Genomic DNA, 72,089 nt, shown 5'->3' on the forward strand with positions numbered 1-72,089 from the left:
AATTAGTTGTCAGTAGAATTTAAATCCCCAATTTCTGTCTGTTTATAAGTATTTTCAAGAGCCTGTATTTGCACATTGTTGTGAATTATTGAATGTTTTAATTATATTCTACTTTTGCATTAAAGTTTCTCACCGTGGAAGTTTTATTAATGTGGTTTATGGAGGTCAATTAAATTATGGGATTATGGTATCTTGCCAGCTCATGATCTTCATAGTTGGAGCTCCCTACTTTGCTGCTCCATAACTGGAAGACTATTGTTGTTATACCTCAATCATGTTTATATCTGACTAAAGAAGGCACAAAATGAGCCTCTTTAGTAAACCAAAGAAGAATAAAGAGAGGCATGAAAACAGATCTTTGAGGAAATGTTCCCAGTGAAGTAGAAAAATCTTACAGAGAGCCAGTCCAGACACTGAGATGAAAGGTCTCCTTTTGTGCTGTTACTCTCTTATGTTTTTATGAATATGATTTCTGACATACTCAAAACTTTATTCCTTTTCTTTGTGATATATTAACCCAAATAATAACTTCACAGTTTGATGGGATTTTATGTTTTAATTACGTGAGGACAATTTTGTTGCTTTGAAGTTTTTACATTTCATTAAGAAACAAGTGAAAAGACTGACAATGTTTACAATGTCAGGATAACCAAACTGCTCTCCAGCCAATGAGGTAGTTTTTATAAAGTATACTCATTATTGTATGAAAACTGGCAGTTAATTTGGACACAGTGAGCCCTAAAACAACAATTAGATATATGGGCAGATCAACCATGTTTATTTGTGTTGCTTGAGGCATAACTATTGAATAGGACTCTGAATGTAATGCTCCTTGCAAAATAGTTGCATCTGAAACAGTAAAATTACTATGCACCTCACAAGGCGCAAATTCCATGGAGATTTGTTGTTGACTGTCTATGGAGTTTCTCTCTATCATGTACATCCCTTTTTGATAGCATTAGATGAGGCACCCAGTCAGGACACAACAAGTTGCAAAATGTTAGAAAAGGGAGAAAGAAACTTGAAAAAGCTATCTCTTTAGATCAATAGATATAGAGTCAGAGACTCATAGAGATGTACAGCATGGAAATAGACCCTTTGGTCCAACCTATCCATGCCGACCAGATATCCCAACCTATTCTATTCCCACCTGCCAGCACCCAGCCCATATCTCTCCAAACCCTTCCTATTCATATACCCATCCAAATGCCTCTTAAATGTTACAATTGTACCAGCCTCCACCACATCTTCTGGCAGCTCATTCCATACGCATACCACTCTCTGTGTGAAATAGTTGCACCATAGGTCTGTTTTATATCTTTCCCCTCTCACCCTAAACCTATACCCTCTCGTTCTGGACTCCCCAACCCCAGGGAAAAGACTTTACCTATTTATCCTATCCATGCCCCTCATAATTTTGTAAACCTCTAAAAGGTCACCCCTCAGCTTCCAACGCTCTAGGGAAAACAGCCCCAGCCTGTTAAGCCTCTACCTATAGCTCAAATCCTCCAACCCTGGCAACATCTTAGTAAATCTTTTCTGAACCCTTCCAAGTTTCCAATAGGAAGGAGACCAGAATTCCACGCAATATTCCAATAGTGGCCTAACCAATGTCCTGTACAGCTGCAACATGACCTCCCAACTCCTGTACTCAATACTCTGGTCAATAAAGGAAAGCATACCAAACACCTTCTTCACTATCCTATCTACCTTCGACTCCAACTTCAAAGAGCTATAAACCTGCACTCCAAGGTCTCTTTGTTCAGCAACCCTCCCCAGGACCTTACCATTAAGTGTATAAATCCTGCTAAGATTTGCTTTCCCAAAATGCAGCACCTCGCATTTATCTGAATTAAACTCCATCTGCCACTTCTCAGCCCATTGGCGCATCTAGTCCAGATCCTGTTGTAATCTGAGGAAACCCTCTTCACTGTCCACTACACCTCCAATTTTGGTGTCATCTGCAAACTTACTAACTGTACCTCTTATGCTCGCATCCAAATCATTTATGTAAATGACAAAAAGTAGAGGACCCAGCACTGATCCTTGTGACACTGCAGTGGTCACAGGCCTCCAGTCTGAAAAACAACCCTCCACCACCACCCTCTGTCTTCTACCTTTGAGCCAGTTCTGTATCCAAATGGCTAGTTCTCCCTGTATTCCATGAGATCTAACCTTGCTAATCAGTCTCCCATGGGGAACCTTGTTGAATGCCTTACTGAAGTCCATATAGATCACATCTACCACTCTTCCCTCATCAATCCTCTTTGTTACTTCTTCAAGAAACTCAATCAAGTTTGTGAGACGTGATTTCCCACATACAAAGCCATGTTGACTATCCCTAATCGGTCCTTGCCTGTCTAAATACATATACATCCTGTCCGTCAGGATTTCCTCCAACAACTTGCCCACCACTGACATCTGGCTCACTGGTCTATAGTTCCCTGGCTTGTCCTTACCACCTTTCTTAAACAGTGGCACCGCGTTAGCCAACCTCCAGTCTTCCGGCACCTCACCTGTGACTATTGATGATACAAATATCTCGGAAAGAGGCCCAGCAATCACTTCTCTGGCTTCCCACAGAGTTCTAGGGTACACCTGATCAGGTTCTGGGGATTTATCCACCTTTACCCATTTCAAGACATCCAGCACTTCCTCCTCTGTAATATGGACATTTTGCAAATTGTCACCATCTATTTCCCTTTAGCCTATATCTTCCATATCTTCCATTCGATCTGATCTCCATTCGCAGCCAACAGCATTTTATGGCAGATATAATCTGCAGTTTCCCTTAAACTCTCTTTAAACTAGTTTAAACAAGTGCAAACAAAAGCCTTAAGATGCCTGCATTTGAATTAAACAACTTTATGTCGAGTCTTGATCCCCATAAAATTGGATAAAGAAAAATCAGAGGAACAATATTTTGTAACAATATCCCCATTGCACTTGAGTCCTCTAAAATGTATATTCTGGCACTTGTGTAAACCTATTCTTTGAGTATAGAGGTCACCACAGTTCACGGCTATTCATGCACCCTGCAGAGACTGCTGGGAAATCGCCATGATAGCCACTAAATGCAAATGATTCAATGGCCACAAAATTGTTTTAGGTCAAAGATTTATTCCTTGCAATTTCTGAAGTCTGAATGTTCACCAAAATTCTGCAAAAGAAGAAATTCTCAGTCAGTGGGTCATAAAGCAGACGACCAACAAAATAAAATGTCGAATGATAAACTAGTGAAGCTACTAGACAGGGGAACGATGCCCATTGAGCATATTTGTCTTTTCCCATGCTTGAAATTTTAAAAAAATACCTTTTTATCACTATTTCTTCTGAGAATGGGATCCCTGTAAATTATAAAGTACATAATTGGAGCTTAGCAATACATAATAAGATTTGTATTGAATTCCAGCGATGAATCATGCAGTTAATTTAGTCCCATCTTATTTTGGTGGTTATTATAACCTCATACTGCACCACTTAGCAAGTAATTACCCTCATTAATACAGTTAATTAAATCAGTTCCAAATCTGGAAGCCTATGGATCTGCATATACACCCTTGTATGAACTTCACTTCTAAACCTTCTCAGGTCAATTTAAGCAAAACATTACTTCAGTACTTCCTCTGTTTTATTCAATTAGAAAGATCGGATTTGTTGAGGTCCAAGTACCTACCAATATCCTATTGAAAAAAAAACTTCATGAAATTTTCTTACTGGCTTTCAGTTAATATAGTCCTAAATAATAGTCATTTATTTTCCAGAACCTTAAGCGTGTATTTTAAACCTATGCTGAAAGCATGCTGGAGGTCCCAGACCTCCCGTTCGGGAGTTGCTAGGGGAATTCCAATCAATTTTAATGGCAAAGTCTCATTACCATTTTGCTAAACACATGTCATCAGGTGATGGTTGGATGGCCCAGAGGCAATAGCCCCTTCAAACTTCTAAGATATTTTGTGAAATTAGAGTATAATATAATCACAGGGAAAGATATTTCCTCGGGACAGCAATATCATTATAACTTTATTGAAAGGAGGCAGGAGCTGGACAGAATGTTATGCTTCCCAAGTAACACCATATAGCTCTCAGACCTCTTTACATCAATTCATGAAGTGAAAAGTGTCTTGACCAAGGCTGTTATTCCAGTCCAATCAGGGACACTTAACTGACAAACCTAGTAAAAGCTTGTAGCAGACTCAGAAGATATTATACTGACACTGTGATGCCTGACTCTGTATGAACAGTACTACAGTTAAACACTATTCATGTGTCAATAAAGGATGACTTGAAGACTGAATATTGGCCTCTGTAGTTATATCAAAAGGCTTCACACACAATTAATGGTTAGGTGCTACCTGACTATGAGCATTATTATCTCTGGAGGTTGTTTCTGTGTGATGTGACATAAATCTTTCTGCAAACAATTCAGTTGCCTTAAAATTGTGCGATAAAACTGAATTTAGTGGGGGTAATACTCATCTTCAACAACTGGGCAGTAATCTGGTGGATTGTAATGTGTGCCACATGTTTAAAATCTAATGAAGTACATTTTTTGCCATGTAGACACTGTTGTCAAGCTGAGAATTGTGACAGCCATTTTGTACGCACCACTGAGAGAAATTGTTAGATAATCTCTTTTGGTAATAAATGCTGGCAACAAGATTTGAATAATTCTCCTCCCCTTTTATATAATGCTTGGAAACTATACACACCAATGAGGGCAGCCAATGTTTTGTCATGAAGATGTGGCTGATCTGCATGTACGGGCATGTAAAATGATCAGGAATACGTTTATTGATCTATGTCTCCTCTATGTTCAAAGACCCATTATAGCCAGTAAAAGATTTGCAGGTATTTATGATATAATGCCATTCTGAATTTTATCACCTTGGTCATTAGCGAAGCTGTAGTTGGCACTTTTTGACTGAAGACTCAGCAGAACAGGCTTGAGAAAGGTGATCTGGATGCCTCTGAACAAGGACATAAGATAAAACAAAACTACTAAAAGTTTGTTGCAGATTCAGAAGATAAAATCACCCAATGTCATTTATATTTTTTAAGCATGTAAACATACATTTCAGGGCTTCCCAAAGTGGGGGTGAGGACTCCAAGTGGACTCACAAGCTGACATTTAGTGTATGTGAATTTTGAGGCTACAGTGACTGATATTACATTCTTACTAAGTTAGAACAGCTGTACTCCCACTCTAACATGCTCACACTTTCACAATGAGAGGGTGTAACAACTTTGCATCCTCAACATTGGGTCATAATGGGCAAGGTTTGGAACCACTGGTGTGTATAATGCCAATTGAATGGCTCTTTTACAACGTGTAATATCCTGAAATAGTTCATTAAATTTTCCGCAGTGCTGGTCACTGTAATAGTATGTCATTTCAGAAGCAATGTCAGTCATTCTTTATTACAGAACCAATCTTATAGCAGGCTGAGTCAGCAACATTCAATACTCAGAATTTCACCCATTCCGTCAATTGTTGGTCTCCAAATGTTAACATGAAGAAAATTATTATTACTACAGCTTCAAATATTTCTCTGGGAGGCTGATTTTGGCTTTGGATAATGATGAGTAATGCATAATATCACCAAGGCTGTCTGTTAATCCAAAGACTTCATTTTTATTAGCAGAAGACTCTATTGTCCAGAGCCAAACTTGCCTATTTAGTGTTTGAATAAATCAAGCAAATATGGTTCTAGCCTTCAGTCTGAAGGTGTCTGTGATTTGCTCACCTCCACTGCTGCAGCACCCAGATGTCTTTGTGTTGGCTGTTAATCTGATGTACAGTTATAATGTGAATGCTGAGACTGGGTTCTTACTAGAAACAAATAATATTCAATTTATTCACAAAACAACTGTATATAAGAATACCACATGCAATGATGTAACATGGTCATCCTTGCTTAACACTCTTAAAAGTATGCATTTGCCTAATCATAGATACATGTGATATCTCGATACTGTGTGCTGATTTTAGGGCATATAGGGATCTCAATTACCTAATGTAGGCAATCAATGATATATTGTAATTTTCTGATAGTTTAGTGAGAAGCAGCAGTTTAGGTTTTGTACATTAGTTAATTAGATAAAGAATGGAAAACTAAGATCTAAGACAGTTGAGAATAGTTCCAGTGGTCTTATATCTTTTGTTGTAGTGTCTGGTAGATTTAGGTGTTCTTGGTACTAACAGTCATTGTTCTTCCTCGGTGATATAGAGGAACTACTGGTCTTCCCTTAAGGAGATGGTATAACTCGCCACCTTGGATATTTTTCACCTCTCCCTTTCCTCCTGTTCTTCTTAATATACCTCAGTTTAGGACTGGCAATCAAGGCTGTCAATGTCCATCGGGACAGCTACTCATGAATCAGATGACCATTGTCCCTTTGCCACCTCCATGTGAAGGTTAGTTTTCTTAACTGCTAAGTCCAAAGCCTTCTTGTTTTCAATGCATTGCTAATACAGTAAGGTGACACATGAATTAAAATCTTGATGATGCTTGTGACAGCCCCTTTGTTTTCATAGACAGATTTATTCACAGCCGCAGCAGATGCATTGTTAAAGTTAGATGAGGTCTCATGCTGTACCGTAAATGTCAAATATGGAAATCTGAGTTAACATAGGGCCCTCAATTCTCAACATTCCCCCACTTTTTCCTTTAAAGAATACGATTTCACTCATGAGAAAATTTATAAAGATACATATTAAAAATAGCACAGATGCATTTACCCAGATTGGACAGTGTCTTACAGGGGCCTTAAAGATGTTGGTAATGGTGATTACCATTATGATTGAATATTATGAGACATCCGACAAGGCCTATCTTGGTAACAGAAGCAACTCAGAGCATCTTTTAGCCAAGTTCCAGGTGTCAAGGTGTGATTCTTGCTAGGAGGTGGCAAGTTGCCTGTTAAAGAGGAATAATGACCTTATTAACTGCACATCTCACCTCATTAATAAGCAGTTTTCTATCATACCCTTGCTGTGAGCAAACTAGACACCAAGGATTCTCGACTTGAAAGTCAGAGCAGATACCTGGGAGCTTCAGTTCACCACTAGTCCAAATGACCTCCATGTTGGCAAAACATTCCAGGGCATGGTCCACATGCATACACAACTCAAACCCATGGACATTCATCTCTAACATGTGCCAGCTTCTAAGATTGCACATTGTCTTTCCGCTTACAGGAACTCATCACCACCATCTTCTCAAGGGCAATTGAGGATGGGCAATAAATGCTACCACATCTGATAAATGAATCAAAAAAGGTCTCTGAATGTTTGTCTGCCCTGGGTTCACCGTCTGCTGCACAGTGCAAGGAATAGCTTCTAATCAGCAGTTCCAAAAGGCCCAACAAGTATTGTGCTTCAACTCATCAAGGTGGACAGCCTCCAGCACTGCTTTGCAATTGAATTGATCACAAAAATTGACTTTTTCTGATACCAGTGAGAAAACAAAATATAATTTTTCCAGTGATTGTCAACAAGTGTAAAATATTGACAGTCACTATGCGTGTAATTATGAGGTCCTTTTCTTGCCCTTTTTATATTAAAAACAATGTTGGAATGCTGACATTAGGGACAATAGTCACTAAGAAGGCAGGGGAACAGCTGATTGGTGATGCGATGGACAAAGTGGCGAGGGAAAGCAAATTGGTCACAGGCCTTTTGAGAGCTCCTCACCATCCTCCTCCATGAGAAATCCCACTGAAATGGCACATCAACATGTGTTCAATTTGGGCTGACATGTTCACAAAAACTGATAGGAATGACATACAACTCCTTTCCCATCATTTCAGCTATAGTAACATTGGGGACAAGAAAGTTCAAATGCATTCAGTGCTTTACTGTGTGAGGACAGTCCCTTGGGATTTCAATCTATCATGTGATCAAATCAGCTCCCAGCATTTCAATTCACCTCTGTAGACTTCTGAAGCACACTAAAGTACAATGACCAGTACTCCAGATATTAGCTTTCCTGATTACTTGCAGTATCTGCATTCTAAGCTTCTGCAATTCATGCACGAGGACATTCAAATCTCTCTGCATCTCAGAGCTCTACAGTTCTCACCATTTAGAAAGTATGCTTCTTTGTTATTACTTCTGCCAAAATGGAAAATTCCACACTTTCCACATTGTACTCCACTCGCTTATCCTGTCTATATTCCTTTGTAGGCTTCTTAGGTCTCCTTCACAATTCACTTTCCTACCTATCTTTCTGTTATTGATAAATTTAACTCTCATCCTTTCAATCTTCCCCTTACACTGCATGCCTTCTAATGCTCTCACCAGTGCAATGTTCCCTACTCACCCACTGTTAGGAGCTCACCACCTTGCAGGACTATGCATTCTTGGGGTTACTACTGACCAGAAACCGAGCCAGCTCTATAAAACATGTGGCTACATGTCAAAGACAAAGGGTTCTGAGGAGAGTTACCCACCTTCTATCTTCCTAAAGCCTGTTCACCACTTACAAGGCAGAAGTCTGAAGTTGTCCCCACTGATCTGAAGTGCACGCCAACAATTAAGAATCTTGACATAATTCAGAACAATGCAACCCACTTAATTGTCACTTTGTCCCATCTTTGAGGAGAGATTGAACCTAGGTTGGACCTGAACTCCACCTGTGACACAAAGTTTCAGCAGTGCGTATTATCTACCAAGTTCACTGCAGCAACTCAGCTAGGTTCTTCAACAGCACATTCAGTGACTGGTATTGATAAGAGCAACAACCAAATTATCCTTGAGGAAGTAAAATCCCACCTTTACACTGCAGACATGCTCTATTGTTTTGTGTGAACTAGTACTGTGCAAAACCAGATCAATTCAGAGTAAACCTAGCAGTTCATAATTGAAGTATGCCATGCCTATATGCTATATCCCCTGGACAACATTGTGGTTTGGATTGACAATGGGCAAACAATTATTGACAAGGCAAGCTAACTGAATGAGCAAAAACTTGGCAGCTGGAATATAAAATGGGAAAATGTGAGGCTATGCACTTTTCCAGGAGGAATAGAAGAGCTGAACATTATTTAAAAGGAGAAAGATAACAGAAAATTTTAGCACGGTGGGATTTTGGAGACTACATCCATAAATCACAAAAACTCCAGCACCCGAGTTCAGCAGGTATTGAGGTAGGCAAATGGAAGGGAAGGAAGTATAACAATAAGGAGGTCTTGCTAAAATTAAACGAGACACTGGTCAGACCATGACTGGACTACTGTGAACAGTTTTGGGTCCATTTGTAAGGAAAAATATACTGACCTTGGAGGTTGACCAGAGAACATTTACTAGGCCGATACCAAGTATGGTAAAAGTGGGCACTGCAGATGCTGGAAATCAGAGTCAAGATTAGAGTGGTGCTGGAAAAGCACAGCAATTCAGGCAGCATTTGAGGAACAGGAAAATCAATGGTTTGGGCAAAAGTCCTTCATCAGGATACCAAGTATGGAGGGGATGGCTTATGATGAAATGTTGAGTAAAAAGTTAGGCCTGTACTCATTGGAATTCAGAAGATTGAGAGGGACCTATTTGAAACTTAGAAGATTTTTAGATAACTTGACAGAGTTGATGTGGAGACATTGTTTCCCCTTATGGGAAAGACTAGGACCAGAGAGCATAATCTCAGAATAAGGGGCTGCCCTTTGAAGACAGAGCAAAGAAGGAATTTCTCTCTCAGTGAATTTGTGGAATTCTTTCCTGAAGCAGGCTGCAGAGTCTGAGTTGTTAAATGTATTTAAGGCTGAGATAGATAGATGTTTATACAGCAAGTGACTCAAAGACTTTGGGGAAATGCAAGAAAGTGGAATTAAGGTTTATTAGATCTCTGTGAATGGCAGAGCAGATTTCTTGGGCTTAATAGCCTACTTCTGCTCCTTTATCCTATGGTTAATGTTCACAATTCTCAAGTGCCAGGCAATGACCATCTTCACTTGTACAGAATCTAACACCTCCACTTGGTCTACGATGTTATTACCATCACGATGTCCTTCATCAACATCCTGTCAGTCACCAGGGACCATAAATATTGTATAAATAAATATTATTATACATATAATATTTATAAACACTGTTGCCATAAAAGCAGAGATGGAGGCTGAGTATACTACAAATAATTAACTTCTTGGATCCCCAGACACTCTCTGCTATTTGCAAGGCACAAGTCAGGAGTGTGATAGAATATTTCCATTTGCCTGAATGAATGCAGTACCATTCATTCAAAAAGCTCAGCGCAATCCAGGGGAAAGTAGCCCACTGGCACTTCACCGACTGCCTTCAAATTTCAGCAAACCTCCTGTGAAATGAACATACAAATCACCTAATGTCAGTTCCCAGTTCCCAGGTGAATTCACCACAATTTTAATTTGGAAGCATACATCGGAATCAATTGTTGGAACTTCCTACTTAACAACACAGTCTGTGTACTACTGTGGTTCAAGATGGTAATCAACTACAACCTTCTCAAGGGTCATTAAGGGTGGGCTAATTTTGCCAGCAACACCCACGTCTCCTGCACAAATGAAAACAGGCAACTTGCACATGAATTTATGATACACTGGTAACTATCATCTCACTTTTATGTTTCAGCAGTCCAGATATCTAGCTCTTTTTGAACAGCAGGAGCAAGCAGTGAAGTGAAGCTTCCTTTCAGTATTAATGGCTAGTTCAAATAAGCAAACAACTTGGATGTTCAAAGACCAGTGCCTGGCTATATATGCAGTGGTACCTTGCAGCATTCACCCACCAGTATCTTGGGAATTATTGTGTACTTTACAACTTTGCATTCAGGAAATAAGTGATAGCAGATACCCTTGAGGATGCCAGAGGTATAATGATACTGCAATTGCTGATCCAATAGAACAAGGCACAGTACTGCTAGAGGGCAGAGAGTTAGACTTAGCTGGGACATATTCTCAGATGAGAACTTTTTAAAAAAAAATTCAGGCAGCCAAAAAAATCTATTTTTAACCAAATTCTAAAGTCTTACTAATATCCTCTCTCTCTTTAATCCTGAGCATCAACATAAGCTCATTATCTATTATCTTTCTGAGTGAGGCTTCACCTGAAAAATGCACCTACATATGAATTTTCCATTACCGTTGTGGCTGACTCCAATCATAAATCATTCAAAGTTATAATGTTATGGAATGTACTAACACATGGCAACCAGCAGTGAAACTGATCAATCAGCAATTTCAATCAAAAATCTCCAGCAGGAAGAAGCAGAACTAGGTCAATCTAATTCATCCAAATATTTTGTCAAAATTTCATGAGTTGTTGTCTTGGATTGTCAGTAGCTGAGACGCCTGCAGATGGAAATAAAATATTGCTTTATTTTAACAGGGTAGATTGAGAAAGGATTTTTCCTCTTATGGGAGAGCCTAAGAATAAGAGTCACTGTTTAAAAATTTGGAGTTGCCCATTTCAAAGAGAAATTAGATATTTTTCCCTCTGTTCCTGAAAAAGTGGTGAAAGCCAATTCCTAGAATTTTTCTATGGCAGAAGTTGGATTGTTGTTAAGCAAGAAATTGAAAAATTATCCCAGGTAGGCAAGAACACAGATTGGATGTTGCAAAACAGAATTCATGGAATGGTGGAGCACACTCAAGAAGCTGAATGGCCTATCACTCAACCCAATTTGTATATTCCTATAAAATGTATGTGGATTATTAGAGAATGATTAACCATAGCCATTTAATAGATAGAAGTTTCAAGCCAGTCCTTTGTTAGTTGGACAAATGGTAAGAAAGTTCTTAACTCATTAGCACTAATTTTAAATGATGTGATGAATGAAAATTTTATTGCTATATAAACTCAGAGAACGAGAAAACACTGACCCTTTAATATATATATTTCCAAATGAAGTGCTGGTGAGTGAAGAGACAGATTGCACTCCAGCATGAATATCATAGGATTTATCACGGAATAATATGCAGTGAGTGAAAATACAATTTACATTTTATGGTGGAATACTTCTGTCATCATAAAATGAAAAGTCATATCATTTAATGTGAGCCCTGTGACAGGAGTTCTGCTAATGTGGTTGTGTTTTAAATTTAGTTTTACACCAGTGTCTGTCTTACAATAAATATATGTTAAATAGAGGTCACAATTTCACACGATTGGTTCAACCATGAGACATCAACTGAGTACAGTTGAAGAGATATGATGAATGAACAGGTAAAAAGATTAAAGAAACTGTGCAAGGTATTGAACCTAAAAACTAACAAACCTGAATTGTCACAAAATGTTGTGATGAGTGTCATGGACCAGACCAAACCCCCGCCCCCTCAAATATATCAAGGAGATAGTCTAGACTCTAACTTTTATCTTATTTAAAGGGAAGTGTAAGGTGCTGTATTCCGGATATAATTTGATTGGTTACATTACTTGGATGTAAGCAAAGCACGCCTTTATTCATACCTTACAGTTAAAATACAAACAAAAGAGAGAATAATTTGTTTAACTTTGACTCTATTGGAAAAGTTAATAGACTAATAAATTATTTAACTACTGAACAGTAACTGTGCCAATACAGTAACAACTCAGAAACATACCCTCGGCAAAGGCAAATTCAGTAAATTAGATTGGCTTGCATGCAATTTTGGCAAGAGAACTCCAGCTTTTGAAAATTCAGATAGATAGAGAAAAATACAGCTTCCATAGCCAACTTGAAAGCCCCAACAATATATCCAAATGCTCACAAGCTGTTTACTCCATTGGCTTGTAGCAGACCAATCAACACTGCTTCCTCATCCTCTCTTCATTAAAAAAAGGACAAAATACACCATTTAAAGCTCTGTCATTGTCACACCTCTCCTCTTAAAAATAGAGCCATCAATATACAAAGATGGCTTTATTTGTAAAAATCTTTAATTTTACACTATTAGTACACTATGATACAGATACATTACATTGACTCTAAGCAAACAAACATTCAATACCACAGTTCATTTCTATCTGTTTCTTCTGCCACTGAACATTTTCATCTTCTTTCATCAATGTCGTGACAACACATTGACAATTATGTTCTCTCATCCTAACACACATATAATTTTCAAATTAAATCTAACAATAAACTCCATCGAAATAGTTTGGTATTTTTATCTTTCATTTTTTTCCAAAAAAGTTAGAGTCATGGTCAGGATATATAATTGTTTCAGACACATTGCTGTCAATATAAATGTCAAAATGTTGAAATGCCAACACTGAACTCAAGGTCTCCTTCTCAAACTTTTCTGTTGATGAATATTCAACTTACTTGAAAAATGTCCAGTAGGTCTTTGTCTCTTCTCATCATCTTCTTGCAAGAGTACAGCACCACCACTCACGTCACTTGCATGGATAGCAACCTTGAATGGTTTTGCATCTTTAAGGGTGGCTAACACTGGGGCAGTGGTTCACACAGCTTTCAGGCTGTTAAATACCTTCTGGCATCCTCCATCCACTGAAATATTTTGCACTTCTTCAACAAGTGCTGCTAAAATTTGATACCACTTTCCAATAAAAATCACTTAGTCTCAGGAATCGTAGTACTTCCCTCTTCATCAGTGGTCTGGAAAACAGTTAGAAACCTGTGTTTTCACATCCTGTGGGGCCATCTGTCCATGTCCCAGGAATGAGACTTGGGTTTTTGGGAACTCACTCTTAGCCAGGTGTATCACCAAGCCTGCCTTTTGAAGTTAATCAAACAATTCTGATAGATGCTCCAAGTGTTCCTTCCATTAATGATTAAAAGTCACTAGATTGTCTATATATACCATATAGTTAGATAATCCCAAAATGACTTTATTGATTAGTCTTTGAAATATGGCTGATGCATTTTTCATAACAAATGGCATAACTTTAAACTGGTAAAGTCCATTCAGTGCCATGAAAACAGAAATTTCCTTTGCTCTCTCGGATATAGGTACCTGCTAGTATCCTATAGTCCAGCTTTAAAATATAAGTTGCTTGTCCTGCTTTCTCAATTAGTCTTCCAGCTGTGGAATAGGATATCAATCAGATTTCGTAACTGCAATGTTTACATTGATTATTTTGCTGTAATCAATACATAAGTCTTGGGTACTATCTGGTTTTAGCATGATCACTGTGGGTGAGCTCCATCTATTACAACTAACTTTGATTATATTACTTTTAAGCATGCTTTCAATTTTTTTTGAACCCATACCAATTACAGATAATTAAGTCTATAAGGATGTTGCTTAACTGGAACATCATTTCCTATACCTACATTATACATAATAATGTTACTATTTCCCAGCTTATTCTCACATATCTTTCCATGTGATTATAATAACTTTTTCAGGTCATTTCAATTTTTCTCTGGAAGGTAACTCAATAATCTATCCCAATTTTTAAGAACTTCCTTATTATCCAAATTAATTTGAGAAATATCAAATTCAGATTTAACTGGATTTGTTTCTTTATTCTGAGTTGTAACAAGCACCACATTTTCCATTTGCTTTCCTTCTCAATCAAAATACTGTTTTAACATACTCACATGACACACTTTGTGAATTTTCCTTATCAAACAACTCACCTCACTCAATTTCTTTTGATTTATCACATGACAACCAATGATGTTTCTCTGAACATATTCGTTTTGAAAATCTATTAACCTGACAACTCTAGATATATTGAATGAAATTTAAAACATAATCAGCAATATTATTTAATCTTATCTAGAAAATTATACAATTTTTATTCGGAATGTGTCCATTAAGCTCTTTCCTCTATCTGTCCAAGAAGCCCTAAATATTAAGCCCTAAACTTAAATCTACCACTCCAATTGGTTCTCTTTTTGCAGTCACTTTATTTTCAGCTCCTTTGTCATAAATCCTTTCATTGTTTGTGATTTCTGAGTTGCATTATGCAGCAAAAATTTAAAATGCTTTCCTTCTTTCTTGTCTACTATTGGGTTTTTTTTTTGCGCAGTTTTGAGTCACCAGTTCTTCTCAGACGTAGTGCAGTGCCATTTTCTGAATCCTGCATTGCCAATCAAGGAAATGACTCTTTTCAACCACCAACTTCAGCCATTTAACATAATTAGAGATTGCATGGCTCTCCCATTTGTGCATAGACTCTTTTGAGCCTTGACATTGAATATGCCTATCCTTGCATTTTGTCTGACCCTTCTTTCTGCTACCTTTGTGCTCAACTTAACTATAGTTCAATGCTGCAGCAGGGCTGGCCCTGAGGCTCATCTGGTCCCATCAGCCATCTTTCTTCTTTTCCCTTTTTACTTCTGCTCTTTCTTTTACTTTTCTGTTTTTTTCATTTTTCTTTCCTTTAAAGCCTTTTGCAGCAGGTTAATCAGCAGCATTGGCATTGGCCGTGAGATCAGACCATGCGTGGAATGGCACAATCCTCTCAGTGGTTTGTAATGGTGGCAGGAGGTAGTTCCTCCCAGTGTTGAGAGATGGCAGTGGATATTATTCTTCCCAGACTCCTCCTGCAGAGAGGTAGCGGCAGCATAATGTTGATAGTGAGAGTGTGCTGGGCGGCAGCCTCCCAATGGTTAGAGGTGGCAACCAGAGATGCAGCTCCTCCTGGTGATCGGAGGTAGTGGTTGCAGCAGCAAAAAGGATGTGCTCCTTGTGTTTGGGGCTGCCAATGGCGGCAGTAGTGGCAAAGCTCCTCTAGCGATCAAAGGGGGTGGTGGCAACAGCAACAAGAACACAGCTCCTCCCAGCGATCGATGCAAGACTCACAGGCTGAGCAAGAATACAAGCTGTAGCTAGGCCCAAGTGGCTGCATTGGTGGTTCCAAACTCCATTATGGAGAAAAGACTTAGACTTTACAATCTAGATGTTTTTCTTACCTTTAGGATTTCTTTCATTTCTGCTTTTTTGAAAAATTCTCATTTTGCAACCAAGATGTCACCGGAGAATGGCAACTTTATACAGTTTTCACTGTACTCATGTATTTCCATCCGAAAGTACATGTGACTAATTCTAATTCTAATTGCAATCAAAATGGAAACTACGTAAGTAGATAACTGAAACATAATGTTCAATCTTTCTGAAAATTATAAGAGTTTTTGCTGCTCCTCCACTTTTATGTGGGAGCAAACTTTTACATTTTCTTCTAAACATCATACTAGACATCCAAATCCCTCCTCCAGTGTACTCCTTGCTCTTGTATGGATTACATATTCTAATGAATAGAATCACCTCATCTTTCACACTAGAATCAATTTGAATCAGTGTACTGGGATGCGGCTCCTGAAATGTATTGAAGAGCTGTGGACCACAAACTGCAAATGGATTAAATTGATGCAAAAAGGTGTTAATGCATAATAAATAACATTGTCTAATCAATTTTTGAATCACTTGGCCACATTCTGTGCCTGTTCATTCGTAAGGATGATCAGAAACCTATCCAGTCTTTAACTGCCCATCCATCCATACTAACACAACACAGTCTCCACAGCCAATCCTTTTCTGTGGTGTCTCTAATCTACAACCCGATCCTTCTGCTTAGCAGCACTGTAACAACTTGTAGTGTTACCTCCTAGATACTAGATGATGCTTGTATCTCCATTCAAATATCCAGCTGCTTCCAAATCTAAATAAGTACTCAGACAAATCCCAACACCAATGTCCCTTCACAATGGTCTTTGTGGCTATTTCCATGAGTGCTCCCTACTCCCTCCCAACCACCACAACCAGAGTGGCTTTAACCTCCTGCTGAAGGGGTGTGGCCCAAAACATTGATTTTCCTGCTCCTCAGATACTGCCTTACCTGCTGTGCTTTTCCAGCAACACACTCTCGACCCTGATCTCCAGCATCTGCAGAGCTCCTGGCTCTAACCTATTGTCTTCCCTAAGCCAGCTGCAAATGTGTTGCTGGTCAAAGCACAGCAGGTTAGGCAGCATCTCAGGAATAGAGAATTCGACGTTTCGAGCATAAGCCCTTCATCAGGAATATGCTCGAAACGTCGAATTCTCTATTCCTGAGATGCTGCCTAACCTGCTGTGCTTTGACCAGCAACACATTTGCAGCTGTGATCTCCAGCATCTGCAGACCTCATTTTTTACTCTTCCCTAAGCCAAGCCATCTCCATTTCCACAGGCACCAGCAGTCCCACACCATATCCTCCACAATTAATAGTAAACATTAGAGCTGAAAATGTGCTGCTGGTTAAAGCACAGCAGGTCAGGCAGCATCCAAGGAACAGGTACTTACTAATAGTAAACATTATCCTTGTTCATGCTTTCCAAGCTTTGATTGGCCAATCTAATCAGTGATTTTCAAGTTTGTCTGAGTATGACACTCAACCTTAGATTAAATTTCATTTTGTTCCATGGGCAACATTCCTCCATGCTCACACTGTGTGGATAATCTTTGTCCTTGTGATAACATATTGAGAGATGGGCAGCTGTTTGAGGTTGAACCATAGTAGGTTTCTTTGAGGTTATAGGTGATTCTTATATGTAGGTTCCAATGGAACCTGCCTCGATGGTCTTTTGTCTGTATATTAACATTTTTAGTCATGGCAGGGCTGAACAGCATTGCTGGAGATTATGACAGTAACATAATTAGATGGATGATTGTCTTGTTATTGTCAAATGAAAAGACCTTGTTAACATTGTGCATGATGACTATATTTTATTAGAGCACATTAAGATGAGTGATAACAGCATGGCTGAATTTAGAGTAGCTGCCAGCTGTCCACATTCCAGTGTTCCAAATGAAATGTTAAAAGTGTGCGATTAATTAATAATAAGGCCATGTACGTACTCAGACATTCACTTTCCAACAATGTTGTGTTGTGAAATGGGAAGCAAGTGGAATAAATTGGAATTGCAGATTTGTGAGACAGAACAATGTAAAAAAATTACTCATGAACATTTTCCAGAATTTAGCATTTCAAGTAACATCAGATCATCAGCTACAATGTACAGAAAATTGGATATTAAGTTTTTTTCCTTTCAGCAACTGGTTAATAGTACAGGCTGAGTTTTTAATATATTTCTTTAAGAGATAGAACTTAAGTTTCAAATAAGTGACAGGTACCTTTGCATTCAATTTACCTGTACTAATATTGGATGCAGTTCAAGGGAGTGCCATTCCCAGAAGACTTGATGGTGGTCTCTGCATTGGTCATTGGTGAGGCCATTTTTAGAATACAGCAAATAATGCTGCTTGCCCTTCTAAAGGAATGATGCTGTTAATCTTGAAAAAATGCAGAAACCATTTACAAGGTTGCCAGGGTTGGAAGATTTGAGCTGTAGGGAGAGGCTGAACAGGCTGGGGATGTTTTCCCTGGAGCATCAGAGACTGAGGTGTGACTTTATAGGGGTTTATGAAATCATTAGGGACATGGATAGGATGAATAGACAAGGTCTGTTTCCCAGGGTAGGGGAGTCCAAAACTAGAAGACATTGGTTTAAGGTGAGAGGGGAAGGATTTAAAAAAGACTTGAGGGGTAACGTTTTCATGCAGAGGGTGGTACGTGCATGAACAAGCTTCTGGAGGAAGTGGTGGAGGCTGGTAAAATTACACCATTTAAAAGGCATCTGGATGTGTATGTGAATGGGAAGGCATTAGAGAGGTGTGGCCCAAATGTGGGCAAATTGGACTAGGTCAGATTGGGATATCTGGTTGGCACAGAGAAGTTGGGGTGAAGGGTCTGTTTCCATGCAATATGACTCTATGACTCTGTAAGACTGCTGCCAGGATATTGGCTACTGAGCTGCATGCTTTGCTGCATGTGGTCACACATTCCATCTGGAAGCTGAAGGGTTCCAATGCATGTTCTGCCACAAAGCAATGGGTGAGATCCCTGCACCATGTGGAATCCTGAAATCTGATTGATGCCAATTCTGCCTGCTTGTTTCTGGCAAAAGAAAATGAAATGTAATTATCTCTTATTGAAAAGAGAACCTCAGTGCGTTCTCTTACACAACAATAACAAAGTTCTCCAGTTTCAGCTTGGAAGGAACCAGATGCATGAAATGATCATTACCAAAGTCATTTCACAGCAATTGGAAAAACAGTTCTTACTTTTCCCCAAAGTTACAGTTGGGGTAACATCATTTGTCAGATTTCAATGTGATCATCCTCATTGAAATACAGCCATCTCACACGTTGTTCCTAGTTGAGCTTTAAAACGAGAACTGCTTCAAAAACATGTGATCTTCAACTGAGACCCCTAACTCGCTGCTCCTCTCTCATGTAGCAGTTTCTCCTGCTCTGTGTGGCCTCTGCTTGAGTTACTCGTTGTGGTGTATTCAATGGAAATGCTTTTACTTTTATTTATTCATGGGATGTGGGCTGAAAAAAATGTGACTGCTGTGGTCAATGAGATATTGATGCAGCAATAGTGCTGTTGGGAAGGAAACTAAGGAATCTGACCAAGTGACAGTAAAAGAATGGTGACATAGCTCCAAGTCAGCATGGTGTGTGACTTACAGGTGGTGATATTCCAATGTATTCTTATCCTTGTAGGCAGTAGAGGTCATGAGTTTGTAAGGTGCTTTCAAAGAGCCTCCATTTGTTGCTGCAGTGCAACTGCCAATGTAGTGAAGACCATGAGTAAGGAAGATATGCCAAAAAAGCAGGTTGTTTATTCCTGGGTTGTCTCAAGTTTGTTGAGTATTGTTGCACCTGCATCCGTGCAGATAAGTGAAGAGTATTCCATCACACTCCAGACTTGTGTTTTGTAGATGGGGCAAGGCATATCAGAGGTCAGAAATGAGTTAGCTACTGCAGAACTCCAAACCTCTGAGCTGCTGTTGGACTCATCAGGTCATATAGCAGAGCAAAAGGCCCTTCGGCTCACCTGGTCTATGCCAAACCAACACCAAGCTAATCCCATTTACTTGGCCCGTAGCATAGTCTGTCCTGGCATTTTAAATGCTTGTCTAAATGCTTCTTAATTGCTGTAAGATTATTTGCCTCAACCATTCTTTCAGGCAGCGCATTCCATATTTCTACCACATTCTGGGTGAAAATGTCTTTCTGTCAGATTCTCTGTAAACCATTTATTCCTCACCCTAAACTTGGGCCCTCTAGTCTTAGTCATACCTCAGTGGCTCAGTGGTTAGCACTGCTGCCTCACAGCACCAGGGTCCCAGGTTCAATTCCAGCCTTGGGCGACTGTCTGTGTGGAGTTTCCACATTCTCCTAGTATCTGCGTAGATTTCTTATGGGTGCTCTGATTTCCTTCCACAGTCCAAAGATGTGCAGGTCAGGTGAATTGGCAATGCTAAATTGCCCGTAGTGTTAGGTGAATTAGTCAGGGAGGAATGAGTCTGGGTGAGTTACTCTTCGGAGGGTCAGTGTGGATTGGTTGGGCTGAAGGGCCTGTTTCCACACTGTAGGGAATCTAATCTAATCTAATCTGTATACCTCAATCAGGTCTTCTCTCAGCTCCCTCTGCTCCAAGGAAAATAAATCCAGCTATCCAGGCTTTCCTCATAACTGAGTCTTCTCATCCCAGACAACGTCCTGGTGGATCTCCTCTGCATCTTCAGGGCAATCACATCCTTCCAATAGTGTGATGATCAGCATTTGCAAGTGTTAGTCCTACACTGTTTGGCAATCATAACTGTCCTTGCAGAAAATGAGACAGCCCAGCTGTATTTATGTTGACTCAAACCCTGAGAAAGTTGGTACTCATGGTTATTGCTTGGTTATTGTGTTGGGGCCTACAGAAATAGTTGGTACAGTCAATTATATATGCATTCATCATTGGAGCTAAATACCACAGATGCTGGAAATCTACAATAAAAACATACAATGCTGGAGAAAATCAGGATGGAAGCATTATCTATGGAAAAAACTATTTAATGTCCCAGATCAAGGACAGCTCATGTGACAATCAGAAAAGTGAATCAAACATAGTAAGATTCAGTGCAATATTGTTCCAGTCATTACAGTAGTTAATATAATACAAAATATGTGTCAATTTATTACAATATTTTATTGTTATTGGAGTTCTTTTCTGTAGTGAGAATGTTGATTTTAAGCAGAAGGAAATCAGTCATGCTGAGTATCTTTACATTTGAAAGTCTGTGCGTTGATTTATTGATCTAACGGAATACTGGTAGCAAAATCAGAATATTGTGAATGCTGGAAACATTAAATTAAAACTGAAAATGCAGGAAATTGGAAATCAGGAGGCTAGGCAGAAACCATAAAGTGGGAAACTAAAATTAGCATTTCAGATTGATGTTTCAACAAAACATTATCAATCTGAAATGTTAATTGTATTTCTTACTGGGCAGTTGCTTTTTGACCCAATGATGACAGAGTTCTGAGCACTTAGTTCAGGTTTTTGATTTCTCTGTCTTACCTTCCTTCATGCCACCAAGTGCAGAGTTTTCATTCACTCACCATTGGACAAAATTCCAAACGCTAGCAGTATGACTTCATCTCAACTGTGCTCTCAGATAAAACTTCATGCTAGCTTCCCCACCAAAGGATTGTGCCTGTTCCCTTAACAATCTGAAATACACTGATGACCAAGATAGGCTGCAGTAAATGTGTTTAACCCACTATAAAACAATTCAAGTAATATCTTTAAAATTAATTAGAAGCTGCAGTGTGCTGGCAGTATTTAATGGATTGCCTTCTAACTGGCAGAAAAATGATACATTAAAGGGATGTGAATGCATTTTAACGTAATCCAACTGTGCAATTTCTAAGCTGTTACTGTTCTGCATCACATAAGTCTTCTGAAGATCTGACCTGCAATCAGATAAATTTTAAGAAGTTTGATGACATTAACAATGTACATGAAGTTTAGAACATTAATAGGGATGGATGTTATAACACTGAATGTTCCCAGGATTCTGTCATCACCTATCAATAGAACAGCAGTGCCTTGAAATTACAAAATTCGGATTTACAAAAACAGAGTGGAACTGTGGATCAGTGACAATACTGAGTAATTTTTCACCACAAACGACAACATAATGATCTAACATTGTAAATCTATGGAACACAGTTCTTTAACATTTCAAACAATAACTGAAAAATAAATATGATTCATCTTGTTCCACTGATGATTGAAACCAAAATGTGTGAAAGGAGATTTGTGCAAAGATAATAATGATGCCCTACTCAAAATCATAGGTATTAAGACCAGTGACAGGTTGATGCAGCTGCAGCAGTAGAATAATTTCTGACTTGTCTTGAAATGCATAAAGATGAATAAATTCGCAGGATCTGATCAGGTGTGCCCTAGAACTCTGTGGGAAGCTAGAGAAGTGATTGCTGGGCCTCTTTCCGAGATATTTGTATCATCGATAGTCATAGGTGAGGTGCCGGAAGACTGGAGGTTGGCTAATGTGGTGCCATTGTTTAAGAAAGGTGGTAAGGACAAGCCAGGGAACTATTGACCAGTGAGCCTGACCTCAGTGGTGTGCAAGTTTTGGAGGGAATCCTGAGGGACAGGATGTACATGTATTTGGAAAGGCAAGGACTGATTAGGGATAGTCAACATGGCTTTGTGCATGGGAAATCATGTCTCACAAACTTGATTGAGTTTTTTGAAGAAGTAACAAAGAAGATTTCATGAGGGCAGAGCATTAGATGTGATCTATATGGACTTCAGTAAGGCATTCGACAAGGTTCCCCATGGGAGACTGATTAGAAAGGTTAGATCTCATGGAATACAGGGAGAACTAGCCATTTGGATACAAAACTGGCTCAAAGGTAGAAGACAGAGGGTGGTGGTGGAGGGTTGTTTTTCTGGCTGGAGGCCTGTGACCAGTGAAGTGTCACAAGGATTGGTGCTGGGTCCTCTACTTTTTGTCATTTACATAAATGATTTGGATGCCAGCATAAGAGGTACAGTTAGTAAGTTTGCAGATGACACCAAAATTGAAGGTGTAGTGGACAGCGAAGAAGATTACCTCATATTACAACAGGATCTTGACCAGATGGGCCAATGGGCTGAGAAGTGGCAGATGGAGTTTAATTCAGATAAATGCGAGGTGCTGCATTTTGGGAAAACAAATCTTAGCAGGACTTATACACTTGATGGTAAGGTCCTAGAAAGTGTTGATGAACAAAGAGACCTTGGAGTGCAGGTTCATAGCTCCTTGAAAGTGGAGTTGCAGGTAGATAGGATAGTGAAGAAGGCATTTGGTATGCTTTCTTTTATTGGTCAGAGTATTGAGTACAGGAGTTGGGAGGTCATGTTGTGACTGTACAGGATATTGGTTAGGCCACTGTTGGAATATTGTGTGCTATTCTGGTCTCCTTCCTAACAGAAGGATGTTGTGAAACTTGAAAGGGTTCAGAAAAGACTTACATGGATTTTGCCAGGGTTGGAGGATTTGAGCTATAGGGAGAGGCTGAACAGGCAGGGACTGGTTACCCTGGAATGTCAGAGGCTGAGGGGTGACCTTACAGAGGTTTTCAAAATCATGAGGGGCATGGATAGGATAAATGGACAAAGTCTTTTCCCTGGGGTTGGGGAGTCCAGAACTAGGGGGCATAGGTTTAGGGTGAGAGGGGAAAGATATAAAAGACACCTACGCGGCAACGTTTTCACATAGAGGGTGGTATGTGTATGGAATGAGCTGCCAGAGGAAGCGGTGGAGACTGGTACAATTGCAACATTTAAAAGGCGTCTGGATGGGTATATGAATAGGAAGGGTTTGGAGGGATATGGGCTGGGTGCTGGCAGGTGGGACTAGATTGGGTTGAAATACCTGGTCGTCATGGATGGGTTGGACCGAAGGGTCTGTTTCCAAGCTGTACATCTCTATGACTCTATGACTCTAAGACTTGGTTCGACAGCATCCAATTTTAGGGTTGTTTGATCAGGCCATTAATATCCAAGGCACACAGTAACTCTTGGCTAAAAGCCTGAGAAGGTTACCTCCTTGGAATGCATTTGGGCTTAAATATTAAATTGTATTTAATTCACTCATTGGATGAAATTTCCTTTCAGTTATGAAATTGATTGCCCACCCACATTGACATTGAGAAGAGGGTGTTAAGCTGTCTTCTTGAGCCACTGCAGTCCATGTTATGATTGATGCATCCACCATGCTACTAGGATAGGTTTTGCAGGATTTTGCAGCAATAGTGAAGCAACAGTGATATATTTCCAAGTCAGGCTAGGAACTTGTAGATGGTGCTTTTCCCATGTGGCAGCTGCCCTTGTCCTTCTCGGTATTAGTGATGAGTTTTGAAAGTGCTTTGAAGGGGCCTAGATGAGTTGCTAAATTGCAACTTTTACTTGGCATGCAGGATTACCACTCTATTTCGTTGGTGAAAGGAGTGAATGTTGAAAATAGTGGATAGTGAAGTGAATTTTGCCACTTGCAAGTTGTTTTACCTGATATGGTATTGGTTGTGCTATCTTTAATATCATAGGAATGAAGTATCAAATGACATTTATTACAAAGAACTATGTGTAAAAATAATACATTTGCAGGTACATTGGTGATTGAGCTTGCATAAAGCTATTAGAATACAAGAGAGGAACATGCTTCTAGTCATGTTTTATGCTTCAAGTGATTTGAGTTACAATGGAGTGTGAGGTCTTTATAACCTTAGATTACATGCTCTGGGGCACATCCCTTTAAGGTGTACTGATGTGAGGACAGTGAGATATAACATAACAGGTGGGAGGCTGATCAAACTCACCATGTTGTCCTGGAAGATGTTGAACTTATTGAGTGTTATTGGAGCTGAACTGTGCAGAATGTTGATGGTATTCTATCAACTCCAGATTTTGAGCCTTTGGAGAGTCAGGTGGTGTATTGTATGTTAATGTAAGTGTGTTGGACTGTCATGTGAAGTTATTATGACATCATCAGCCATTTTGGAGGAAACAGGTCAGTGTAGCTTGTTGTCTTGTAGAGTGAACACCTCCTTAATAAAAGCTCTTGTTTTAAACAGTGTGACTGCTAGTTCTCACCACTGCAAAGGGGGTTGGGGGCGGTGGCGGTTTATGACAGATTTGTGAACACTTTATAAATTTGTTCTTTTTTGTGTCTTCCAGGACCTGGGAATTGAACAGTGCATACATAAAGGTGAGTCCAAGGAAAAAATATAAGCATGGATCAGACTAATGGCCCTTTTTCAATTTAGGATCTTAAGGTAGCAAGTATTGGGATAGTAATAAGCAATCAATCATGGCTACTGCACATTTTACCCACTCAACTATCACATGCTGAAAGAAAATAAAATATCAGTTGACAAATGGCTATTTGACACAATAAAGCTGTTTCTTCAATGGACCATTTATAATTCACTCATTTGCAGCTTTACCTCTCTATACATGCACCCTCTACTCAAATCTCAATTTATCACCACTTGCAAAGATTTTGTAGGAACCTACTAGACACCTAAAGTAAAGTAAAATAAACAAAGGAACAAATATAATAAAAAAATAGTCTTGATTAATTGTTTAACTGCACAAAAACACCCATTGCCATTACTGTTTATGTCAACAGTAATAGAACTTCACAACCCATGCTTCCTGAATTAGAACAGTGTTTGTGTTGGGTTGTATACGAGACCAATTAAATGCACCAGCACATTCTGTAAATAACTAAGAATGCATTATTAATGAAGATTTCCTCAGCTGAATTTGTAGGAAAAGCAATTCAGAGTAAAGTAATCATTGTGAAAGGGTTACATCACCTACCACTGACGCTGATTGATGTTCAGTCTTCACAGCTGTCTCAGAGGTGATAAGACAGAAAATAACTTCAGGCAAGGAAAAAATTGTTGCTGTCTGGCTATTTCAAACAGAGTATGCTCTCCCAAACACAAATTTGCCAAGTGTTAATTGGATGAAATTGCAATGTGCAAGAACATTTTACAAAATGTGTCTCCCCCATTTTAATGGAACTATTAAGTAATTTGAATTAAGTTTGCACAATGAAACCCCAGGAAGTTGCATGCAAGTAGGTAAATGTGCTATATGCCAACCTAGCATTTCATTCATTTTTCTACTTGCATTTCTGTTGCTGTTTTAAACAATGAAAATTGATGATACCTTTGCTGTTACTGGTTTGTAGTAGCTACTGAACCTGACAGTAAAAAGCAGCTGAATTATCTTAAATGTATGTGGACTAAAATGATTCTATAGTCATTTATGTGATTCACAATCCAGCATATGCTGCTTAAACAAAAGCATTATATTGAATAAAGGAGAATAATAAAGAGGCCATTCATCCCAACTAGTCCACGCTGATGTAAATACACTACAAAGTTCTGTGACTTATCTCAATCTTTTAGTGTTTCAATTTTTCAGCGTTTCAATCTTCCAGACCCTTTTCGCTCCTGCACTTGGCTCATCACCTCTTTGGAGCAACGACATTTTTTACTACAACTGCTTCCTATAATAGCAAATCCACTGTCTGTGCAAAACCATCTTGTGCTGAAGGCCCCTCGTTTTCAGCTCTCCCACAAGTGGAAGCATGCTCATCACATCTACACAACATTACTCATTCATAAAGTCACATCTATGCTTTCTTGTTCCTCAATGAATAAAGCCCTAACTTGTCTTCTGTTTTATAACAACAAATTGGAAACCCAAATTACGACGAGCATTTTTAGCCCTTATTGTGGAGGGCTATGTGTGACTTTCAAAACGAAGGCCGCTGTAGAAGCAAAATAATTGCAGTTGGAAATTCAGAGTTGTCGAACAAGAATTTCGTGTGGGACCAAGGAATGCAACATCTAAAAAAATGGAGAGAAGTAATTTGATTTAATGAGGGGGCTCTCCACAATGTCACCCTCCCCCATCGCTCCCCAATACCCCACCTACCCCCCAACAACCCACCCGCCTACCCCTTTGCAGAGAGCCACCTCTTGCAGACAATTTGTAATTATCCCTTCCAGGAATGTACAAAAGCAGGTTTAAAAGAGTCCTTCAATACTAGACTGTGTTCAGATTAAACTGCTGTGGATCTAGTGTACTGCGTCTACCCCAGCTTCAGTACAGCCAGTAAGCACCTGTTCCGTGCAAATACAAAAATGTTGTTTTCCCTAACTCTGAGTGTTGCAAGCCATTCAAAAAAAGAATCAGGAATAAAGAATTTTAGTTGGCCTGTTTCATCCAAAACCTTGAAAGTCAACAGTTCAATTGCCAACATCAGTGCTACTGGGGCAACTCAATAATGGCTACAACGCCACCTTACCTGTTCTTCAGAAAGAATTCAGAGCTGATCCGCACAACTTTTATTTTGCTTTTTTTTTTAACTCACCTCTTATTTCTAATTTGTGTGCTTGTGTATTGTGTTGTTATTTCTTCTTCCACGTAAATAATTAATAAACCTACTTTTGTTAATTTCAGAGAACCCTGATAAATTGGCTCATATTTAAAGCATAAATTCATTTCAAACAAACGCAGTGTATGCGAATAGAAAAAAATTTGCTGGAGGAACTCAACAGGTCTGGCAGCATTTGTGGAGAGAGAAAAACAGAGTTAATCTTTCAAGCCCAGTATGACTGTTCTTCAAAAGACTTGTCTTCACTTAAATTTTCTTTAAGTTCATTTGGGTCTTGGCGAAGAAGGGGTCTTTTTATAAATTAGCCTTGTGCGATCAACCAAGAGGCCAGGTGAATAAAAGAGCCAGTCCATCCCTCTTCACTCGGATGTTTAATGGACTGGGGATCCCATCTGGGACTGTGATGAATTGGGGAAGCTCACCTCGGGTCTCATCGTAATGCCCAATATCAGTAATTTCTCAGTTCAGGTAATATCTTCACAGATGTCTCCTTTTTCTTCATTCTCTAATGGGAGATGAGCATCACTGGCAATGTCAGGGTTTATAGCCTACCCTTAGTTACCCTGAGCTGAAAGACCAGCTCGGCCTTTTCAGATTTTGCTCATGTTCTTACTGCTGAAGTTTTTTTACCAGTTGCAATTATATTTAGTTGCTGCTGGATTTTCAGAGCAACATTCTGTGACACGGGGGCTCATTATCTTCAATGAAATTTGGTGGTACCCCCCATTGATTTCTGAAAAAACATTGTTGTAAACTGATAATGAGAACTTCCCCCACTGCAACATCACATTTTGCCCACACTATGACTTCATTTTTATAAAATTAGACTTCATTGTACCTGTGGGCCATAGTGGAACTTTAAAAGGGGAATGATCGGTTGTCCATGTTCTTCATGTTACGTTCAATTCTGCTGGTTGTTTTGATCACACAGCATTCCCTCCCAGAAAGCGTTTGAAGCTTCATTTCAATATTTTGGAATGTTTGCAGTATGGTGTTTAATTCTGGTTTCCCTGCTATTGGAAAGATGTTGTGAAACTTGAAAGGGTGCAGAAAATATTTACAAGGAGGTGGAGGGTTTGAGGCTGTTGGGAGAGCCTGAATAGACTGGGGCTATTTTCCCTGGAGTGTCAGGGGCTGATGGGTGACCTTAGGGTATGGATAGGGTGAATAGTCAGGGTCTTTTTCCCAGGATTGGGAGTCCAAAACTAGACGACACAGGTTTAAGGTGAAGGGGAAAGCTTTAAAAGAGACCGAATGGGCAACTTTTTCACGTAGAGTCATGCATGGATAGAATTAGCAGAGGACATGGTGAGGCCAGTACAAATACAACATTTAAGAGGCATCTGGTTAGGTATATGAAGAGGAAGGGTTAGAGGGATATGGGCCAAATGTTGGCAAATGGGACTAGATTAATTTAGGATATCTGGTTGGCATGGACAAGTTGGATTGAAGGGTTTGTTTCCATGCTGTACAGCTGTATGACTCTATTATGTGAAAGAGAATGTTTTAATTGAAATTGCCCTCTCACCCACAATTTCCTAGTTTTCACATTAGGGCCAACAGAGGACAAATACTATTGATACTGAAAATCTGAAATACGAAGAGTAAGTGCTCTGAATACACAGCAGGCTAGGCAGATGCTGAATGCTTCCAATACTTTTTCTCATAGTAACGATCTCTAGACAGGTGCTAGATCCATGAATGAGAATTTAACGGGACAGAGAAGATCAATCTAGCCTTTGGAAGAAAATGTATCCTCCCAACTGCTTCCCGTTTTTTTGTTGACTAAGTTGAAAAAGCTCTAGCATTGGAATATTTTGGGCAGAATCTTTCCAGATGTTGTACAAGCAGAAAAGTAGGGGAACTCATATGCAATGGCTAGTGAGGAGCTTTTTGAAATCAAGAACGGGTCCTATTTTCCAACCAAATGTAACATTGAGACAAGCTTCTCACCAATGAGCAACAAGAGGCTGTATTAGCATGCATTAACATCCCCATTATTACATTATCTCACCTCATTGATCTGCAGTTTCCCATTCTCCCTCTTGTTAGATAGAAACTGACATGGAACTCAGAGCAATAACCTGGTAACCATAACTCACCTTTCACTCCTCCAGACCTCCATCAGTCACCAACATCTCAGAGTATGCTCCAAGAGCAGTGACCCCTTTACCTTCCACACCCTGACCCCAGATCCCAGTTAGCAAAATGGGGAGGCAGTTTTCCTTTGTCTGACATGATTGCAACAATTAATTGGAACCATGCAGTGCAGTTCTGGCCAGCACTTGTCCTGGTAGATGTCTGGGCTTTAAAGACTGCACTGCTGCCAAGAATCCTGGGAGGTCTTGGTAGCATTCATTCCTTCCTTCTGTGGTAAGTGGATGAATGTTTCAGTGTGTTGGATAGGTAATGAGGCTTGTTTGAGAAGATCACACAAAAAAAACACACCTGGCCTTGCAGAGAGACACCCTCCATGAAATTTGTTGAAATAACTTGCAATCTCTGGTAAGAATCAGCCCTTTAGGGGTGGCACATTGGCTCAATGGTTAGCACTGCTACCTCACAGCACTAGGGTCCCAGGTTCAATTCCAGCCTCAGATGACTGTCTGTGTGGAGTTTGCACATTCTCCCCGTGTCTGCGTGGGTTTTCTCTGGGTGCTCCAGTTTCCTCTCACAATCCAAAGATGTCCAGGTCAGGTGAATTGGCCATGCTAAATTGCCCATGGTGTTAGGTCCATTAGTGAGAGGGAAATGGGATGGGGTAGTTTACTCTTCAGATGGTCAGTGTGGACTTGTTGGGCCGAAGGGCTTGTTTCCACACTGTAGGGAATCTAATCTTTAATTTGAGAAATGTGGACAGTTGTTTTGCCTATGGGAATAATGTAACCTGTATGTTTTTAGGAGCAAAAACAGAAATTATGAATATCAGGTGGACGTGGTTGCCCCCAGCCATATGTTAACCTCTTCTCTCAAGCATCAGTGTCTCACATATAAACATAGACAGAGTCAAATTTACCTAGAACTGATCACAATAGGCTCTCATTTATTTGGAGGGTGACCCAATGTTGTGTTCGATTCTGTAATTGACCTGCAAACAAACACTAGCATTAATGTCAATTTTTATCTGATTATTAATGTTGGCCATAAGAAACATGTTCTGGTATGAGATTTAGCTATCAATGTGGGAGAGGGTAAAAAAAAGGCTTAATTTAAGCACATTGGAATTAGCTAAAATGTAAAGTTTTAAACATGAGACTATCCTGGGATTTCACACCAGAGGTCTGTCTGTATGTTAGGTGCTCAGTTGGCATATATATGCCAAATCCATATGATCCTGCATGGCTCGATGTATATTATCTGATCTCTGGTCATCAATAATGTGATTAATAATTTATCAATTTCTATTTTTCAATTACAACTTTGTGATACTCCGTACTTTTACATAAGTCCCATGACAGCATGCTCCTTTTTCTTCTCAAACCACAAATGCTAAATTATTGTATTTTACTCTTCTCCATTCCTTTTGAGATAGCAATGGAAAGATCACAATATAACAGAACTCAGCAAATTGCTGACGAGCTGATTTTAGGTCTGGGAGGTTGGCATTCAGAGCTCATACAAACTTTCCAAGACATGTGTTTGCCTAATATATTCGAGTAAAAAGTGAGGTCTGCAGATGCTGGAGATCAGAGCTGAAAATGTGTTGCTAGAAAAGCGCAGCAGGTCAGGCAGCATCCAAGGAACAGGAAATTCGACGTTTCGGGTGATGAAGGGCTTATGCCCGAAACTTCGAATTTCCTGTTCCTTGGATGCTGCCTGACCTGCTGCGCTTTTCCAGCAACACATTTTCAGCTTTGCCTAATATACAAAGGAATACATGTGAGGAGTGTGCAAGATTTTGGACTCTGGATTAATTTGATAGAAGAGGTGTCCATTTTTGCTTAATGTTATATGGTAAATTGAGCAATTTTAATATATCCATCTTGCAAATGCAACATGTGCTGACAGTTTTTCTTTCCTAACAATTCTTTTAATTAGATTCAATTCATATCATCCATGATATGATCCTGAAAACAATAAGATTTTAGTTTCTTGGGGGATATTAACTGGCAGTGATGAAAACAATACAGTAGTCAGGTTATTTTGTGAAAGTACAACTTTTTTTTGTCAGTGTTTTATTGGGTCAGTCAAGTGATGGTTCAACTTGAACATGTATCCAGTAATGATCACAGAGCTCCAGGCTTTTTGGATTCATTTTTGTGAGTTTCAAAGCTCCTTGAATCTCAGGATAATAATGATCAACAGCGAGATTATGGTTTTTCTCATAATGTAAATCAATGATTATTGCATAATGAAATGGAGGATGTCATTAAAAATGTCAGACTTTTACAAAAGATTAATTGGAATCATAAATCACATCTCTTGAACCTTTTCTCTTCAAAAACATAATTAGAAAAATGAATTAATAACGTAAGTGGGGAATGCAGTTGATGGTTCAGCTTCTTCCAGGAAGTAGATATTAAAGCTTTATGTAGATACTCTGTTGCTGAGAGGGATTCAAACTCAGTTTCAATTACTTAGACCTTCGACAAGTGAATTCTTACTGAATTATTTATTAATAACATGCATTTTATTTACCAGGGTGCCCGTCCTTTCCTGCTCCACTCCCATTTTTTTTTGTTTTCAAATTTCCTTGGCCCTTCTGATTCCAAATCCACCTCCAAGAGCCAGGAAAATTTCCCTCTGTGTTTTCAGGCCTTCTCCAGCCCATGTAGCCCTATTTAAATATCCACAAGGTGGCAGTGTTGAATAAAAGCCTGCAGGAAGCAAAAGGGTTTTAGGAGCTGGTGCCTCCTTCCTTAGTTGCAGGGCTTCTTGGATCTGCTCTTTCTACTCCATCTCTCAGAGTAAGCTACTCAGGAGCAGCAATTTAAATGCACGCTACCACTGAAAGCTGCCATGGATTCCTCTACATGCTAAGAGACATTTTGGGATTGCAATTCATGAAACATATTTTTCTCACTGTTCTCCACATTCCAATCCTTCTTCCTGCCCGTTCCACTACTTGTGACTTGTTCTCTCATCCTCACTTCCTAAAATACAAGTGTTTGCGCTTTGAATGTTCTTCACTGAAAAGCACTTTGTGCCATCTGAAAAAAGAGATTGCTGGAGAAACTCAGCAACATTTGTGGAGAGAGAAAGAGAATTGATGTTTCAAGCCTGATATGACTCTTTATGCAGAGTGTTCTAAAAGTCATTTAAGTAAGTGGTTGAGTATTGGAGACTTCCAAGCTAAATGAAACAAAATTGAAAGATCAATCAAGAAGACCAATCTTGAGGATATCCTATGCTGTATTCTGCATTTACTGGAGTTTGAAAGCCTGTGATTTGTTTTGAGACAATCCCAAAATCAAAACAGAAATCAAGTTAAGGATTCTGAAGAAGGTTGTTAATTTGATTTGCTAGCTGTATGGTCAGTCTTGAGAAGTCAGCCTGTAGCTAATTATAAGCTAAACTAAAAGCCTCAGACAGTTTGAATTTCAACTTGTAGTCAGAACAGGAAATAATCTAAATCTTCAGATTTTCCATCAATAGCAGTGGAGAAGCTGTGATCATTGCATAGCTAAGATGGAAAATGGTGATAGACCTGAAGAAGAAAACTGAAAGGGCCAGTGCCAGAGGCAGCGAAGTGAAGGATCTGCAAAAGTGTGTATTTTGGTGGACATTGTACTAGTGGAACTCAGTTGTCATAAATCTGCTATCAGCTGGGACTTCAGGTCTAACTCCTCCTAAATAAAACTTTAAAACTCTGTCTGAGAAGAACACAATGTGGATGAGATTAATGTCGTCTATGGTGAACTGACAACCTGAGAAATCTGTAAGATGTGTCTTTGTTGCACCAGCTATTTAAAATATAATTTATAGAATTTAAATATTAATTCTTTATGTTGATTTGCATTGTTAAAGTAAAGGTTTTAAGAAGTGAAACCTTGTTCATTGGGACTTTCCATGGGTGTGAGCAGTTCACCTCTTTATGTTATTGGTTTTTACTAATCTTTTATTTAAGTAATGTTCTGATCAAGTAAATATAAACATTAACACTGTCGTGGTTGCAGTAGTACTGAGTAAGTACTGACCTGGTCAATGTTATTGAAATGAAATAGGAAGTAGATCATTAAGAACGGGACTGGCCATTTATGACTTGTTATGGATTAATTGGTGAGCCTTAAATATTTAATTATGTAATGAGCAGAGAGGCAAGAAACCCTTTGCAAGTAGTGTTTAAACAACAGCTGGATCAATTCCTTCCTTAATCTTGAATCCAATAATATTGTTCTCCATCTTATCTATGTTTCTGATGTTAACTCAGAACCTGAAATACTGACCAAGTTTCTCTCTATTTTGCCTCAGATGCTTCCTGACATCTGAATGTCTATAAACCTAGACAATGCTGTTGTTAGTTGAAGCATTGCTGTCAGCTGGTGTGAAAGGTGAGCAAGTTGTACCTGACTGATTGTGGGAAAAATGGGTGTGTTGGGAGCACAAGATTTGTTTGAAGCAGGATTCAATTATCCAGACTGCAACAATTTCTTGCATTCATTTTTAAATTATTTGTGAAGTGTATGAAAGCCCATCATCAGTTATAATCAGCCTGAAACCTCCTTTACAAATTGGCACATCTGGTGACAATTAAACAGTTTAGGTCTGTCCACAGATGCAGTGTGACATTGTCCCAAAATTGAGGGGTCTTATTTTCATTGAAATCAGGAAATACAATTATAATTAAATGATAATTATTCATTCATTATAAGGGTGAGCCTGCGCAGTTATTGCCTTTGCTGTTGAATTCGCAGTGTAACTGGGAAAATTAATGAACAGTGAAATTCACAACTGATTTTGAAGGAACCTGTTTGGGAGAGGTCACACCACAAAGACAGATACTGCACTTTTGAGTAGACCAGATTCTTTCTTGATGATATATTTTATTGAGATATAAAGTCATAGAGATGTACAGCACAGAAACAGACTTTTTGGTCCTGATCTAGTACCACCTGCCTGCACCTGGCCCACATTCTTCTAATCCCTTCCTATTCATATACCCATCTAGATGCCTTTTAAATGTAGCAATTGTACTAGCGTCCTCCACTCCCTCTGGCAGACAATTCCACACACACACACACACACACACACCATCATCTGCGTGAAAAAAATTGCCCCTTAGGTCTCTTTTATATTTTTCCCCTCTCAGCCTAAACCTATGCCCTCTAGTATACTCCTACTGCCTTTATACTCTAAGGATTCACTTGATCAATTCTTTCTATACCTGACATATGCTTCCTTCTTTTTCTTAACCAAACCCTCAATTTCTTTCATCATCCAGCGTTCCCTATAACTGTCAGCCTCAGCCTTTCTTGTCACCCTAACAGAAATATACTGTCCCTGGACTCTCATTATCTCCTTTCTGAAGGCTTCCCATTTTCTAGCTGTCCCTTTACCTGCAATCAGCCTTTGAAAGTTCTTGCGTAATATCGTCAAAATTGGCCTTTCTCCAATTTAGAACTTCAACTTTTAGATCTGGTCTATCTTTTCCCATTACAATTTTAAAACTAATAGAATTATGATCGCTGGCTCCCAAAGTGTTCCCCCACTGACACCTCAGTCACTCGTCCTGCCTTATTTCCCAAGAGTAGGTCAAGTTATGCACGTTCTCTATAGGTTCATCCACATAATGAATCATAAAATCTTCTTGTACACACTCAACAAATTCCTCTCCATCTAAACCCCTAACATATGGCAGTCCCAGACTATATTTGGAAAGTTAAAATCGTCTTCCATAACTACTCTATTATTCTTACAGATAACTGCAATCGTCTTAAAAATTTGGTTCTCAATTTCCCTCTGACTATTATGGGGTCAATAATACAATTCCAATAAGTTGATTATCCCTTTTTATTTCTCAGTTCCACCCAAATAACTTCCTTGAATATATTTGTGTGAGTATCCTCCCTCAGCACACATGTAATGCTCTGGATTAAAGTTAAAAATATAAGCCAAAAGTATTAAATTAGCCTGGAGCAATGTTTTATAGAGGAATAAGATGGTGAAATTTTCTGGGTCTGCAGATTGGAAGAAGCAAAAATGGTCATTAGTAGAGTGATGTTATTGAGGATTATATCTGCAATAAATGCCGTTGGTTACGAATCCTATCAGATTGAATGGATCGGGTGGAGAGACGGGTAGTGGCAATGAGAAATTTACAAGAGCAAGGGGATGTGATGGATGGCAGTTTAGGAAGGGAGCAAAGTCACAGATACAGTCACACAGATGGGTTAACTCCAGGAAAGGTATGAGAAGTAGGCAGTTAGTGCAGGAGTCTTCTGTGGCTATCCCAATTTCAAACAAGTAGTGTTTGGAAAATATAGGGGGTGATGGATTCTCAGGGGTATGTAGCATGAACAGCTAAGCTTCTGGTATTGAGACTGGCACTAGTGCGATGAAGGGTAAGTTGGGTTCCAAGAGACGGATTGTGTTAGGGGACTCGCCAGTCCGAAGCACAGACAGACATTTCTGTGGCCAACAGCGAAAAATCAGAGTGCTGTGTTGCCTCCGTGGTGCCAGGGTCAAGGATGTCTTGGAGAGGGCACAGCAGGAGGTCATCATAAACATTGGAACCAATCACATAGTAAGGGAAAAGGATGAGATTCTGAAGAGAGAATATAGAGAGTTAGGCAGGAATTTAAAAAGGAGGTCCTTGAGAGTAGTAATATCTGGATTGCTCCCAGTGCTACGAGCTAGTGAGGGTAGGAATGGGAGGATAGAGCAGATGAATGCATGGCTGAGGAGTTGGTGTATGGGAGAAGGATTCACATTTTCAGATCATTGGAATCTTTTCTGGGATAGAAGTGACCTGTACAAGAAGGACGGATTGCACCTGAATTGGAAGGGGACTAATATACTGGCAGGGAAATTTGCTAGAGCTGCTTGGGAGGATTTAAATTAGTAAGGTGGCGGGGGGGGGGTACCCAGGGAGATAGTGAGGAAAGAGATCAATCTGAGACTGGTACAGTTGGGAAACAGGAGGAAGTCAAACAGTCATTGGCAGACAATAACAAAGCAGAGAACAAGGTAAGACTGATAAATTAAACTGCATTTACTTCAATGCAAGAGGCCTAACAGGGAAGGTTGGGGGAGGTGGGGGGGGCAAGTTTGGAGGGAATAGTGAGGAAAGAGATCAACCTGAGATTGGTGCAGTTGAGAAAAGTTGTGAGTCAACCAGTCAGGGCAGGCAGGGGCAAGATAGACTGATAAATTAAACTGCATTTACTTCAATGCAAGAGGCTCATCAGGGAAGGCAGATGAACTCAGGGCATGGTTAGGAACATGGGACTGGGATATCATAGCAATTGCAGAAACACGGCTCAGGGATGGACGGGACTGGCAGCTTAATGTTCCAGGATACAAATGCTATAAGAAAGACAGAAGGGGAGGTAAAAGAGGAGGGGGAGTAAGGGATAGCATTACAGCACCACTGAGGGAGGATATTCCTGAAAATACATCCAGGGAAGTTATTTGGGTGGAACTGAGAAATAAGAAAGGGATGATCACCTTATTGGGATTGTATTGTAGATCCCCTAATAGTCAGAGGGAAATTGAGAAACAAACTTGTAAGGAGATCTCACCGGTCTGTAAGAATAATGGTGGTTATGGTAGGGGATTTTAACTATCCAAACATTAGACTGGGATTGCCATAGTGTTAAGAGTTTAGATGGAGAGGAATTTGTTAAGTGTGTACATGAACATTTTCTGATTTAGCATGTGGATGTACCTACAAGAGAAGGTGCAAAGCTTGACCTACACTTGGGAAATAAGGCAGGGCAGGTGACTGAGGTGTCAGTGGGGGAGCACTTTGAGGCCAGCGACTATAATTCTATTAGTTTTATAATACTGATGGAAACAGACTAGATCTAAAAGCTCTAAATTAGAGAAAGGCCAATTTTCATGGTATTCAGCAAGAACTTTCAAAAGCTGATTGGGGGCAGATGTTTGCAGGTAAATGATGGCTGGAAAATGGGAAGCCTTCAGAAATGAGATAACGAGAATCCAGAGACAGTATATTCCTGTCAGGGTGACAGGAAAGGCTGGTAGTTATAGGGAATGCTGGATGTCTAAAGAAATTCAGGGGTTTGGTTAAGAAAAAGAAGGAAGCTTATGTCCGGTATAGACAGGATCGATCGAGTGAATGCTTAGACTATAAAGGCAGCAGGAGTATAATTAAGAGAGAAATCAGGAGGGCAAAAAGGGGACATGAGATAGCTTTGGCAACTAGGGCTAAGGAGAATCCAAACGGTTTTTAACGAATACATTTAAGGACAAAAGGATAATGAGGGGGAGAATAGGGCCCTTCAAAGATCAGCAAGGCAGCCTTTGGGTGGGTCTGCAGGAGATGGGGAAGATACTAAACAAATATGCTTTATCAGTGTTTACAGTGGGAAAGGACATGGAAGATCTAGAATGTAGGGACTAGATTGACATTTTGAAAAATGCCCATATTACAGAGGAGGAAGTACTGTATGTCTTGAAAGTGGATAATTCCACAGGTCCTGATCAGGTGTATCTGAGAACTCTGTGGGAAGCTGGGGAAGTGATTGCTGGGCCACTGGTTGAGAAATTTGAATCATCAATAGTCACAGGTGAGGTGCCGGAAGACTGGAGGTTGGCTAATGTGGTGCCACTGTTTAAGAAAGGTGGTAAGGACAATCCAGGGAGCTATAGACCAATGAGCCTGATGTCAGTGGTGGGCAAGTTGTTGGAGGGAATCCTGAGGGACAGGATGTACATGTATTTGGAAAGGCAAGGACTGATTAGGTAGAGTCAATATGGCTTTGTGTGTAGGAAATCATGTCTCTCAAACTTGACTTGAGTTTTTTGAAAAATAACAGAGGATTAAATTAGATTACTTACAATGTGGAAACAGGCCCTTCAGCCCAACAAGTCCATACCAACCCGCCGAAGCACAACTCACCCAGACCCATTTCCCTTACATTTACCCCTTCACCTAACACTACAGACAATTTAGCATGGCCAATTCACCTCATCTGCACATCTTTTGGACTGTGGGAGGAAACTGGAGCACCCGGAGGAAACCCACGCAGACACGGGGAGAATGTGCAAACTCCACACAATCAGTCTCCTGAGGTGGGAATTGAACCCAGGTCTCTGGCACTGTGAGGCAGCAGTGCTAACCACTGTGCCACCCATCCAGTGGGCACAGCAGTAGATGTGATCTATGTGGAGTTCAGTAAGTTGTTCGACAAGGAGACTGGTTAGCAAGGTTAGATCTCACTGAATACAGGGAGAACTAGCCATTTGGATACAGAACTGGCTCAAAGAAAGAAGACAGAGGGTGGTGGTGGAGGGTTGTTTTACAGACTGGAGGCCTGTGACCAATGGAGTGCCACAAGGATCGGTGCTGGGTCCTCTACTTTTTGTCATTTACATAAATGATTTGAATGTGAGCATAAGAGCTACAGTTAGTAAGTTTGCAGATGACACCAAAATTGGGGGTATAGTGGACAGAGATTACAACAGGATCTTGATCAGATGGGCCAATGGGCTGAGAATTGGCAGATGGAGTTTAATTTAGATAAATGCGAGGTGCTGCAATTTGGGAAAGCAAACCTGAGCAGGACTTATACACTTAATGGTAAGGTCTAAGGGATAGCTCCTTGAAAGTAGAGTCACAGGTAGAAAGGATAGTGAAGAAGGTGTTTAGTATGCTTTCCCTTATTGGTCAGAGTATTGAGTACAGGAGTTAGGAGGTCATGTTGCAGCTGTACAGGTCATTGGTTAGGCCATGTTTGGTCTATTATATGCAATTCCGATCTCCATCCTATCAGAAGGATGTTGTGAAACTTTAAAGAGTTCAGACAAGATTTACAAGAATGTTGCCAGGGTTGGAGGATTTGAGCTACAGGGAGAGGCTGAACAGGCTGGTACTGTTTTCCCTGGACCGTTGAAGGCTGAGCAGTGACCTCCGAGGTTTACAAAATCATGAGGGGCATGGATAGGGTAAATAGACGAGGTCTTTTCCCTGGGGTCGGGGAGTCCAGAACAAGAGGGAATAGTTTTAGGGTGAGAGGGGAAAGATATAAAAGGGGCCTAAGGGGCAACTTTTTAACACACAGGACGGTGCATGTGTAGAATGGGCTGCCAGAGGAAGTGATGGAGGCTGGTACAATTGCACCATTTAAGAGGCATTTGGATGGGTATATGAATAGGAAGGATTTGGAGCGATATGGGCTGGGTGCTGGCAGGTGGGACTAGATTGGGTTGGGATATCTGGTCGGCATGGGAAGGGTTGGACCAAAGGGTCTGTTTCCGTGCTGTACATCTCTGTGACTCTCTAACTGTTGCTGTGATCTTCCAGATTTTTCAGTTGTCCTGGCTACAACTGCACTTGCACATATGGGTGACAGCAGCCATTTTTACACTGGGAATATACTTATTTCACTGTTTCATTTTAGGTGGCCAGCATTTGCATTATTTTGCTGAAATGTATCTTTGATGCCAAAAAGAATGGTTGGGGGTGTGGGCTAAGTGTAGGGGGTGTGTGGGCTAAGTGTGTTTGGTGGCACCTGACATGCAACCTCCACTGAGATAATGTAACCAACTGCACATCAGTCAGCTTCTTAAAATGTGTGGATGAGTTTGTCAGCCTATTATAGGAAGTGACAGTACTTCTGTTGAATAAAGGGAACTATGGAGCTATGAGGGAGGAGCTGGCCAAAGTTCAATGGTGCAATACCTTAGCAGGGATGACCGTGGCGGAACAATGGCGGATATTTCTGTGTATAATGCAGAAGTTGCAGGATCAGTTCATTCCTAAAAGGAAGAAAGATCCCAGGAGGAGGCATGGGCAGCCGTGGCTGACGAGGGAAGTAAAGAAACATATAAAGTTAAAAGAGAAAATGTATAACATAGCAAAGATAAGTGGGAAAACAGAGGACTGGGAAGCTTTTAAAGAACAACAGAGGATTACTAAGAAAGAATTACGCAGAGAAAAAATGAGGTATGAAGGTAAACTGGCAATAATATAAAGGAGGATAGTAAAAGCTTTTTCAAGTATGTGCAAGGCAAAAAAATGGTTAGGACTAAAATTGGGCCCTTGAAGACAGAAACAGGGGAATATATTACAGGGAACAAAGAAATGGCAGAAGAATTAAATGGGTACTTCAGATCTGTGTTCACTGGGGAAGACACAAGCAATCTCCATGAGGTAACAGTGACTGAAGGACCTGAACTTAAGGGAATCTGTATTTGCCAGGATTTGATGTTGGAGAGACTGTTAGGTCTGAAGGTTGATAAGTCCCCGGGGCCTGATGGTCTACATCCCAGGGGCCTGAGGAGGTGGCTCGGGAAATCGCGGATGCGATGGTGATGATTTTCCAGAATTCAATAGATTCGGGATTGGTACCTGAGGATTGGATTGGAGAGTGGCTAATGTTATACCATTTTTTAAGAAAGGTGGGAGAGAGAAAGCAGGAAATTATAGACCAGTTAGTCTGACCTCAGTGGTGGGAAAGATGCTGGAGTCTATTATAAAGGATGAGATTACGGCACATCTGGATAGCAGTAACAGGATAGGTCAGAGTCAGCATGGATTTATGAAGGGGAAATCATGCTTGACTAATCTTCTGGAGTTTTTTGAGGATGTAACTCTGAAGATGGACGAGGGAGATCCAGTAGATGTAGTGTACCTGGACTTTCAGAAAGCTTTTGATAAAGTTCCACATAGGAGGTTAGTGAGTAAACTTAGAGCGCATGGTATTGGGGGCAAAGTACTAGATTGGATTGAAAATTGGTTGGCTGATAGGAAACAAAGGGTAGTGATAAATGGCTCCATTTCGGAATGGCAGGCAGTGACCAGTGGGGTACCGCAGGGATCCGTGCTGGGACCGCAGCTTTTTACAATATATGTTAATGATATAGAAGATGGTATCAGCAATAACATTAGCAAATTTGCTGATGATACAAAGCTGGGTGGCAGGGTGAAATGTGATGAGGATGTTAGGAGATTACAGGGTGACCTGGACAAGTTAGGTGAGTGGGCAGATGCATGGCAGATGCAGTTTAATGTGGATAAATGTATGGTTATCCACTTTGTTGGCAAGAACAGGAAGGCAGATCACTACCTCAATGGAATTAATTTAGGCAAAGGGGCAGTACAGAGAGATCTGGGTGTTCTTGTACACCAGTCAATGAAGGCAAGTATGCAGGTACAGCACGTAGTGAAGAAGACTAATAGCATGCTGGCCTTCATAACAAGAGGGATTGAGTAGAGAAGCAAAGAGGTGCTTCTGCAGCTGTACAGGGCCCTGGTGAGACCACACTTGGAGTGCTGCGTGCAGTTCTGGTCTCCAAATTTGAGGAAAGACATTCTGGCTATTGAGGAAGTGCAGCGTAGGTTCACGAGGTCAATTCCTGGAATGGAGGGATTACCTTACACTGAAAGACTGAAGCGACTGGGCTTGTATACCCTTGAGTTTAGAAGACTGAGAGGGGATCTGATTGAGACGTATAAGATTATGAAAGGATTGGACACTCTGGCAGCAGGAAACATGTTTCCACTGATGGGTGAGTGCCGAACCAGAGGACATAGCTTAAAGATACGGGGTAGACCATTTAGGACAGAGATGAGGAGAAACGTCTTCACCCAGAGAGTGGTGGCTGTGTGGAATGCTCTGCCCCAGAGGACAGTGGAGGCCCAGTCTCTGGATTCATTTAAGAAAGAGTTGGATAGAGCTCTTGAAGATAGTGGAATCAAGGGTTATGGAGATAAGGCAGGGAGCGGATACTGATTAGGAATAATCAGCCATGATGATATTGAATGGCAGTGCAGGCTCGAAGGGCTGAATGGCCTACTCCTGCACCTATTGTCTATTGTCTATTGTCTATTGACAACAGTCTCTTGGGTCATCAAATGTTGCTGACCAATCAGAGATCAGCTTTTGGGCCTAAAAGCTCACTGGTGGATTATTAGGGGATCCAGTGGCAAGAAAAAAAATTATTTTATCATCTTGTCATGTGGGGCTTTGTATGAAGAGGGGTTGTTATATGAATCAGAGGCAAGGTCTGTGTGGCATTAAGAGGCCATCCTTACCCCCATACAGTGTGTCCTTGTGTCTGCAGATTGGGACAAGTTATTCTTCCCACAAAAGTCTGTCAGGTCACCTTTATCTTCCAGTTTGGAAACAAATCACTTTAATTGGTGGCGCAGAAAGTCACAATGGGCTTTCCTTTTCCAGTCGTTAATTGGTGAGGTGGCAAGAAGGATGAGAGTATCTCTCCAGCGAAAGTCTGCCCAATAATTAATCCTTACTACCATCTCTCTCACTAGATCCAGCAAGGGCAAGATTGTACCCAATAATTCTGAGGGTAAGGATTTCTCTTCTTTCCATGTCATAAAGTCAGATGTATTTGTGATGACTGTGTTAGTTATTTCTAGAGAAATTACAAATACAATCTATTTATTTAATTGTGTGAGCAGGATTGAGAGAACTAAGTAGGAGTTAAGTGAATGTAAAACAATTAATAAAACAAAACTTTGAGTGGCATACTGACCTCCAAGTGTCCCTTAATTCATTCAAAAATGTCCTCATAACTCATGTTTAACCACGGTATGAGATATGGATCTCCTGCACTTGCTACAGATTCATCATTCTCAATGAGCTTCCTTCTGTTATTTTATTGAGTTTTTTTTATTGAATTTGGCTTCAAAATTAATTCCAATTTAGTAGCAAAATATACAAGACACAATTTAGAAAAAAACAAATCCCACATATTTCTTGAGGTTTTTTTGCTCATGAACTACTTAATAATTGTCACAATACCACTGAACCATCCTCTACTTAATAAGTGGAGGCTTTGGGTTCAGTCAATTGATTGATTAACAGACAATAGAAGTTTTATTGTGTGACCACTTGTTCACAATTCACCTGCTGGTGAACATTTTCAAAATTACCTCTAACCCTGTAGGATGCCTGTTTGTCTTTTCTGAGAATCAATTAGAGATTTATTGGGGGCAGCATGGTGGCTTAGTAGTTAGCACTGTTGTCTCACAGCACCTGGGTTCAATTCTTCTCTAGACATCTGTCTCTGTGGAGTGTGCACTTTCTCCCCATGTCAGTGTGGGTTTCTTCCCACAGTCTAAAGATATGCAGCGTAGGTGGATTGGCCAGGAAAAATTGCCCTTAGTGTGCAGGTTGAGAGTTAGCAATAGGAAATGCAAAGTTACAGGAATAGTTTGGGGGTCTGCCTGTTTGGGTGACTCTTTTGGAGGGTTGGTATGGGCTGGATGACCTGCTTCCACACTGTATGGATTATGTGATTTGCATATGTAAAAATAGTAAATATAAGCTTCATCACCTCTGTTATTAATGGGGAGACAGTAGAAGGGCAAGTAAGGAAGCAGTGTATGTGGAAAACCCTGTACAACAGGTTTCACACAGATTCTGCTGAAATTAAATTTGGCAGAACCTGATTAACAGTTTTTAGCTGTTTGTTGGCCACATCCAACAAAATTGAAAACTTGGCTGTCTCTTGGCAATGGGTAGACCTTTGAACTAGGATGTACTAAAGGAAGTGTCACTGAAAACATTGGATGCATTAATGAACATCTTCCAAAATTCTAAGTATCTCTGGCTTTCCTAAAGATTGGAGTGCACCAAATATAAATCCAATATTTAAAACAAGGAGGGAGGCGAAAGAAACAGAGTGATTGAATAGTTGGTCTAACATCAGTAGTGGGTTTATGCTTAATTAATTTATTAGTTAAAGATTGGAAGGATTAGAAAAGGGGACTGATGTGTTTAATTTGAAACCAAAAAACTTGAGGAAAATATTTTAAGTGGTATCTCAGAAATGTAAAGAAAGTAGAGTGGGAAGTGGTGGTGGTGTAGAGGGGGGGATGGTTTTTGATGAAGTGTGAGTAGAAAGACTGGAAGAAGGAAAAATCATCGCTTGGGGAAATATTGTGCTGTTGGGAATAGTTAAATCCTGGAGGTGAGGGGAGCCAGTTGCTGGAAATGGGTGGGGGGTGGGCAATTTTGAAGACTACTGAGTGGGGCAAAACAAAATAGTTTGGTTGATACAAGCAGGAGGCGCTCCAAATCTTCATAAATTATCATCGCTGCTGGAATGGCATATCTTCACTTCACTTTAGCTACTGCATTTCCCAAGATCGAGGAGACCCAAAATACCAGGGTTAAATGTAAAATAGAGAGAGAGAAAACCAAGGCGTTTTGACTCCTTAAAATATATAGATGGTAACCTGACCCCTGAGGCCATGATGATTACCAGTGTGTTTCTGTACCACCTCAGTTAAACAAAAGCTGGCCAGTTTATGCCAGGTGGATTCTGTCTTCAGATTTGTTCATGCTATACATCCCATCTGACCCCAAAAAGGGGCTGTTTAAAGGTATCCATGTTCTGTAGTGAACATTTCAAGTACTGTATTGTGTTTATTGGTTGCCACAGACCGCATACAAAAAGCATTCAATGTCATGTGATTATTTCAAGCCAGCTAGTACACTAAGTACAACTGCATTTCACTCAGAATTCCCCTTGTGTAAAAACATTTTGGAAAAAAAAATGAATGCACCATTATTTGTGGGTACAAGTTGTACCAGTTACTCAATGTAATTAGTCATAAAGTCAGTTATGAATCATTTAACCAGACAGTTTAATTTAAATCAGTTCCACTTTCATCAGTCTCTCTGCACACGTTTCCTATTTAGTCTGTAAATCATGCACATCTCCTAATGATAACTTCTATATATTGTCATTGGTTTCCTGGTATCTGCCCGTGTGAGGAGTGATGTTCCTTTTTCTAGGGAGTGTTATTTATATATGTATTGTTGCCATGGTACCTGTTATCAATCAATGTCTGATGGTTGTTCAGTACAGGTGATGAGAGATCACTTTTTGTTGATCTGCTGCCTGCAGTTAAGGAACCTCTTCTCTGATTGTACATTATATTTCTGCAGTTGCTTAGCACAGGAGCAAGGTTGTCACATTTTCTGACTTCAGTCAAGAACATTGAACATTTAGACTCTGTCACTCACCAATCCTTAGCTCTGGCAATGATTTGGTAGTTCAGTGAAATTTTGGCTTTTTGTTGATTCAAGTAAAAAGTGAGGTCTGCAGATGCTGGAGATCAGAGCTGAAAATGTGTTGCTGGTTAAAACGCAGCAGGTCAGGCAGCATCCAAGGAGCAGGAAATTCGACGTTTCGGGCCAGAGCCCTTCATCAGTTGATTCACCAAGATGTTTAACATGATTGTTATTAGTTCTACCTTTGATAGTTTTTTGCAAGAAGAATAACTCGGCTACAGTGTGACATTAGTCTTTTGACTGAAGTACTTTCCATGTTTTCAGCCAGTGCACTTCTCTACTTGGAGGTTGCCTTGTATAAGTTTGAACTGGGTTGCTTGATTGCTTTATAATCCCTTTGATTTTTATTGTAGCTTCAACTTTTCTTTTGACTGAGGATTGTGTGGAGCTGATGTATGGTGTTGAATTTCCCCAATCCTTTTTGAAACGCCTGAATTCCTTGCATGTGATTTGTGATTTTGGCTGTTCATCACAATGTTTGGAATGTCATGACAATTGAAGTGTGATTTCAGGCATTATGAAATGTTGCTGACAACTGCTGATATTGCAGGGAATGTTGTTTGTGGGCATACTCAGCATTCCCAGTATTTTCTTTCTCTTTTGTGTGGACTTCTGAGGATCATTTCAGCTGTGATCTGTGTAAGTGTGTTCTTGGAACATTACAGCATCTGAGAATGTATGTAGCCATACAAAGTACAGGGAATGGTTGATATGGTGCTAATCGCAGTGCTGTGTCCTAGGTGTACACAAGGTATTCCTCAAAACCATAGACACCACACTGGCCCAGATAGTAACTTCAGACCAGGCTGGCAGAGTCTGAAGCTGTGGTCTCCTCCTGGCCATCCAGTGGAGAGAGGACAGCCCTCCTTTTCCTGTTGGTAAAGTGTGGAATTAACTAACCTCTATCCAGAGCAATTCATCGGAGTTGTGCAGAGCAGTTCCCCACTGACAGTACTTGACCTGGGCCACACTTGCATTTTAAAAATGCTGTCAGTGCCAGGAACCCTAGGAGAACCAGGTAATGGTATCTACTTCCATCATTGGCTAAAGCAAGATAACGTACAGGTGGCACTACAGAGATATGGCACATGGGTAATGATGTGAGCTGCAGACAATGGCATGAGATAACTCACTACAGTTTGAGGAGAGAAACCATCTGTGGTACTCACCAAAATTGACCTTGAGCTCACTTCTGATCAAATTCAGCCTGGAATTTTTAATTGTTTGTTTAAATATTCAAAATGTATAGATGTAACTCAAAATCCTAACCTCATCTGCACTCAACATTGCTAAATAAATGATTTCTACAAGCACAAGAATTTATTTCTGTCTCCACCTAAGTGCAGAGCAGAGTAACACCATCAGTGAGTTTGCATGGTTTAGGGATCTCCTCAAAGAAACATGTTTCCTTATGAAAAATGTTGTCCAGATAGATACCAATCTGTGGTCTCTGTGACTTTGACATTCACATTGGACATTCAATTAAAAGAACAATTAGGGAGGTGCAGTTTAAATTACACACTTTCAAAATTACAGCATGTAAATTGTTTGTAAATGAGCACCTTCCCTAAAGAGTGAATGGCACAAAACAAAAGTGAGATCGCAACCTTTAGGACTCAAGCACAGCCGGATGGAATGGATGGAGGCAGAGTTAGAATGAATAACAAAGTCTTCCATTTGCAAATGATGGCACTGAATTTCTTTATGCTGCCACTTCATGTCAGTCAGGATGGTGTGTAAATGTAGCTGAAGATGTGTTGCTGGTTAAAGCGCAGCAGGTCAGGCAGCATCCAAGGAAAAGGAAATTCCATGTTTTGGGCACAAGCCCTTCATCAGGAATGAGAAATCAGGAATGACACTTCCCTCATTCCTGATGAAGGGCTTGTGCCCGAAACGTCGAATTTCCTGTTCCTTGGATGCTGCCTGACCTGCTGCGCTTTAACCAGCAACACATTTTCAGCTCTGATCTCCAGCATCTGCAGCCCTCACCTTTTACTCGGTATGTAAATGCAGTAGGGTATTCTGTTGCTGTTTGTGAGTTTTGAATCAGTGAGTGTGGCTTATACTTCTGAGATCCATTAAATTTTTGGAACCAGTTATCTTGAAGAGAAGTCTATACAGCTCTCCTTTCTGCTTTGCTAAGCATTTGATCAGCAGCTTCAGCCAATACCAACCCTCCCATCTTCCCACTGTAGTTTTATACAAACAGCCGCAAGGCAAGCAGGTGTCGGGTTAATAAGAGTAATTTTATTAGTCTGCAGTGCCTGTGGGGAGCCTTTGCCTACCAGAAATAGCAATTAGAAATTTGGGCACAGCATATCTTAATTTTATTTGAGCAATAAAATGATTGGCAAAAAGAATCATGGTCAAAAGTTATGATTTATGCTTCTGGCAAGCAAGGCTTTCCCACCAACAGAGCAGCCTCATAAAATTACTAACTTTTCATCAGAAGGACAACATTACTAATTCAGCGCTTTTCTGGAATATCAACACAGATTATGCCTTCAATTCTTCATCAGAACTCAAAGATCGAAGTTGCTGGCACATAGGTGCCAGCTATTATCAACTGAGTCAGATAGATATATTATGAAAATTATTATGTCAGACGATCACTGTTGGTCTAACATGAAACTAGGAATTGCAAAAGAAGAGTTTTCAATGTTTGAAATGTAGATAAAATGCAAACTACAAATAACATATAGGTAGCTGCAGCATCAGAGAGCTTTTTAATTAAATATTATCTCTCTCGGAAACTGAAACACTGAGCTGGATTTTACTGGGAGCACCATCTCTGCAGCTGAACTTAAAAATTCAAGCAAGGGAGGGTCAATGCATAATACTACAGGCTTTCCTGCAATAATTTAACACTGGGAGCAGCGTTCAATGTCTTAAGGCAAGTAAACCAAGACTTTTCCTTTCTGCTACGCTATAGAGCTGCCTGATCAATTAGATGGCCAAAGACTCCGTCCTCCCAGTAATGGCAGCTGGAAGCAATGGTCATGATTGGAATTCCATCAGCAAAAGTGGCCCCTCCCCTTGCTCAACAACAGACCTCACTGCTAAAGCTGCTAGGCTGCTTGCATTGTGCATTGAATGTTAGATTCCCCTGCTCACTAGTTGGAAAGTGGAAGGTCTCATGAATCACAATGGGTAGCTTTGCTGCTGCTGACCTGTCTGAAAGCTTAAGAAGGTGAGGGGGCGGGGTGAAGCTGGAGTAAGTATTAGGTGTATGGATTGGTGTTGAGCAGTAAGGGCTGTGACCACCTTTGCAGCTCCCCTGTGCCAATCAAAGGTCCCTAATTCAAGGTCACTTTACCCCTTTAAACTGCTCCATGGCCTCTGAAAACCATTCACCCCACCTCCTTGCCAAGACCTTGGATTTGACCGTAACTCTGGGCTCCTCTTTATTGATATCTACTCTACCTTGTGACTACTGTGGTATACTGATTATATTACTGAACTAATGAACTAATGATATCATCCCCGACGAGACCACACAATTTATGTTTTGGAATAGGAATTAGTAATTTTTTTTGTTCAAAGTGGAGAGTCGTGACTCACTGGGCTACTGCAGAAATCAAGTCCTACTATTCCTGAAGTCACCACAAACCGAAAATTAGAGAGATTTGTTTTACAAACAAAGCAGTGAGGGAGGTACAGGATTGCAAAACTCCATCTGATTCACTAATGTCCTTTAGAATAAGAAACCTGTTTTTCTTACGCTAGTTGGCTTCCAAAGCTGTCTCCAGAGCCACGGTATTGTTGATTCATACCTGTTAGAGAGTAATAGAGCTGTACAGCATGGAAACACATCCTTCGGTCCAACTCATTCATACCGACCAGATATTCTACATTAATCTAGTTCTATTTACCAGCATTTGGCCCACATTCCTCTAAACCCTCATATCCACACAGATGCCATTTAATTGTTGCAGTTGCACTAGCCTCCACCACTTTTTTCTGGTTGTTTGCGAAATTATTATTAAACTGGAGAGGGCTCAGAAAATATTTACCAGGATGTTGCCGGGAGTGGAGGGTTTGAATTATAAAAATAAATTGCAAAGGCTGGGACTTTTTAAAGTGGAGCTTAGGAGGTTCGGGGGTGATCTTATACAGGTTCATAAAATCACGAGGGACACAGATAAGGTGAATGTCAAAGGTCTTTTCCCTTGGGTAAGGAATTTCGAGGCGAGAGGGCATGTTTTTAAGGTGACAGGAAAAGAAAGATTTTTAAAAGACATGACTTTTTTGTTAATACAGAGCAGTTCATGTGTGGAATACCAGAGGAAGTGGAGGATGCAAGTATAGTTACGATACTTAAAAGGTGATTGGATAAAATTGTAAATAGGAAAGGTTTGGAGGAATGTGGACCAAGTGCAGGCAGTTAGAACAAATTTAGTCTGGGAACATGGTGGGTGGGGATTGGTTGGACAGAAGGGTCCATTTCCATGCTGTATGACTCCATGATTCCAAGGTCTTTGAAATGGCCACGGGTCTTAGAGTCATCAAGTCATAGAGATGCACAGCGCAGAAACAGACTTTTCGGTCCAACTTGTCCATGCTGACAAGATACCTTAACCTAATCTAGTCCCATTTGCCAGCACTTGGCCCATATCCCCTTCAATCCTTCCTATTCATATACCCTCCAGATGCCTTTTAAATGCTGTTATTGTACCAGCTTCCATCTCTTCCTCTGGCAACTCATTCCATACAGACACCCCCCTCAGTTGTCTTAGAATCAAGAGGTCTACAGCATAGAAACAGCTTTCAAATGTCACCCTGTTTTCATATTTAAACCAGTCCCATTCGCAATAGTTTAGTCTATATTCTTCCAATCTATCCCATCCATGTTTCCGTCTAAATGTTTCTTAAGTGATGACATTATACTGTATTCCACCTCTGGCAGCCTGTTTCAAACACTCTCCACCCTCTGACTGGGGAAAAAAATTGCCTCTCTGAACCTTTTTGTATCTCTTCCCTATTACCTTAAACCTATGCCCTCTTGTTCTAGCCTCTGCTGAAACCATGGGGAAATGAGGTTAGCTATCTTTACCTCTCATGACTTTATAAACTTCCATAAGGTCACCCCTCAGAATGTATGAAACTGCTGTGATATAAACAATAATAAACCCAGAAGAACTCAGTAAAGAAGGCACACTGTGTTGATTCAAACCTCAGCAATCTTCTCATCAATACCTACCAATCATGGAGGGCTATTCCGCAGACTAATCAAGTAAAACATGGAAAGGTCATGCTCAGTGTGTTAGGCCAGAATCTCGGGATTCCGGTCTTCGCGAGTTCTTTGGAAGGAGAGACCGCACCAACTTCTTTAGTTAGGAGCAGAACACCGTTTATTTTACAGAATCACGACTGGCAAACTATACAACGAATTCTACAGCATGCAATTCGTTGGAGAAGGCGTTCTATCTTCCCCTGCGGACCTGGCTCAATTATACTTTGCACCGCCCGGAGTTCCCGGTCAGTTCTCCCTCATTCGTCCCCCTCATTGGTTGGTACACCTGAGAGCGAGGGGGTCTGCGCCTCCATTGGCCATATCGAGGTGCCTGTCCAGCTCCTGCTGTGCCGGACAATGGTACAGCCATCCTGGGGTCGGCAGTTCCGATCCTGTAATCAATGGTCCATTGTTCCGAGTATCGATCTCATTACTATGCGTCTGACAGAGTCAATGGTCTTCCGCAAGCGAATTAACAAACATTATCATTTATCATGGGTTTCGATGGGAATCTATTCTGATAGGTACATTAACAGGTGCTTTAGTAATCATGTACTCCGACAGTGCAATTCACACCGTTCGACAGTTACCGGTTCCTTTATTAGTCATGAGTTCTCAATGGGGCAGTCTGATACTGGCTGACATGATCTAATCAGCGAGGAATGTTACTTCAGACAGGTAGCCCTGCAGTTGCCAGGGTTTTCCCCCATGGCTGCGATTAACTGTTTAGGGGCTGGGGCTGGTAATGTCTGGTGTAGTAATAGTGCTACCCTCCCTAGCCCCACTCTTAGGCAATCTAGGGGCTATTCTCCCCAACAAGTGTCACACCTACAGGTCCAGTCCTCTCTACCACCATTCTGAGCAAAGCATCCTATTCATCACCTTAGACAGTCACTTCTTCCACCACCAGTGCTCACCAGTGGTGGAGGTGTTTACAATATGCGGTAAAGCAACGTGCCAATGCATCCTTGAAATCAATCAACTAAAATCACAAGGACAGCAGATGAACATGTAGCAGCCTCTTAGCTGCAAAAACACAGATACCTTGGCCAAACAGCAAGGAATTTTGAGTATGTTGGCCAAGTAAAACTCTGAAACCATAAAACCCAGACACACTGCAAACACAGCAGCCACATGCTAATCACATGAGAAGAATGTAAAAGGCAACAGTTATTTTGAACAGACATTCCCCAACAATTTATCCACTAAACAGCAAAATGCCAAGACCGAAAGGCATCAAGTCCAGCTCCACAAAGAACCTGAATGGCATGCCATCAAAATGATTGACTCTTGTTTCAAATTATTAAATGTATCTCCCTGATTGGGCAGAACAATGGAAAGTTGCAGAAAACCATGTAAAAGGTATAAAAATCAAGATTCACCTGCAGACCTCTCTCTTGGAATGGCTCTTGGAATCATCTGAGGTCTTCTGAGGAGATCAGCATGGAATAAGTTATAAATCACGCAACACCAGGTTATAGTCCAACATGTTTATTTGGCAGTACAAGCTGTGGAGTGCTGCTCCTTTTTCAGGTAACTAGTGAAGCAGATCGTAGGACACGGAATTTATAGCAAAAGGCCATAGTGTCATACAACTGATGTGAGATTGAACAAACCTTTCATCGCTTGGGATGGGTGCAGGTTTTGATTCATTAATATGTAGATCCTAGAACTTCTTTCAAGCCATATTCTCAAGATAACTTAAGGTTTTTTATTTAAAAATGACAGCTCAGCTCAGACAATGTATTAAAGCTGTGAGGTTAGATTCTGTATGCATTAAAATCTTGAGCCAGACTGGTTTTATTTCCAAAGCAAGAATTAATAAAATGTTACCTGGATTGAGTGCCTACAGATTGTGTGCTTTTTGAACAAGATAGAAATATCTGCAAATGCAACTTCACTCTATAGATCTAGATGTGTGTGTGTGTGTGTGTGTGTGTGTGTGTGTGTGTGTGTGTGTGTGTGTGTTAATGTAATAGAGTATATGCCTGTGAGGGGGTGTGCGCATGGTTGAGAGTGTGGGGGACCTCTCTCTTGCTCTTGTGCTCTCTCTCTCTGTTGACCTTTGTCTCACTCTCGCTCTCACGCTCTCTCTCTCTGTTTACCTTTGTCTGTCTGTCTGTGTCCCTGTCTCTGTCTCTGTCTCTGTCTCTCTCTGTGTCTTTCTCTCTCTCTTTGTCTCTCTCTCTCCGTCTCTCTGTGTCTGTGTGTGTGTCTCTCTGTCTGTCTGTTTTACCTTTTGTCTCTCTCTGTTTACCTTTGTTTATAAAACCTTGAGTTAGCTTAGGAATGTGACTTGAAAGAAGTTCTGGGATTTACGCATTCATCAATCGAAACCTGCAATTCTAAAAGACGAAAGACTTAACAACAGTCTAGGTTTGTTCAATATATCACATCAGTTGTGTGAGACTATGATCTTTTGCTGAAGAGGCAGAGACCAGCTGACCATTGTGAGATATTGTGTTATAGGTATCTTTACTGACTCGCCAACTCGCTATATTCATTAATACCGCATTATCATTCATTCATCCTTAACTTTTTACCAACTCGCTATGTTTACTATAAAATGTTTTCATTCATTCATAAAACTGCATTTTACTTTAGAATAAATTTAAAACATTCCTTTCAAAGCATTACTGCCAGGACAGATGTCACACCTTCAATTCTTATCAGCTCCATGCTGCAGGCAGTGTTCAGGCCTTTTTCTACCTCCTGAATAAATGTCAATATCATAATCTATTCAAAACAATACACTCTTGGCATCACATCTCCATGACTCGACCAAAACTTTGGAAACATTACAATATTAATTAGCCCTTACCAACTGTCTCTCAGGACCTGAATAGATTACAGAACATTAAACAGGTTCCCCAACTATAATGCATCAAAACAGCATTTGCTGAAACCGCATGAATGAATGAAACTCTCATCCACAAATAGTTTAAAAAAATCCCACAACGTACCTAGGGTAACCAATTAATATTCTCTGTACTTTTATTAAGCATATGTATAGTTTCTAACTTATTTAGATCACGTAAGTTTTATATTTTTACTAACATGTACTAACTGAAAAGATAAACAGACTAATACCTCTTAATCATGCAAGCAGACTGGACGGACACTCTGATCCAAGTAACAGCCAGTGCTTAGCAAATGTTTAAACCATCTCTTACATCCCCAGGACAGATGTCACACAAACATTTGTGCACTATAGATAAAACTATTTAAAGCCATTGCGATAGACGTTTGATACATGTAAGAACTGTGTATAAAGAGGCTATTGTAAGAACTGAACTTCGGGATTCCATCGCTGCCTCGAACTGTGCTACTACAGTTGCTGAGTAAAGAGGCTATTGTTGCCACTCACCAATTTCTGTCATTATTTGAACACAAGCTCATATCATCCAGAGAGAGAGAGAGAGGAAGAAAGAAGCTTTGCAAACTCAGAGACAGAAACACAGAGAGAGTGACTGCACAAATTTACAAGAGACTCGGGAAGTATTGTAATCTTAACGGGCCAAATAGGATTAGGGATGGTATGTTTAGTATTAAAGATTATTGTAATTCTGTTCCTAATAAAGTGGGACTGTTTTGCTTTGGTACTAACTTATGTTTGTTTTGATTTGACCACTTTGGCATTGTGGGACACCTGGGCAAATTCATTTGCAACATTCTGGTTGGAGTTGTCCAAATTGTTTAAAGATGAACGTAACAACATATGGAATTCGCCACCTACAAAGTGTTTTCCAAATCACACATCATCTTGACTTGCTGGATCAAAATCTTGAAAGTCTGTACTTGACAGCACTAAGTGTACTTAAACAAGAAGGACTAAAGGGGTTCAAGAAGATGCTATTACTTTATCAAGGGCGGACAGTGATGGGAAATAGGTATTAGCGTTGTCAGTGAACTATTATTTTCTAAATGCTATTGTATTGGTTTAAGCAATAGAAATGTCAGTTGACCAACTCTGTTGTATTCACCAAATCCACGAAATTTAAGAATTCAGATTTCTCTTGGCAGTTCCTATGAAGATAATTTGGTATTGTTTCTCTTGATAATTGACATTTTTTCCAATTATATGAATCCAGATAACAGGTTTATATCTTCAAAGGCAGTGTTAATTTTTGAAAGATGTTATTTATTCTTCAGCTCATAAGATACAGTAAGAGCATAAGATATAGGAGCAGGATTAGGCCATTTGGCCCGTTGAGTCTGCTCTGCCATTCGATCATGGCTTTTATGTTTCTCAACTCCATTCTCCTGCTTCCTTCACATAACCATTGATCCCCTTACAAATCCTCCTGTTTTATGTTTGTATGCATTGGAACAGGTTGCACCTCAGGGCTCTAAGTTTGCTTTTACTTACTTGGATGCTGACATCTCTGCCTTGTTTTTTTGTATGTCGCCACTTTATTCCGAACTTTCAGGTTGATAGTACTTCTGTTTTGCCTTAAATTTTAGTGCAGACACCGAGCCAGGCAGCTTCTCCCATTTGCCAGCTATGATCAGTCAAGGGAGCAGCCGACACGTTGCTGCACTGCACTGTGCTACATCAATGTCACACCTACAGCATTTGCCAGCAGCACATGCAGACATGCTTCAGCTAAATGTCTCAAAATCTGAGAATAGTAGTCTTATTCAAGCCAAGAGGGACTGCTGTTAGGCAGGGGGTATCACCACAGTCACTCAAGGGCATCATTCCATATCAGTCCATGAACTTGTCCATGGTCAGTTGGCCACTTAGGCATTCATTTCCAGGGGAGCTATATCATTTGCAGTCTCGGGAGTCAGCCCCAGTCAGTTGTGCAGGTTGTTTCAACCAGTCTAGGAACGATGGGTGATTCAGGAAGCTGTGTGTAGAAATCAGACAAGGCTCTGGTCAATCACCCATGAGAGCTATCCTTCCAGTCAGTCAGGGTGGGCCACAGTCAGTCCTGGGGGCCTGCATACTGAGAATAAAGGTGGGGGGATATCTGCTGTGGTGGGGAAGCTGAGGATGTCAATGGCAGGAATCAGAGACCGCATGCTGGGATGCACAGGGAATGTTAATAGTAAAGACGGTTACTCAACATACATGGGTGGGAAACGATAACATGTGGGAGGGCGTTGGTTGCTATAGGAGCAAGGTCATCAATGGTAGTAACCATCCCAGCTGTATTAGGGACAATGCAAAAGAATGTTTGTCAAAACTTAGTTTTAAACCTGACACTCGGGATAAAGTGACGAGATGAAGATTTAAATAGAAGGTTGCATGGGAACATGGGGAGACTCAAACCTGGAGGTGCTGATAGAAAGTGCAAGACTAAAAGGAACTCCTCTCCAACATAAATGAACCTAACCATCTCTAACTGACTTTCAATGGGATTACAAAAATCCACTGTATCAAAATCCTTGTACAGCCTTTGCAGGGCCCTCTTTATTGGTGTTCTCTATTACCGGTTATTTACATGTGATGCACATATTGACTGTCCACCTTATTGTTCTTTTTGTGCTAAAGCTCACATTGTTTTATTGGAACCATGGCCCATACAGTAAGGGCTATTCTCACTGTGGCTAGAGCTCAACAAAGGTGCATACAATTTGAGGGGGAACAAATATGTCATCAAGTCCAGGAACAGCAGCAACAATCAGTGTCCAAATGAAGACATTGTATTTGAAGGTCCCCTCAGGTTGTGGAGCAAGAATTGGAGGCCCAGAGTCTATCAAGTTTGGTACCATTTTCCCAGGTGATTGATGTGCAATACCACCATAGACTGTATCCTCATGACATGGCTGGCCGTGCTATCCCAGTGGACATCAAGGTGATAGCTCCACGCAATGTTTATCCAACTGGCTGACTCTATTGGGATTTGCGTGAGATTTCTCAATCCTCTATCCATGAGTGTTACTGATGCAATTTGTATCAGATCATGCTGTTTCACCTATTTGCCCATGATAAGGTCAGTGTAGCAGTGTGGCTAGTTAGCATTCCCCAGGTTCAGGGTGCTACAAATAGTACTCACATTGTGCTGAGGATGCCATATTACAGTATGGCTAATCAGTAGAAAAGGATTACCTACAGTAAATGTGCATGTCTTCTATGATCTTTGGTCTTCTGTCTTATAGCTCAGGGGTCTACTTCAAATACCATGAAAGCTACCGCGATACCTATAACCTCGTTGACTCTCAGGTTCCAGCTTCATTCTGAGGGCTAGATGCCTTACAAGGATGGTCGCTGTAAGACAAAGGGTACCTCCTGTGAACACGGCTGACAACTCCGTCATGGCACTCCTTGTCTGAGGCTGAGCATAGATTCATTGCAACCTGTTCTTCCACCATCCTGGAGCAGACACAAAGCCTCCTGATGGTGTCATTACAGTGCTCAAATCAGTCTAAGGGAGCTTTGCAGCATACTCGAGACAGAATGTGCCACTAAATCCTTGCATCCTGTACCCTGGATAAGCGGAGCAGACAAAGAGAGGACATGATGGAGGCTGGAGAGCTGGGAGAGTGGCAATCTTCCAAGGAGGAAGATGTGGTATTTGAGTAGGAGCAATATCATTTTCAGTGTGATAGACTGGTCCAGCAAGCACTGAGTACTCAAGACAGATATAATGGAAGTAGTGTCAATTATGTCATAAGTGTGTTGCATAAAGTAATCATTTATTGACTGTAAATCTGTTGTTCAAGAGGCATGGTGTCCAAATTTGTTTCCAGAAGCAATTGGGCTTTTTTGTTTAGTATGTTGTCACTCTTTTTCTGTTGTTCAATAAAAGTTAACATAATCAATTATTTAAAACAATTCCAGCACATGATACTCCTACATTGCCAATGATCAGATATTATAGTACACTGAGGATTAGGTTAGAACTGGCACTCCTTTAGACAGGGTTCTAACATAGTACTAAGGATGGGGTGTTTCTGCAGCTTTATGTTGTAGCTGCAGTTACTACAGCAGTCAATCAGGCAGATGAATTTGTACAAATAGCCCTGCTAGAATCTATTTCCAATGAAATGTCATCACGTATTTTCAGAAGCTTTTTCTTCTCATTTCCACACCATGAAGTGGACTATGAAGTTACATTTGTGCTGTCAACAATTGACCAAGTCAATAGCTGGGCTTTAAATAAGCTGCCAGCAATACAAATTCCAGAAAATCTGAGCAGTAGCAAGCATTTCTATCTTTGGGTAATGCACAAGAGTGGTGCCATTGAAGTATGGTGCATGAATAATAAGGCAAGCAATAGAGAAGTGTGTGAAAAACTCGCTACAGCTCAAGGAGAGAAAACTTTAATGGAACTCCTGAAATTAATGGCAACAGTTTGGTACAATTCAGCTCCATTTGCTGGTTATTAAAATCAGAACTTGGCGCCCTCCCTTTTCTCTCGTTGTTTGTAACATTTATCTGAACTTTTTAATCTGTAAGTTTTCCTCAGTTCCCTTGATTTAAAAAAAATCTTATGGAAAAAAAAACCAGCAACACCCCTGGAATTTTAATCTCTCATTTTATTGCTTCCAAAGTTGCTAGGAAACATAATGTCCGTTAATTTATCTTTCTGGCAGATTTAAATGCAAATGTTCTGTAAGAAAGCATCATGAAAAATTAGATTGAAGCAATAGCAAGAAATTATAAAACTAAGTTGAATGATAGTTGGTTTAAGAGAAACAAAGTAAAAATAATTTTCACAAAGATTAAAATGTTTGTTTGACAAATTGCCAATGGATCTAATCAATTATGCTTCTGTGAGATCTATCTGTCCAAAGTTAAAAATCACACAACACCAGGTTATGGTCCAATAGGTTTATTTGAAATACATGCTTTCGTTGCCCTGCTCTTTCATTAGATAGCTAGTGGGGCAAGATCATCAGACCCAGAATTAATAGCAGAAGATCAAAGTGTCATATAACTGATGCGATGTATTGACCAACTCTAGATTGCGGTTAAGTCTTTAATCATTTAGAATGGGGATGCAGGTTTCAATTGATTAACATTAATTGGTGTATACGTCTAGACCAGAAATAATACTGGGTCTGATAAATGAAGAGTAAAACATCTTCTCTGACTCAAATTGTCCCTCAGCCCCATTCTCAGTAGATCACCATTTCTTGCATCAGCAATGCTGTCATTTGAATGGGTTTACGTCTCATGTCACTTTGGAAATGTATGGACCCAAACTCTTTTCAATTAAGACCCTCACCGTGTATAAGAATAACATCCATCGAGGTGATCTCCGAACCCTTTCTTATTTACATTACTCCATGAATCTTTTTATGACTCACATGGGGAAGTGCACTGATTCTTACGTCCCATTACTCCTGCGGTCATTACAAAAGTTAAAGATTTAATCAAATTACATAATTTTCCTGTCTGAATTCTGCTTAACAGAACTTAGCAATTTTCTATACTTAAGAAAATATTACTATTATTATTAAGGAATTAATTCTAAGTGCAGGCAAACAAAACAGTGACATATCAACATAAAACTCTGCTGGCTGAAAATCCAAACCATCTTAAACTCCTATCACACGCACTCATTCACACTATAGGTAGAAGACAAAATTCTAAGGAGATGCAGTTCAGTAAGACCAGTCTACAAGATTAGATGAAGTGCCCTTTTGTTTCTAAAGTGCTCTGATCTCTGAACTTCTTATTGTTCCTCAGATGTTTTCAGTTCTTTGCTGCAGACACAGAACAATTCGTATGTCTCAAAGACTGAACAATTAGCATAAGTTAAAGGTAAAAACATACGGCAAATAGAGAGAAAGTACAGCTATCTATTTTTCAGGTTTTGGTCACTTTACTGCAGAAAGTGAGAGAGAGAGAGAGAGAGAGAGAGACCCTCTGTCTCTTCTGCTTTTAATCAAGACATTCAAAGTATGTCTAACAAATTAGTAAACCACATCACAATTTGCTTATAAAGCTACACTTTGGGGCTTTGTAAGATTTCAGGTATCTTTTTGGTTTTAAAAGTTCTTTGTTTCAATTTTCTATGTCTACCAGAAGTCAAAGAACATCTCTGTAATAAGAGAGCTGGGAAATCATGTATCACAAACTTGATTGAGTTTTTTGTGGAAGTAACAAAGAGGATTGATGAGGGCAGAGCGGTAGATATGATCTATATGGACTTCAGTAAGGCATTCGACAAGGTTCCCCATGGGAGACTGTTAACAAGGTTAGATCTCACGGAATGCAGGGAGAACTAGCCATTTGGATGCAGAACTGGCTCAAAGGTAGAAGACAGAGGGTGTGGGGGAGAGTTGTTTTTCAGACTGGAGGCCTGTGACCAGTGGAATGCCACAAGGATCATTGCTGTGTCCTCTACTTTTTGTCATTTACATAAATGATTTGGATGCGAGCATAAGAGGTATAGTTAGTAAGTTTGCAGATGACACCAAAATTGGAAGTGTAGTGGACAGCAAAGAGGGTTACCTCAGATTATAACATGATCTTGACCAGATGAGCCAATGGGCTGAGAAGTGGCAGATGAAGTTTAATTCAGATAAATGTGAGACGCTGCATTTTGGGAAAGCAAATCTTAGCAGAATTTATACACTTAATGGTAAGGTCCTAGGAAGTGTTGCTGATCAAAGAGTCCTTGAAGCGCAGGTTCATAGCTCCTTGAAAGTGGAGTCGCAGGTAGATAGGATAGTGAAGAAGGCATTTGGTATGCTTTCCTTTATTGGTCAGAGTATTGAGTACAGGAGTTGGGAGGTCATGTTACGGCTGTACAGGACATTGGTTAGGCCACGTTTGGAATATCGTGTGCAATTCTGGTCTCCTTCCTATCGGAAAGATGTTGTGAAGCTTGAAAGAGTTCAGAAAAGATTTACAAGGATGTTGCCTGGGTTGGAGGACTTGAGCTATAGCAAAAGGCTGTACAGGCTGGGGCTGTTTTCCCTGGAGCGTCGGAAGCTGAGGGGTGACCTTATAGAGGTTTACAAAATTATGAGATGCATGGATAGGATAAATAGGCAAAGTCTTTTCCCTGGGATCGGGGAGTCCAGAACTAGAGGGCATAGGTTGAGGGTGAGAGGGGAAGGATATAAAAGAGATCTACAGGGGATTTGCACACAGAGGGTGGTACATGTATGGAATGAGCTGCCAGAAGAAGTAGTGAAGGCTGATACAATTGCAACATTTAAGAGGCTTTTGGATGGGTATATGAATAAGAAGAGTTTGGAGGGATATGGGCCGGGTGCTGGCAGGTGGGACTAGATTGTGTTGGGATATCTGGTTGGCATGGGCGGGTTGGACCGAAGGGTCTGTTTCCATGCTGCACATCTCTATGACTCTATGATTCTTCGCAGTCTAAAGGCATCTTTCCTTGTATTGTTCATGTACACTCTGTTCACCTGCCTCTGAGCCAAGTAGAGAATTGTTGTCATACTGATGACTCCTGGCCTCCATAACTGGATCTGTTTGCACAAACCAATCAACAATTTGTCTCTTAACTTGTTTTTAAGAGTACAGCAACCCCTTCCATGGCGATTGCTTCAAAGTAGTCATTTTCCCATTTTGGTTCACAGTGGAAAATAATGACATTTTTAAAATGTGCATCTTTACAATCACCTCCAATCAGTTCCACCAGAGTCATCCGTGCAGCCAATGTAATATGTAATAATGTCTGGGATTTGGAGAATCCTAAAAGAGTAAAGGACCTCTTCAACCCTGAACCTGTTCTAACTTCAATTGCATCTGGAACCAGCCCCCTATAAATTGGTTTAGACAAAACTTTCCAGTTTACAGAGGATCCCCCACTTTACAGGACCTTCAATTCAACCTTTAAAGAATCAGCTCAATCTTAGAAACTATAGGTCTCCTGCTAAATGGAATGAAATAATTATAAATTGCAACTGTATATCACCCTCATCTGTATCTATGTGTGTGTATATTTTATATATATGCTTGTGACAATTCAGTGAGATTTTGCCTTACATTTGGGGTCAATGTGTTAAAGTAGATAATCTTGTGTAAAATCTCATAGGGACCTGAAGAACAAACTCTATGGTGGAAATCTCAGAATTATTTGAGAGGTCACGTGACGTCTGTCTCAACATCAAGAGCATCTAGCTGTATTTTCCAACAAAGTTTGAGACATTAAGATGAGACTCTTAACAGGCCTCACACCACTGCCTAGCAAGAGGGATTATTGCTTGTTTTGGGCTAATTAACAGCAGATCTCACTTCATTAATATGCAGCCCCCTTTCCTACCACCCACTGTGAAAAAAATATATACCGGGAAATCTCGACATGGAAGTCTGAGTGGGTATCTCGCAAATCCAGTTTTCTGCTTGCTCCAAAAGACCTCCATTGTGAACACATGGTGGCAGTATCTCAGGCCATACATCATGGGTAGCAACAACCGTGTGCACTTCATGTCCATGGACCTTAGCATCCGATACTTGTTATCCTCTCTGCACCACCATAGCACACCTCCAAGCACTTATAGCTTTTTATAGCCGGCACCTTGCCACACTTTGGTATTTATCATTGAAATAAGGCCACATGAATACATTCCCTGCGGGACAAACATTCAGCTCACAAACTCGAACAGACTGTATCGCAGAGCCATTTACTTGCTCTGTTAGCACTCACTCACTCGGTTTAAGCCTACCAAAATACTCACAACATTCCTGCCTTGCCTTTACTTTTTCTACTTTGTCCCCTCAGCTAGAGCTACTAGGTTCATTGTATTCCTATCTTGCTTTGTAGCTTAATGCATACACGAAGCCAGGCTTCTTGTCATAGTTGTCAGCAGACCTCAGTCAGGGGCCCATGCGCAGTAAATAAAGGGCAGCCCTCTACATCAATCCAGCAGCTCAGATACATTCAGTCAGCCGCCTAGGGCAGTCAGGCTCAAAAGATCACCTCTTTGTAAGGAGTGGGAACTGAATGTCAGGCAACCAGTACCTGTCTCGTCTTTTTCTGCTTTAATGTGATCTGCTTATTTCCAGTAGTGAGACAGTAGGAAGTGAGGACTGCAGATGCTAGAGAACAGAGTCGAGATTGTGGTGCTGGAAAAGCACAGCAGATCTGGCAGCATCCGAGGAGCATGAGAATCTCCAGCTCCTCGGACGCTGCCTGACCTGCTGTGCTTTTCCAGCACCACACTCTCGACTCTGCAGTGAGACAGAGAATTAAGGGAGCTGAAAGTGGCAGGTACAGCTGTTAGTGCTGATGCAGGTGTGGGAAAAGTGATGAGTTATCCTGAGTAAGTGAATAGGCAGCATAGGAGTTATGCAGGGTGAGTGATGTAGAGATTAGTAAGGGAAAATGTTGCATGCAATAATGAAAGTGTTAAATTATAGATCTTGGTGGGAAGCGAGTGCAGGGAACAGAGGCTGGTCCTGAGCCTAGCAGATCTAAGAAGGTACACTGACTGAATTCCACAGCAAGGCATTCCTCCAGATGGCTGAGTGCATACTGACCTGGATGGCAATCTCCAATCTGCCCTCCAACAATAACCCTCCTTTGCAACACCCCATCCAGCAAGACCTCCAAGTGCCTGTCTGTAAAGCAGGATGTAAAATTCCCCTTTTCTGCCATGTCTACTGCAAATGTCATGAGCCATGCCAGGGAGGTCTGGCCTAACCATCTTCTTCTGAGCGTGCAGTGCCCTTTCTAAAGGGGCACCATCAACAGTGATGCCAGTCCATTCCAGGATAACTGGGTGATGGCAAGATCTTTTCTCTCAGGTGACTGATAGGGTCAGGCTGACATTGGACAAAAAGGCCACCATAGGATGGGTATGTAGTCAATATGAGTTTGGAATGATAGCATATGAAAATTCACTCAGCTCTGTGGACAGAAACCCATTATGAAATTCGATGAAATTTAAGATTAACTAAAAAGCTCTAAAAAGTGTCATCCCTTGTTTATCTTTGAGAAAAGAAAGGAAAAAAGCTTGCTGCCCAAATTGTTTAACTGGGACATGCACTTCCTGTTAATCATAGGCAGTAAATAAGAAGACATGAATTCAGTCCATGACAGTTGTCACGAAAGTCATCAAATACTTGAAAGAAGACTTTGCCAGTCTAGTTCACTTGAGAGATTTATGTTATTTTCATGGCCTAACAAGATAGTATTTATGAGAAAAGTTCAGTCTTTTTGAAGGCATAATTTGTTTTTATGTTTTTAGAAGGATTGGTATTTCAAGATTTCTGAAGAGAATCCAGCCATCTAATCCAATCCTGTTTGCTACATGACTGAGACTAAATACTATAATTCATTCTCTCTCTCTGTCCTGCTCCTTCCCTTTCTTTCTCTTTCTCCTCTCTCTTCTCTCTCCTCTCTCCACGCTCTATCTGCAAACCACTGCACACTCTCCCCATTCCCCTCTCTTCACTTTCTCACTTTCTCTCTCTCCATAATAAGCAGATAAAGAAAGCATTCAAGTTTCACTTTCACGTATTTACTGAAGACGGTGCACAAAATGTTTTGAAGATGTGTTGCACACTATTTTGGGCCATTAATATATGTCAGTTTGCAATTTTGGAAAAGAAATAAACCTAATATTGACTTACAAGTGACAGTGGACTTGGGCATTCACAATAGATTTGTTGCTTTGCCCTTTCAAGTTCTTGAGGCACACCAACTTTAATGACATGTAATCCTTTGCCGAGTAAAGTAACATGCTGTGTCTTGTTTTACTTTCACCACTTTCTTTCCCAAGAAGGTGGCTTCTGTTAGACTGATGATCTCTGATGTTGGCAGCTCTGGCATTTCTGTTGTGTGAATACTATTCATGTGGATGTTTTGTCAGCAAGTATCAGATAGAACTTCACCTCCTGGGGTGGGGGGAGAGCAGTAATGCTGAACAGTGGACATTTCTGATCCTTGATTATACATCTTCACATCCTGCTTCCTGTGAAGATTCCATTCCATTCTCTCAGTTTCTCCATCACATTTGTCCCATAATGCCAGAGAGCCTCAGAAATATCCACCTTTTTTCTCAAATGAGAATTCCCCATGACTATGGTTGACAGGGACCCTAGCTGTGTTTGACATATTTCTGGAACTTCTAACATCCCTTCTCTTCCTCCCACAACAAAATAGAGTCCCCTTGTCCTCACCCGCGTTCAAATGCGAGGGATCATAAGCCGCCATTTCTGCAACCTCTAGTGGAATAGCTCCACTCGACACACATCCTCTCCCTTATCCACATTTTGCAGGGACAATTCCCTCCAGTGGTCATCTTCTCCTCCAGTCCCAATACTTCTCTGCAGTACTTCCCCATGCAATTGCAACACCTGTCTGTTTACTTTGTCCTCCTCACTATCCAAGGCCCCAGTTGCACCTTCCAGGTGAAGCAATGATTTACCTGCACATCATTCAATCTAGTCTCCTGTATTCACTGCTTACAATGTGGTCTCCATTACACTGGGGAGATGAAACACAGAGTAGATGACTGCTAAATGGAACACCTACAATCTATCTGTAAAAATGACCAGAGCTTGCAGTTGCCTATCACTTCAACACACCACCGTGTCTCCATGCCAACCTTTCTGTCTCTGTCTTGCTGCAGTGCTTCAGTGAAGTGAAGCTCAACCTGAAGGAACAGCATCTATTCAACTGCTTGGGGACCATTCAGCTTTCAGAGCTCAGTATTGAGTTCAAACATTTTCGGATATAACCACCTCCTTCTAAATGTCTATTTCTTACTCTTGTACTCCAGGTCCTGACATGAGGTCGGCTGCTTCAGCACACCCAACCCATTTTAAACTACTCGTAGCCTCCATTATCACTTATTGAGCTTCGCTTCTCTTCTCTCACTTACTTACTATAAATAATCCCTTTCTCTGCCTATCCCTTTTATTCTTTTCTCTAGACTCTTGCTCCATCTATCCACTCACTCTTTATCTTCCCACATCCCTTCATCTTATCTTTTCCTAACTACAAACAGTTTTGAGGATAAGTTAATGGACTTTAAATGTTAATTCTGCTTCTCTTATTACAGAAGCTGCCAGACTTGCTGAGTTTCTCCAGCAATTTTTGTTTTAGTTTGTTTCTATCCTATCAATATCACCTGTAATTAATTGTGAACATGCAATAGACTATAAACTGTTGAACCAACATTGTTTAGGAAACATCTAGACCATTTCTTGTTAATTTAAATGCACTCTTTTTCTTAGACCAAGTCAGAAGTCACATGACGCCAGGTTACAATGCAACAGGTTTATTTGAAGAAGTGTCCACTTCAGTTGATGAAGGAGCAGCATTCCAAAAGCTTGTGATTTCAAATAAACTTGCTGGACTATAACCAGGTATCGCATGATTACTGACTTTGTCCACTTCAGTCCAACACTGACACCTCCACATCTCAGTTAGATCAGGAAGTGTTTTTTTCTCTCCAGTATTAGAGGAAGCAGGCCTTGTAGTTTCTTACACTTAAAGAAGATGGTAACAGCAACTTTCATTATGAGCAACAGTTCCCACAGTGTAGTCAGCTGACCTGGCCACACAACATAGTGCAGGTTTGATTGGATTGCTCATATAACACATGATGAACGTTATTGTCAGATTTTCAAACACAGCTTTAATCCACCTGCTCATTCAGCAGTCAGCCACAGAGAAGAGGTAATGGTTTAAGGACAGTGTAAAAAAAAAACCCCTCCTGGCAATCTTCAGCGAAGAAGAATACTCGAGTGTACATAAGCATTTCATATTTGATAGGTAGCACACTGCAAAAAGAGAGATGGCAGCTCCCTGGAGAATGTGAATGAGGTACTCTGAAGCAGATATAGGCTGTACCACTGTAATGGTTTGTGGGAGCTGACTGGGATCAATCTTCAGCTGGTAATTGAGCAGACATTGGAAATTTGTGAGTCAAAATTGAAATTCTTGGTAGGAAAAGGGAGATTTTAAAACACCACAGTATTCTAGGTTGGAAATTGAGAAGTTGAACATTTATTTACTGATGAGATGCTTTGGCAAGTGGGCATCACGAGGCACAGCTTCAAAAAGGGAAGTAAATGTCCACAAAGATAGTGAGGCAGTATGAAAAAAACACCATTTACAGATGAAAGCTGTGCAACAACATGGTCCAGGAAACATAGCACTGAAGATAGAAGGTATGATGCCCACAGTTCTCTAATAAAGGAATTACAAACAATACATAGCTTAAAAATACTTAATAATCAGGAATTTTCACTCTTGAGTATGAAGACAAAACTAGACCTCAATGTTCTTAAAATATTGGAACAAGTTAACTGTATAAAATGTGGAGGGGCCTCTTTCATTTACTCCACACTCAGGCCAGTGTCAGGGGTTCACCAACTACTGTGGTGGTCTCTCTCCAGTAGGCTCTGAAACTTTAAAGACCCGGAATGCCGCACTAGAACAACTTCGCTGGAGAGAGAGCGCAGAACCGAACTCACTGTTTATAGCCTGACCAGCGAGTCAGAGCTTATCCCCACGCAGTAATCATGACCACCACCAATGCCTGGGTGATTCCCTCTTATTGGTAGAACAATGGCCACCTGGTACCTATCTGCGTCAAGAACTCTCCACCTGTGAATAAAGGGTGACTTAGGGGTGGGATACTAGATTCCATATAGTTATTTCAGGTGCAACCTAAACAAAAAACAGAATTCATTGAGATTAGTTGTTAACAGGAATTTTCTCTATTCTGTCAACAAGATGGGAATCTGTGTAGTTTAAGGCGCTCCTCAGTGCAGACAAATAGCTAACACAGATTGAAGTTTGAATGATGAAGTGACTCAGAACAGACAAGTTCAACCATACTATCTGACTTCTTACCTTCCCAAGAAGCATCTTCTGTAACTGTAACAAAGAATATGTCAAGCCAGAGAGAATCACAAATAGCAAAATGGAAGAAATGAATATTTTGGTTTCACCTAGAATGCAATCACAAAACACACAGAAGAGTGTCCAAGTCAGTTAATATGTTGAAGTAAAAACATTTCCTTGGTTTAACTCAACTCTATGTGGGGATTGAGAACATAACTCAGCTCTCTCAGATTGAAGATGTGGTGCACACAACTCCACAAAAGCCAGGGAGGGGAAGAAATAATTGTATATGGTTTTGAAAGGGTTGATACTGAGGAGTAGCATAGGCACTGTCCACCATTATGATGAACAGAACAGTTTAGGATCTTGAAGGAGTGACACCTAACAGCTGGCCTTCCTCAAAGTTTCTGTAACACTGTCTTTCATATCAATGTCATCTATAAATAGTTGCCATCATGCAATTACTTTTAGCTTGTCAACAACAAGAGACTCTTGTAATTAGAAAAGGAAGTGGTTTTCCTCAATCAAACGAGACCAAACAGGCACTGTAATTTCCAGGAATTAGAGGATGGTGACAGTAATCTTCATCATGAGCAGCAGTCAATCACTTGTAAACATTTGCCTGAATTGGTGTTAATTATTGTGTCATAAAATTGACACAGACATGATCTTATGTGATAGCTGAAGCTTTTCTACTGTTATGATGTGATACTTAAGTTATCTTCCATAACATGTGAATGACACATAGGTCACATAGTACTGAAGACCTCAATGCACTTTTTGTGTACATTACAGTTACAGGCACCTGTGGGTCTGGGCTTAACCTACACAATTTGAATGTACTGTAGCACTTTCCTCAGTGTCTAGATTAGAGTGGTGCTGGAAAAGCACTTTCCTCAGTGTGTCATTTTGCAAGACATCTTAATAAGATGAAGAGGAGACCTTTATACATATGTGACATATCATGATGTGGTGGAGATATCTTGAACATGTCCCTTAAAGATAAATCACTTATTTACTGTGAGAAATAGCACAAAAGGCCTAGCAGTTGCAATTTGGTTGTTGGTTATACTCACCTACAAAAGTAGACAGTCTTTATCACCAGACAGAATGGGAACACTGAGTGAGTGCCACTAAGCGAAGGTACAATGAGGAATGAGCCATAACTTGGGAATCTGGGAGAGGTGCAGAGAGGGTATAAATTCTGTGAATCATTTTCAGCCTTCAGACACTTGCACGCAAAAATTATTACTTAAGTCAGTTGCTAGGTAATGGGGTTTGCCTTTTTAAGACTTCATCCTTGAAACAAAGCAATATTTTAAACCAGCACCAAAGAGATAAAAAATATTGCATTTAGTTTAGTTAATTATTTAATCTTCTTAAGACAACTACGAATGTGAATTGAAAGATATTTCTAAATCTAAATTACCCAGTTAAATAAAACACAATAAAGATCATTAAGGGAGTTAACAGGTGCAGCTCTAACATGTGGGGAGTTGTGCTAGTGGGCAGGGTTCATCAATGTGTGATACAAGGCAAACACATCTGCAGTACAGAAGCTTGAGCAACTTCAGCTTAGAATTGATAAACTGGAGAATTAGTTTTGATTCAACAGGGAGAGGGGTTAGCTCCGTCAGTATTTGGCCAGTAGTCAGGGGTATTGGTTGCAATTGCAAGTGAAGCATGTATAAGAACTAAAAAATAGCCTCAGATCTTGCAGTTCTTCTTGCAGCTTGTGTGGCTGTGAGCAAGGATAGCTGCTGGATGAGCAAATTGGCCACAGGGCAGAAAGCCATTTAAAGCAGAGAAATAAACAGGAATGTGTTTATAGTATAGGGTAGTTGAGTCAATGAAGCGGATGTGGTTTCCTGCAAGTGAACTGAGTCCTGAACACTGTGCTGGGTCAGTGAAACTGTATTAGGAACTCAGTGCTAGAGTGAAGACCATCTCCTTCAGCATAGAGAGGAAACGGGAAGGGAGGAGGGAAAGATTCAATGATCACGGTCTATGTGTGTACCAATGACATTGATCAGACTAAGAAAGAGATTCTGCTCAGAGAACCTCTGTGAAGCTAGCAGCTAAAATCTAAAAAAAGCAGAATTAGAAATTTTGCAATCTCTGGATTACTATCTAAGCCACAAGAAAGTTTGCATAGGGTAAAACAAATCAGAGAATTTAATGTATTTTCTGCAGCATTAGAACCAGTACTGGGCAAAGTGAGAGTGCCTTATCTTCCGCCTAAGAACCCTTTAACTACAAGGGATGTATGCAGATTTCTCCAGCTTCCTCATTTCCCCTCCCCCCCTACCTTATCTCAGTCCCAACCCTCGGACTCGGCACCGCCTTCTTGACCTGCAATCTTCTTCCCGACCTCTCCGCCCCCACTCCCTCTCTGGCCTATCACCCTCACCTTAACCTCCTTCCACCTATCGCATTCCCAACACCCCTCTCCCAAGTCCCTCCTCCCTACCTTTTATCTTAGCCTGATTGGCACACCCTCCTCATTCCTGAAGAAGGGCTTATGCCCGAAACATCGATTCTCCTGCTCCTTGGATGCTGCCTGACCTGCTGCGCTTTTCCAGCAACACATTTTTCAGCTGAAAGTGAGAATATATACTGTTGGGATTATCTTCACCTGAATCATGATGGGATAAGTATTCTGATGAATTGCAAAGTCAGGGCTGGGAAAAGGGCTATCAGTTAAATTGTTGAGCAAGGGTTCACAAGGTGGGAGATTTGGAAGATTAAAGAAAAAGGATATTGTAGAGTATTGCTACAGCTAATGATAACCAGACTGTGCTATGAAGGGACATGGAGTTTAATGGTAATAATGCATCAGAAATTAAGGTCCATGCAGAGAGTAATAATAAAGAATAAAATTGAAATTATTTTGCCGAAGCGTGGTGATTCACCAGGATGTTGCCAGGGTTGAAGCATTGTAGCTATGAAGAGATAAACTTGAGTTGTTTTCTTCAGAGTAGAGAAGGCAGAGAGAGGACCTGATTGAGGTATACATGATTATGTGTAGCATTGACAGAGTGGTCAATAAGAAAAGGGTATAATTTTAAGGTGAAAGGCAGGAGGTTTCACTCAGAAGGTGGTGGAAATCTGGACAGCACTGCCTGGAATGGTAGTAGAAGCAGGAAACCTCACAACCTTTCAAAGGTACGTGGGTGAGTGCTTGAAATGTCATTACATTCAAGGTTATGGGCCAACTCTTGAAAAGTGAGATTGACATAGATAGGTAATCGAGACTTAATGGGCCAAAGAGCCATTTCTGAGCTGGATGACTCTATGACCTTATGACTATAATCCAAAATATATGTTGGACTATATGGTTTAATCCTGCTCCTATTTCTGGTATTTTTGTGTTTCTTGTCAAATTGTTTCATGTATTTATAATCTCTTGACTGAAGTGATCTTTCTAATAGTAAGGGTTTAAAATCAGTTTTCCACTAATTTATGATCTGTATCTGTTCAAGTTTAATGTAAAGAAGCTTCTTGCATTTGCCTTGTTTATACAAATTAATGTTTAATATATCTCAGTGAGATTCCCTTACAATAAATTTCTTTCCATTCAATTTATCCAAATAATGAAATTCTCATTGCGTTCAGGAATAGCCAAGCTATTGACTTGGATTTTATATATTCTTTTTATGAGGTAGCAAGTAGAATTGAGCATGATACTCCAAGTGTAATCTAATCAATAAATTGTAAATCCTAGGCTCCTGAGGTTTGACCATGAATTTGAACATTCTCTTTTGCTTTTCAATTGTGTCTCCACATTGGCAAGAAATTAGAAGTGTATTTTTTCTCTCTCTCTCACTCAACCTTTCAAAGTCTCCACTGTATTTTCAGAATTCTTCATCACATTCATACAATGTGTAATCTTTTTCAGCTGGTGCCGAAGGTTGAAATAATCACTAACGTAACTTAATGAATTTGTGTAGTTACATTATAAATTAATTATCCAAATGTGGATATCAGTGATATTTCTGGCAATTATTCCCAGTATTTAGCTACTTTGAGTTATAGGCCATCACTTAAACCTTTGTTGTAAAGATATCCCCAGAATGCTATGATGTTGTCAGTTCTATTTTGACACACCAAATGTCATTAAGAAAATGTGCCACATGCCCATGGAAGGATGGAGTGTAACCTGGTGATGTTCACATGAACCTAATTGTTTGGTGTATGTCAAATAGCAATTATCACTTTTTTTCTTTCTCTGCCTCCTTTGTGACATTTCTTCCATGAGTGTTTTGAGGGTCAATTTCAATAAAGGAATGTGTGCTTCTTTCATGCTCCACTTCAATACCTTATTCTTTCTTTGGATGCTCTTTGTGAGACCTTTCACTCAAATAACAATTTTAAGGTAGTGTAAAATTTTGTATGTCTTCTATGGTGCATTCCTCAAAGAAAGCTCAGTCTCGTCATCTGTTCAGGACTTATCTACTACACTTTGGTTCTTTGCTGCTATCTTCCTATTATACAAATGTTGACACCCAATTGCTGATGATGTTCTTCCTGCCAGCACCAATCAAAGTGAAGGGATGTTACTCAAGCCCAGATTTTAAAATCTACTTAAATGTGGTCGTGAGGATGGGTAAATAGTTTGGCTGTCTACATTGGCTGTCTCACAGCCCATTAACTCCAATCTAAAATTTGGCCTTTAATTTTTGCATGAAATGTATGAAATCATAAGATTTATGAGAGCTTTTAAGG

This window comes from Hemiscyllium ocellatum, chromosome 11 (assembly GCF_020745735.1).
Source record: "Hemiscyllium ocellatum isolate sHemOce1 chromosome 11, sHemOce1.pat.X.cur, whole genome shotgun sequence".
Classification (NCBI taxonomy): domain Eukaryota; kingdom Metazoa; phylum Chordata; class Chondrichthyes; order Orectolobiformes; family Hemiscylliidae; genus Hemiscyllium; species Hemiscyllium ocellatum.